A 72,089-nucleotide genomic window follows, 5' to 3' on the forward strand; every position below is an offset into this window, starting at 1 on the left:
ATATGATTAAGTGTAATTCTGAATTGATTAAAGGGTTTAGATCAATAGCAGAACGAATAAGAAGAATCAAGTAGGCAGAAAGATAAAAGTTTCTCCATTCTAAGAAGATGGGAAAGTACCTTTTATGCTTTATGATAGGTCTTAATGATTAAGAACCATACCTCAATTGATCCTCTAAGTGAGTCTTAGTCCAATTGTATGTCTAAGAAGAGGAATCAAGAATTGAAGAAATGGTTAAATCAATAAGTCAATCATACTTCGTTCCAATAACAAGTCTTAAAGTTAAGATTGTGACATTGAGTGAAAGGTATTAAGAAGGTTTGTAACTTTCATTAAATGTGGAAAGTTGTGATGTCTTGGATAAGACAAAGACCAACTAGGACCAATTTATGAAGTGTTTTGATAAAAGATACACTAACTCTTGAATATTTGTTTGTCAAGAAATGGTTTTTGACAAGAGAATCATATATGTCAAGGAGTCAGTGGGAGTCTTAATAGTCTTGAAAGGTTTCAAGAACAAATCAAATAAACCTTATCGATCATCACTAGCACACGAGTTGAGGTTTACAACCTATCGTGTTGACATTATTTTGATTCTATGCCAATCCAATCGAGTTAATTATGCATGTGAGTTCTATGAGTTCTCATTTTGAACGCATAAAAGGCAAAGCACCTTAATCAAGGAAAGGTACATTGATAGGAAATGGTGAGCTGCTTAACTACTTTGAAGACATGGTGGGCAGCTGTGCTACCATAAGGCAAGAAATCAAGATTAAGAAAGTTCGCTCCATATGAGTTTGAATTTGTCGTAAACTTGGTTTTGACAAATTCACATAGATAGGAACAAATACACTGTTTAAATCTAAGTGTCATAAGATTTCCTCCTTCATGAAAATGATTGTGAGGAAATGCTTTCACTAAGACAGATTTTAAGAAGATAGTGATTGTAAAATTGCATTCTCGAATTCAATTATGGTTACGACATCCCTTTCCATAATTTGAATTGTGAGGTTTGGCAATTAGTCTTAATTGTTTAGACACACATATGAACTATCGAAGGCAAATGTGTATAAAGAATCCTTGATAAAAGATTATCAAATCACTAAGTATTAGAAACATGAACTTAAGAAATTCAATAAGCATTGTTTTCTGAAAGTTAAGATGTTTATGAATACATGTCGAAGCTAATGGGAGCATAAGTGTTATGTTTTATAATAATCATCAAGATAGTGGGAGCATAAAAGTTATGATTGTATGATTATTAAGGAAAGTATTGCAAGGTTAGCAATATTAATTATAGAAAACAAGAGTCATACTTTGCAAAGTCGCAATAGTTGAAGAGTTGTTTTGCTATAATTAAGGGAGAGAATATTATGCTTCATTTCAAATATAAAGGTTTAGGTTGAGAAATGTTAATAAAATATAGTCAAAGGTACAAAGTGTGTTCTTAAAATTTCGATTATGATTACGGCATCCCTCTTCACTATTCGAATTTTGAGAACATAGCAAATAAAACATTATGCGTCGTGTCCCATACGCTTCGGGTATAGGATCAATTGCAAATGCTTTAATGTTTGACCATTCTAAAATTTTCCAAATGTCTAGCGCATTTAGAGGGAAAAAGGACAAGAATTGGTTTTGACTAAAACAATTAAACAACTATCAAAGGACAATTCAAAGTTCGACGAGGATTGGTCGCTTGTGAGTAGTTGGAAGTATAGTATTGGAAAATATGGAAATGTTTCCATATTGGATGGACCATATCGATATCATTACAAATAGATAAGATTCTATTAAGAATGAGTTGTCATATGGAACATATGGAAGTGTGTCCATATTGAGAATTGAATATTGAGAAATCTATGACTAGATTAGAAACTTCTATGCAAAAGGATGTACAAAGAAAGTACTTTAAGTAAGAGACATCACATCTATGGAATTGTCTTGTAACAATCTCCGATAGAAGACTTTGTAATATCATTGGCAATAGTCTTTGTGACTTTGGTGCAGTGACATTACGAAAGGATAGTTGCATAGAATGTTAGAATCTAGCATATTCTATAAGTAACAAAGAATTTGATATTCTTTAACTTATGAAAAACGGATTTGGAATTGTGAAATGAGAAGGATTGGAAATGTGTTCAATGTGATATATTTCACAAAGTAAGAACCATAGGTAAACATTGTGTGCATGCTAGGAGCATGGGATAAGTGTTGGAATTCAAGTAAGAAGTTGATTACCCGAAACGACAAATAATGAGTAATCAATATGGTGATAAATAAAAGGTGTTTTATTTATGCTCAAAGGGTTGAGGCCATATGGGGTTAGTATTATTCTTGTGTTTCACATTTGCATGTTTTGACTTCCAGAATAATTGAGTTTATTAAGAATAATCGAATTATTCAAACGGACCACAGTTGTTCATATGTTGGAAGTAGATATGAATGAAGACTGTCGTGAATTGGTGTGTGGAATATCTAGAAAAGTATTAGACATAAGCAAATGTTTGCTGCAACGTTCATGAGTGCTTATGAATGTGATTTGAGCATTGGATTAGACCCACGCTCACTTGGATCACTCCATGGATTGTATCACGAGTGATTGGTGAGACGATAACATCTTATATTCTTGAAACCGAGATGTGTGAGTTGTATCTTGCGAATCGGTTGCACATTGATAATATGTAAACGCACCAGTAACTTGGTGTTATAAAACATATTGTTGTGTGTGATTCGGTGCGTGAGTACAAGCAAGCATTGTATCAAAGTTTATCCGTTCCTTTTATTCAAAGTAGGATAAAAGCGATATCTTTGGGCCCCTCGATGGTTTAGTGATGACAAACGTAAATGCTCGGCCGGGCTAGGGCTAATTTGATTTGTTCAATTAGTATGTCGTCATAAATCAGAAATCGAGATATAGTACAAAGAAAATGATTTAAAATCATTTCTCATATGATATCTAGAATGGAGGAATATATGATCCCTTATCTAAGGACACGCGTATTTGATATGATCAGAGTTGACAGCGGCTTTGGAAAGCTACGATTGCAGATCGGGATCCGAAGTCATACGCAGAATAGTTGTTAGACTTATCCAAGTGGGAGACTGTTGGATTAGTGTCTAAGTCCATAACTATTTTGGTATGTACTTGACCCGATGGTGCATGGTCCTTTTAGGTTGCCTTCACCAAAGCAACTTGATTGGAGAAATAAATAGAGAGAGAGGTTATTATGATTTATTAATATGTTATAAGAATAATATATTAAAGGAGAAATCATATTTGTTTAATTAATATTGGTCAATAATTAATTAAGAATTAATTTTGTGATCAAGTGTAATTAATTAAACTTGAGGGGCTGAATTGTAATTATGTGATAGTTACAAAATAAGGTAAGGATTATCTTATATATATGGTGAACGAATTTGAGGTGTAAATCCCTTAGAATTTGACTAGGATAAGGATTTCTAGGACTTATCTTATGGTTGCTTGGTGGACAAGCAACTAGATAAGGATAAGGACTAAAACCCTAATCTTTACACCTATATAAACCCCCTAAGGCATAGGAATTCGTCTAACCCTTCCCAAGAGGTCCTAAGGACGAATTCTAACCTCCCTCCTCTCTCTTTATACCTTCTCCATTTGCTCTTGGTGTTTGTAAGCCATTAGAGGAGTAACACTTGTGACTCTCAGCTTTCCAAGGTCAGTTCAAGGAGGAATTGGATTGTTATTGCTATATAAAAATCAAGGTATGTTCTTAAACCTAATTACATGTGAATTCTAATTTCCATATGCTAGAATTAGGGTATATAGTCTTGGATTCAAAGTATGTACAATAGAGAAACCTAGATCCAAGCTTTAGGGTTTGTATGAGCACATAGGATGTCTTATGACCAAAACCCATCAATTTATACATGTGATTTTGATACAGTATTCTAAAATGATGTTTTGAGATACTATTACTGATGTTTTTATGAGATGTTTTGGGTTACCATGGTATTATTTATAAATTCAAAATGAAATTTTTGGACTGTATTTTTAGGGTGTTTCAGTTAGGGTTTTCTGAGTTAGAGGAAGGTGGAGGCTAAGAAATGAACCCTAAAACCGATTTAAGGGGGGCTTAAATACGTGGGAAAGCCTAAAACTTCATGGGCTAAGGCTGCAGCGATTCTCACGTCATGAGCTCTTATTACTCACATCGTGAGCTCAGTCCAGGATAAAATCTTCGTGCAGCCCTTTTCATGTCGTGACCTCCATGCCACGACGTGAGGACCCATTTTCTCCAATAATCCAACCTTTTGACCCTCTGAAAACCTAATTTGATTCATCCAAGAAAACGGATGTTACACGGACTTAGGTGGGTGACTGGAGAATTGTCAGTGCTCTGCCTAACACCTTGACTTTTCCTTTGACATGACCTAAGTACGAATGTCACTAAGTCTTAGTCTCATATTCATGGTGACTAATGATAGTCTAGATTCCTCAGTAATCCTGATGTCTACATCAATGTCTATCAAGTAAGGAACAACCAGGTAGGATGATATTGGAGGTAGGGTTTGTTTGGTATACATAGTATAGTGTTTGGAAATTTCACTTTAAACACCTTACTAAATCCAGCCTATACATTATTCCCGTAAGTATATCAGTTAGTATAATGACTTGGAATCACTGATAAATCTTATTTATAGGTTCATAATAACAACTATGAATATAAATATAAGTTACACTTGTAATAAAATAAGTGTAACTTAACTTACAAAACTTTTAGCGAAAAACAGGAAATTGGACGGGTAGAATCTCTACGCAAGTACTACTCTTCACAGACTCCTAGTGTAACGTTCCAAAATTTAAGACCAAAATTTTCATTTTTATAATAACAAAACCATCATCCAAAACATTTTCATAAAGCCACAAAAGAAAATCAGAGTATGTAAATAATCATCAAAATACATCAAGTCAACAGAATGCGGAACCACATGGTGTGTGCGATGCGATCATCCCGAGCCCTTCCCCTTAGATCTGGAAGTACCTGATACATGAAATGAGAACTGTAAGCACAAAGCTTAGTGAGTTCCCCAAAATACCACATACCATACATATCTACCAATTCAAGGCTGTGTCGGGTCTATTTCACCCCCGAGTCTATTTCAACTCATGCGTCTGAAACAACCCAAAAATACGACCCAAAAATTTCGACTTTTATTATAATAAAACCATGGAACTCAGTATCAATAATAAAACCATACGATGTATGTTTCAAAACCCATGATAAAATACTATATCACAATGTATCCAAACATAATAAGAAAACTGAATCAACTCCCAGGACAAACTGAAGTCGTGGTGTGTGCGATGCCATCATCCCGAGCTCTTCCCTTTGCTTGCGGAAGTACCTGAAACCAAAACTGAAACTGTAAGCACAAAGCTTAATGAGCTCCCCCAAACTACCACATACCATGCAATAACATATAAAACACATACGGGGCCTTGCCCCCTCCATCGAACCGAAGTCCAAAGCTAACTGCATGGGACCTTGTCCCCTACATCGGACCGAAGTCCGAAGCTGACTGACTGGGACCTTGTCCCCTACATCGGAACGGAGTCCGAAGCTGACTGACTGGCACCTTGTCCCCTACATCGGGCCGAAGCCCGAAGCTGACTGACTGGGACCTTGTCCCCTACATCGGACCGGAGTCCGAAGCTGACTAACTGAACACAGTATAACATAACATATCAACTAGCAAAAACAATTAAATCCTGCCTGAGCCACGGAGGCATCAAACATACTAACTTCTGTATTGGACCGAAGTCCTGAAACTACAGCTAACTGGACAGGCCGACGTGATAGCCTCAGACCCATACCTACTGGAAGGAAACTCACCTCGTGAACTGGTTGTTGTGTGTATGGCTCTGGAAACTAACTGCTGCTGCTCCGGTATCTCCCCGACTACAATTCCATAACACACTCAATCAGATGCTAATCACTGTATTAGGTAAAATGACTCTTTTACCCCTGGTCAAAGTCAACACTCTCGGTCAAAGTCAACCCACAGTTGACCTGACTCGCCGAGTTGGGCCACCAACTCGCCGAGTTCTCCAGTCTCACTTCTCAACTCTACTCGTGGCTACTCGTCGAGTATGGCTTCGACTCGACGAGTGCCCTCTCGATCCAAGAACTCAGACAATCTTCATCCGACTCGCCGAGCCATATGAACAACTCGACGAGTTGTTCTTGAGCTAAGAAGATTGCCTTGGACTCGCCGAGTTGTATGAACAACTCGTCGAGTCCCTCCATTACTGAGTCTGCCCTCCAACTCACTGAGTCCACTTTACTACTCACAGACTTTCACTCGTCACCACTCAAAAAGGGAAAAACGGGACTCGCGACTAGACTCGCCGAGTCGTTCATCCGACTCGCCGAGTCACATGCATGCGGATCTTAAAAACTCGATTCTGATCAAAACCACCGCATACACTTTATAGATATGAGCTTCCTTAGTCCGATTAACACGTAAAGATTCTATCTTTACGTGTCCAAAAGCATCAATGAAGATTATAAGGCTCAAAAAGCATGATAAAGGCTAGATCTAGTGTTCTTTTGCAAAGCAACTTCAAAAAGGCAATAGATCCGGGCTCTACAACTCATAAATGAACAGATCTAGGGATATCTTGAACTATTAAGGCATCCATACAACTATAAGGTTTGAAAATACATCCAACTAGCCCTAGAAATGATTTAATGGAGGTTTTAAGCATAAAACAGGAGGATTCCGAGAAATACCTCAATGAACTCTGAAATGGAAGCAAGACCTTGGATCTTCTTCTTCTCTTTGAACCTAGCCTCCTTCTTCTCTTCAAAACTTCAAGATTCACACAAGAAATGCACAAACAACCAAGGAAACGATTAGGGTTTGCTAAATGATGCTGTGAAGGGGACGAGTTTGGGGGCTCATAAGGTTGGTTAAATAGGGTGCAAACCCGGGGATTTAGGGTTTCTACCTGGCAGGCAGACTCGTCGAGTCCCGAATATGGACTCGCCGAGTCGCCGACTAACATGTGCTCAAAATCCCGCCCCTACTCGACAAGTTGGGCCATAGACTCGTCGATTCCCTCACAAAACCTCAAAATAAATGCCACGGAAGCAACGTACCAGGAATGGGGTGTTACAGCGTCGGCCCAAACCGTACCAAGTCTATTTCACCCCTAAGTCTATTTTAACTCATATGTCAACACAAGGCTGTACCGGGTCTATTTCACCCGCACATGCATATAGCAAACATGCACACATGCATCTAACATATACAACATGAGTCACAAAGAGTACAAGCACATACCATATCCTAGTGTCCTACAATATAGTGAGCAAACTCACATCAGTCTGCTGACAGTTCAAGGGATGTTAGAAACACTAGGATCTAACATTATAACTTTCTGGAGTAGCTCATACTCTTAATAAATACCTTAAGGATCATTTTATGATGAAATAATCCCTAAACTAAAAACCAACACATGGAGTCATCAAGGTATAAGCTTTTTACCTCCAATAAGCTATAAATGATGAGAAACCTTTGGATCTATAAGCTCTTTCCGATCCAATGCTTCTTCATAAATCTTCTTCTTCTTCTCAAAGCACCACACACACCCCAAACACACACAAAAGCTCAAAATTTAGGGAAAATGGATTAGGGTTTCGATATATGGCTCAAGAGGCAAAAGAGGATGATAAGGTGATAGACTTGAGGGACTTAATGAGCTTAAATAGGGTGCAAACCCTAAAATTTAGGTTTTGCCTCTCTCTTGAGTATGCCCTGCATACGCATGGGTACGCCCAACGTACGTAGGGATTATCCCGAAACGCGCATGCAAAGGGAGTACGTTGTGCATACCTTGTGTATGCCTAGCGTACTCTCGGCTAGTCCTTGATTAATTGAAAAAATTGTTAAGGTTTATACCTGGTGACTCGGGACGTTACACCTAGATACGCAAGAGCTTTGCTAAAACACTCACGAAACCCAAAAAAATTGGACTCAAGAAGGAATAAAGTCTCAGAGAGAAAGGATATTTGAAATGGTGTGGAAATGAAGAAAAAATGAGGGTTTTATATACTGCAGTGGGAGCGCATCGTTCCCTCAAGCTTTGCTAGTCCTCTCTCCGCCTACTACGTGTCATGCTCCGATCATTCCACGTTTTTGCTTTTATAAGATAGTCACGTGTCACCATTTTGTGGTTTCACGTGTCACATGTTCCATAGGCCACTCCACCTTGTCTTCGTGGGAGATCTGGTTGCCGACCATGCCATGTGGCGCACTCCGGTACTTCCACGTTACCCTCAACGGGTATTTTTCCGAATCTTCGAACTGCCATAACTTTCGCATACGAGCTCCATTTTTGAAGCTCTTTATATACTCGGAATCCTCTGGATGAGTTCTACAACTTTGATTAAGGTCTCAAATGCTAATTCACAATCTAACTAAAATTCATATTTAGACCGGTTTTGACGGTTAAAGTTTGTGCAAAATTCATAACTCCTTTATAGGAACTCAATTCGCGACTGTCTTTATATTGACGTGTTCATATTCACAAGATATTCAATTCTTGTTTAGATTGTTTCAGCTAAAAATAACCGATTTGAATTTCGATTTATGTATCCGAACTACTGCACTGAAACTTCATAAAATCATAAATACTCATATGAAGTCAGATTATATGCACGAGTTCGCTTTTACGATTACAATTAATTTTGTTTAAATTACTTAGAGCATCCACAATAGGGGTGTAATAATGTTGAATAGAGGATGACTAGAATTGAATAGAAGTTGAATGGAGTGTGGGTGATGACATCAAGGGGAGTTGAATGGAAGGTTTGTGTGATCATTGAGTGGTTCAATAGATTAAATCTTTTCTTTTTCAATTGAATTTCAAACCAGATATATATTTAATCTCATTTTATTATTACCTTTATATTTGATTTCTATATTTTTTTTAATTAAATCACAAATAAAATTAACCATATTTTTAGGTATTATATTTTTAATATATCATTTTTTAGGTGCCATATTTTTTCAAATAAATAAATCAAATGAAATAAGTGAAAATAAAAACCTACCAAAATGCAACACCCATAAAAATCATGAAAATTTTAAACTTTTAAAACCAATCCACAATCATCATTGTTTACAAAATAGTTTTCAAAACATGTTTGACATCAGAGTTTTCCCAAAATCATAAATCAAAACACGAGGAGGTGCACGATCACGCCTTCGCCTTTCCACGATCATCTGAGGTACCTGAAACATAACCCAAAACTGTAAGCCCAAAGCTTAGTGAGTTCCCCCAAAGTACCAACACACAACAAATAAGGCATATACAATAACAACATGCAATGGGCCCACAAATAAAAGACTGGATAACCCTGAACCCATAACATAAGTCTGGCTTTCCCTTGGGGCTCACAGCTTATGTCTAGCTTGCTCTCTGACCAGATCAGTCCTCGGACTGCATACCAACAATCCCTCAGTACGAGTCTGACACGCCTTACACGGCCCTCAGCTCGTATTTGAAATGCTCATGAGTCCTCAATATGAGTTTGGCATGCCCTACCCGACCCTCAGCTCATATTTGGATTGCTCCAAGGTTTGTTGGCTACAACACGGAGCAGTAGAACCTCAACCCACCCACACCATTTGTATACATATAACATATACTAACATATATAGATAATTATACAGACAATATCACATGTACTCCTACCGATCTACCAGGCTAGCATATCAAAACTAGCATGCATATCTATTCCATACTCAGCATATCAATGAATATTAGGTTATCAAACCAATGGACGGGCCTTGGTGCCTTTGACCCGTAAATACAGTGAGGAAAACTCACTTCGCAAACTGAACAGAACTGATGAAGTCCGACTCTAAATCTCAGCTCTCTAACCGATACCTATTTCCACCAAGTGACCGATTCCATCAAAATCCCAAAATACCCGAAATGCCCTCAAAGTCAAACTTGATCAAAATCAAAGTCAAGTGGTCAAACCCACCAAATCAACTGAGTCAACTCAACATGGTTGACCCATGGGAATACGCGGGGCGTACTCCGGAGGTACGCTTAGCGTACTCCAATCCTCATAGAAGACCACCATTGGGGTGGTTGACTGAGTACGCGGGGCATACCCTCGCAACCTTCAATATCCATTTAGTGCTTAATGGATTAAGCACTTAAGCCCATACTTCATATCTACGGTCCAACTGCACCCTAGAGTCATAAAGTTTCCAACTTTATGACTTTACAAGTCCACAAAGTGCTTAACACTGGGTCTTAATCCATTAAGACCTTATACAAGATGAATTGAGCAAATCTAACTAAAGGGACTTCATTTTTATAAGTAAGGACCCCTCCTAGGGTCTGAAAGGACAACTCAAAAAATCCAAAACTTGTCATGCTCAAGATGGGACTTTTGGGACCAAAAAGTAACATAAAACACCCAAAAATGAGATCTAGTAAACAAGTCATCAAGGTATGAACTTTATACCTTAAGATGATGGAGAAAGGAGCCAAATTTCCAGATCCAAGCCTTTCTTCAAGCTTCCAAGCTTTATCGCCACCTTCTTTTTCTTATGGAACACTCACAAAGTCATACTCAAGCTTCCAAGGTCTCAAGAGAGGATAGGGTTACAAGGGAACTCGATTTCTACTAATGGAGACTGAAAAGTAGGGAAGAAATGAGATTTAAGGATGTTTAAATACTTGCCAAACCCTAAAAATTAGGGTTTCGACTTTTAGGAAGCACGCCCAGCGTACCAAGATATATGCCCAGCGTACTAGGGCGCGCCCTAGTATGCTTAGCGTACACCTCGTACGCATGGCGTACTCCGAAACCATAATTACCATAACACCATTAAGGCCATTATGCTTATAATTGTTGAACTTTGAGACCAATTGCAATATAATTAGATTAAAGGACTGGAAATAGGATTACCTTGACATCAGGATGTTACATGAAAAAGAAATATATCCATTACAAATCTGATAATTACTTATTTCGATAAAATATTACACATTAATTTTAAATTTATAATTATGTTTATAAATATAATGATGATGATATGGAAATCCATTAAACTTTGTAGGGTTTAATAGAGTGTAAATATTAAAGAGTATAGTTGAATAAAAATTAAAATGATGATGTGGCAGCGATGTGACAATCCGTTGAACTCTTTCGAGTAGAGTTCAATGGAATGTAGATGCCTTTAGGCTAATAAGCAACCTATCTAAAATCCGCTTTTTACGACGCGCACAGTCATGTCGGTTTAATTGCGAAACTTCGAAGAAGCATAACTTTTTCATATGAAGTCGGATTTAAAAGGTTTTTATATGTACGAAATCATTATCATATATACTATAACTTTTGTTAAGATTACTTATCCTAAATAATCTTCTATCAAAATGTCGTCGTTTTATTATTTATTATATCTAAATTATCTAGCCCTATCTTGCAGGCGTTACAATCTCTATCTTAGTTATAGGTTAGAATCCAAAAGAAAAAAAATGATATGCCCAGCTCCTACTCCTTCGAATATGATTTTTGCAGGTTTGAGTGTAAAGAAAACAAGAATAGTGGTTCTTTTTTTCTTTTCTATGTGATTTCTGTATTGCAGTTGTAGGCAAATAGTCTTTGGAATCTTTCCAACATTTCCACTTCAACATAAGGCTATGTTCTTCCTAACCTTCATTGTGTACCTGTTTTGTGATGGCAACCGAAAAAATCACAGCTCCTGGTCTTCGTCTTCTCCCTTCTTTTTCCCTTTTTCTATCATGGATGATAGTGGTAATCGATCTATCATCCATCACCAACGTGAAAATGATGAGGGGTTCTTATTGGTTAAATGTGTTGTTGTTTGGTGGGTGTTGGCTCACATCTTTCTCTTTTATTTTAAACCCGCCTTTAGATTTGAAGAAGGAGAGGAGGATCTGTGAGATCTGCAAATGATGAATCAAAGTACAAAGGGATATGATGGGTGATTTTAGAAAGAGGGGGTGGGAGGGTAGGTACTTACCAGGTGAAGGTGTGGTTCTCAAAGAAGATGATGAATAGAGGAGCCCTCATCTTCCTTTGATGAATCAGGTAATGGTAAGGAAACAATCCAACTAATTCACAATGAGAGAAACCCATTTCACCTGGATTTTCATCGATTTCACTATGTGAATATGTGTGCTTTTTCATTTCTAGAAATCGATTTGTGTGTAGGTGTTCATCCAAGAAATCAATTTGTATGTGTTTGTGGAAGGTTTTTGTTTATAGGATGGTTTTTAGGCGGGGATGAAGTATTAGAAAAAAATTAGTTGGAAATGGAGGTGGCAGACGGTGATCATGGCGGATTGTGGTGGTGGTCTATGGTGGCAAACAATGGTGGTGACGGAAGATGTTCTTGAGAGAGATGAGGGAGAGAGAGAGAGAGAAAAAAAAAGTGGAGCCTATAATTTTTATTAATAAAATTTTAAATTAAATATAAAAAAACATAAACAATGTATCAAATGGGTATTTTAGTCTTTTTAGTTTTTTGAAGGACCAAAAACACATACACACACAAAAGGACCATCAATGCAAAAAAGTTGTGGTTTCGATCAAATCCGGGAAAAAATATATACTATAGGGACCATTTTTGTAGTTTTGTCTATAAATAAAATAACCTAAACGGAAAAAAAATGATTATCTTTAATATGAAGATTGATTGGATTTTTTAAACTTAAAGTTTTGAATATCATTATAGAAAACATATCATATTGATTAGAAAACTAAAACTATCTTTTTTTTTAGATGACTCACTTGACAACTCATTAAGAATTTGAGATACCCAAACCATAATAAGAAAGCTTTAAGGCTATGTGGAGTGGTATCGGTAACCACTCGGCATTTGCCTATTTGACATTTGACAAACCACGTCATGACCGCAACATGGCAAAAATAGCATATCTATTCGGCAACTTATTGTCAAGCACTCTCCCCTATTTGACTTTTTGACCAACCAATCACAAAAACTTTACTATTTTTTTTAATTAACATGGCAAAAATGACATCCTGCATCCTTTGACGCTCGACGGAATGCGGGTCGGCAGCCCTTGGCGAATCCTACCTAGACTCGGCAAACGTTGTGCCATGAACTCGACATGCCGATTTCGGTGACCAATCTCTATGGGTTTCTGACGTGCTACTCCTCTCTCTTCTCCTTTCTTCTTCCTCACTCGGCAACCTCTTCTTCCCCACTCCTTCTGTTTGGCGTTACAAAGAAGAAAATAGTGTTTGGTTGAGGTGGAGCTCGGGGCACTTACGCCACTCCCCCCGGCCTAAATGACAAATTTCAAAAGTCTACTCAAAACCTGCCATAAATAGCATTTAAAAGAGATAAGGAACGGAGAAAAAGTCGTTTCCGTACGCTTAACAAACACAACCAAAGATAATGATAGTTTTAAGAAAGGGCAAAATCATAAAAATAGCCACCAAGAGACAATTAGTTAACAATATGATCACGTTTTTGTTCTTATCACAAAAAATAATAATAAGAATGATGAGCGCTACTGTCATTAAGAAATTGTTTTTGTTAATACTCTCACCACAAAAAAATAAAATAAAATAAAATAATTGAAAAAAAATTAATGATTATTTTGTAAAAGTAAAAACGACCCTACTTACTTTGGTCAATATTGTAATTTTCCCTTTTAATAAAGACAACGCGTAATTTGCAGGTTTTAAGCAAAGATAGATAAATCACGTTTAATCACTTGCTGCTTAAGCTTAATCCAACTATTACATGCTAATAAATTGTACAACTATATATAGGCCAATACCAAATTTTACTTACAACTAAGAATAAAACAACAAAAACTCGTAAACTAAATCAAAATTAATAACTTAAACTAATGATTACTAACGAAACAAAAAGTAAAATATGAATTAGACAAAAAAGAGAGTTGAAGACCACCAATTTTGACTTGCAAACTCCTCCACTAACTCAAAGATCAAAGCTTTTAATACATGAATGCTTGGTCAGGATGCCATTAATGCTACAGCAGCTTCCCTTTCATTTCCTACCCCTTCACCCAACAAATAAGCACTTTAAATTGAGTTTTAACTTGATACTAAGTGAATAAAGGCAAGAACATGAAGAATTATATAGTTGGCGTCAAGATTCTAATTACTTCAATGCAGCATTTCCTGTTATATCGATGCCAACACGTTGATCAAGTGATGTTTGAAGGAGATTTGGAGAAGGAAGTGCTACCTGGACACTTTGCTGTTGTTGCAGTCAAGTGTGAGAAGCCGAAGAGATTTGTGGTTGAGTTAAGATGCTTAACGAATCCTGGTTTCATAAGATTGCTAAAGGAAGCTGGAGAGGAATACGGGTTCAAACATGAAGGTGCCATTGTCATACCTTGTGAACCTCACGAATTGCAAATGATTATACAAGAAATGAGAGATATGTAACTGAGATTTGTGAGTTTTGTACCATTGATTCTTATAAAGTGTGTAGATAGCTAAGATTTATGAGTTCATTTCACATTATTCAGGTTAATTTCGACTGAATTTCCTCGATTCCAATTGATTTCGTTCATTCCTCCATATGATTACGATGCATGCACAATTGCACATTAATCATTTTATATGTAAAATCGGTTATTCAGTCGATAGATGTTTGTGTGTGATTTATTCAATTATGCGGTAGAAAGATTGTGTGGGATTCCATTATGGATTCCAAAATATTTGATCTTATATGGGCCCACTTGATGATAAGTTTAACTGCTTCATAATGATACCATTCATTGTTTTGTTTTGTTTAATGAGTACCACAAACCATTTATGTAATCACACCAAGCGTTGGCCTAATAGAAAGCAGTAAAATTCAATAAATAAGCATATAAAACGATTTACATTACATTAATAAAAATAATCCCTACCCAATTTGAACTAGTGTCATACTGTCTGGTGGACAGGTTGACAAAATATGATTGAAAGTATGGATGACACAACTTTCATGACTAAGTGCTTAATCCATTAAGCATTTTAATGGTTTCAAAATATTATTGAAAGTGTGGATCAGACAAGATACAACAACACAAAAACATTTCAATACAAATGGGGGAGGGGTAAAATGGTCCAAAATCATTAAAATCAATTAGGAATTTATTATAATTGTAAAAAAGTAATACATATATTTTTCTTTTTAAAGAGCAATGTTGATTATGGTAATAAAATGATGGGTTATTAAAGATAAATCAAGAACTAATAAAATAAAATGTACTTTTTTTGTTTGTCTGATTAATTTGGCAGGGGGTATAAATCCTCTGTTTTTATTTTCTTATTGCATTTGGATGAGAATGGTAAGAATGAATAGGTTATATAAGTACTTTTATAAACCAATGTAGCACATTTGTATTTTAAATAAAGGTAAAACAATTAAGTATTTAAGCATTGTACTTTCGAATATAACATCATATTTTCAAAAAAATTATGTTTTTTCTTATTCATATTTTCTTTGGCAACAGATAAGCATTTCAATACAAATAGGGGGAGGAGAGATAAAATGGTCCAAAATCATAGATGATGCAGGAGGAGTAAAATGGTCCTAAATCATTAAAACGAATTAGAAATATGTTATAATTGTACAAAAATAATACATGTATTTTGCTTTTACGAATTCTCACTGGTTTCACCTGAAATTTTATAAATTTTATTAAAAATCGAGTCATGATGAAATATAGAATAATAGATATATAAAATAATTGTACATCTCCAATAAATGTTCAATAATGTTGAAGACAACCCGGTTGCCCCTGACAAATTAACATCCAAACCGGTCTCTGGAGAAACCTTAAAAATCACAAACAATTAAAAAAATTAAATTAAAATAGAATCCAATTAAAAAAATTAAAAATTAAAATAGTTTTTTACTTAATGTGAAAGGCATGTAATTGTTGTCATATAGTATCAAAGCCGCAATAAAGTAAACAAATGGTAAAATAGTACTTTTCTAACAAAACTTTAATTTAAGGAACCAAAAAATGGAAGTACATCTCCTCTATAATATAATATAAATTCTCACAACACAACTTCATATTAATCATGATTTATAAAATATAATATAAATTTTCACAATTTCCCATAATCTTGGATGAAAACCCACTGTGAATCCTTCAAACACTCGTAAACCTGGTTTCTCACATGGAATTGCAAGTTCAACAATAATTTTGCACTCGAATATTATAAATAATTTAAAAAAACAATTGATTAGCATGTAGGAGTGAAAAAATTAGTGCCAATGAAAAACAGGAGTTTTGCTAACAAAACCTGCAAAGCTACTTTTATTAGATACGCAAGTACTTTTATAAATCAATGTATCACATCTTTATTTTAAATAAAGGTAAAACAATTAACTGTTTAAGCATTGAACTTTCAAATATAACATCATATTTTCAAAAAAAATTATGTTTTTTTTTTCTTATTCATATTTTCTTTGGCAACAGATAAGCATTTCAATAAAAATGGAGAGCGGAGGGGTAAAATGGTCCAAAATCATAAATGACATATGAGGGGTAAAATGGTTCAAAATCATTAAAACGAATTAGGAATTTGTTATAATTTTAAATGGTGATTTGTAAAATCTACTTTTTTTTGTTTGTAATATACTTAACATTCATTTCTAAATCTTCATTTTTTTAATCTGTTGTTTTATTTTCTTATTTAACCATTGTACTTTGAAAGTACAATGGTTTAATAAGAAAAAAAACGTATATTTTTTTAAATATGAATTTAAAATTAAAGTATGATGCTATATTTGAAAGTACAATCCTTAAATAAGAAAATAACATAATTTTTTTTTAAAATAACAATTAAAAATTAAAGTATGATGCTATATTTGAAAGTACAATGCTTAAATAAGAAAAAGTAAAATAATTTTTATTGAAAATAAGTACAATGCTATTATTTCGAACAAACAACTTTCATGACTAAGTGCTTAATCTATTAAGCATTTTAATGGGTTCAAAATCTAATTGAAAGTGTGGAACAAAGCTTTATACCCTACTGTATTAGGTTAGGTCGGTATACTGAAATCTCAATCTTTGATTATGAAACAAAGTTTTATACCCTACATTGTCATCTTTACCGGTAACCATGTAGTAGTTGACACCAATTAAATGTTTATTTATGTAACAATGTTTCTGTATTCTTTTACCAATTTATGCAACTTATACAAATAATCTTAGATATCGGAATGAGTGTCATTAAAGGATATTAATCAGCAATTAAAAATAAATGATTAAAAATTATTATAAAAAGATTTTCACATTCTTTACAATTAACCACGTAATGATTATACAAATTCCTCAAACTTTCAGTTGACATTCTTTTAAGATATTTCTTAAAAACTAATCATGGCTATACTTAATAGAGAAAAGGTAAAACAAAAACATTATAAGGGTATTATTACCACAAATCCCAGCAACAAAACATCATAATGATACATAAACATAGATTTTTTTACTTCAATTATTTCTATTCTGCCATTTGTGCGACTGCGGTGTGATAAAAAAGTACAAAACTTTTATCATCACAACTGTTTCTCAGGAGTAAAAATGTGAATCACTTGATCCTTCACCATATCCTGCAATAACATTGATGTTTAGTTTCTAATAACTGTTCCATAACATTTTTCCTTTCTGTATGTGTATTTTGCTCATAATAGCAATGTGTTAATGTGAAAAAAAGTGAAAATGCAACGTTATAATAAAAAAATGTTATATTAAACATTTGGATGGAGTACCTTGCTATTTCTTGCATGTCTATTCTTCTGCATGTTCAGTTCAGTTACATTAATTGATTGTATACACCAAATTACACCAAAAAAAATATGAAACATAAGACAAATAAACATCATTATTGAACTAAAGCCATATCTAAATTAATTTTGTTTGGTTCTGATGTAACCAGTAGAATATAATATTTTTTTCCGACTTAAAGAAAATTAATTTTTAGATTAAATTCAATCTGTATTTCAAAATTCGATCACATGGACAAACCCAAAGAAAAACATGACACTTGATAGACCAAATTGGCAAATAATTAAACACAATTTAAAAGTAAGAAAAATGGTTAGTTAACTTAATAGACTTCTGTCTCATCCTTTTATTCCCACTGTATAAGATTCAATTCAACCAAAGTGTCATAAATTCAAAAATAAATAATAAGAGAAAATAGTTAACATAAACTTACATTGCATTGTCATCTTCTTCAAAGTTCAAATGGATGGTGATGGTTTACCATATTGTAGCTTTTTTGGGGAAACGTGGGCAGCAACAAATTAACATCATGTGAAAAAACCCTACCTAGTTTTGGTAAAATTCCGAAAATGCCCTTATTCCCCTTGACTTAGGGTAATTTTCCCAGCAAATTTAATGACTTTTATCTACCATTTTGCCTTTTATCTTATTAACATCATGTGAAAAAACCCCACTAAGTTTTGGTAAAATTCCGAAAATGCCCTTATTCCCCTTGACTTAGGGTAATTTTCCCAGCAAATTTAATGACTTTTCTCTACCATTTTGCCTTTTATCTTATTAACATCATGTGACAAAACCCCACCTAGTTTTGGTAAAATTCCAAAAATGCCCTTTTTTCCCTTGACTTAGGGTAATTTTCCCAGCAAATTTAATGACTTTTCTCTATCATTTTCCCCTTTATCTTATTAATTTAATAATATAGTCTTAAATTTAGGATGTTACAATATTGTTGCATTCAGAAAGAGATACTTTCTTCTCAATAATAGCATCTAAAAGAGGTTATGATATTTTCAGAACAATTCCAGTATAAGAAGTCATCATGACAGAATCTTTAGTGCCAAAATCAGATTTATTGCAGGATAAATGGAAAAGTATCATATTATCCCTAAATTTCTCAAATTATTATCTGATTGTAATTCTTGAAATCAAAATAATTACTTAAGAAAAGAAAATCCAAACACCCTTTTTTATATTTGCTCCAAAAGATATAATGAATACCAACTACTTCCTACTTTGAACTTTGAAGTAGTGTTTGGGATTTACAAAACATACTTTGAGAAATTTGAGTCTAAATCCAATGGAAACAACTGGAAACGGAGACTTATATCAACAATTTAGGTGAAGAGTCTTCTAAAAGGATAATTCATGAAGCTGTAACAATTTCTCCTTAAAAAATGCAACCTCATGCCTTGCTTCCACCATGTCTATGCCTCCAAACATTGTATCTTCTCCACCAACAGATGACACTATGTGCACATACCCTTGAAAGAAAACGCTCATATTTACACTAAATATTAATATCACTTTATTGGAATTCGGCAAAATTAAGTGTGTGATCTTTTATAAGAAGATGTTTCACAAAAAAAATTGACAAAAAAGTATAATGAACTTACCTGATATGATTCTTCCAAGATGGGTTCATTCATCATTTAGGCGTGGAATCAGATGCTTGGATTTTTTTTCGTTCTTTTGTTTATTCAAGTTCATCTTCAGGCTCATTTCCTTCAATTAATTGGTTTCAACATACCTGCTAAAAATATTTCTATTCCCAATCTGTAAAGGTCATCAAGATCAATCAACATGAAAAAGACAAAGTATAAAAAATTGACAAAATTATTAAAAAGAAAATCCATTACCTCAATGGGGTAACATGTTCAACTATTTCGAATTCTACAACAACAAAATCAACAACTTTGATGTTACAGGTGGATATTGATGACAATTTTAATTACTAACCTAAGTTCATACCTTTCAGTTGATATCCACTTCCCATGAATCTATCAAAACATAGCAGAATCATTGGTAGACTTTTGGTTTCCAACTTCTTAAGCTACAAATCTAACTACATAGAACAAATAATTTGTCAAAAGGGGTAATTAGGTTAATAAGCTTCTAGTCGTTAACTTATTGTTCCAAGATATCCATTTCCCTTTCAACATCTTGTGATCTGCACCAATTCTGCCAAATAATAATAATAATAATAATAATAATAAGGGTGAAGAGGAACATATGATCGATTGAAAAGGAGCAGAGGGGGTATACTAATTTGAATTCCTTGAAACTTACCTGCGATCAATGTGATCGAATTAGAAGAAGAAAGAAAAGGAAAAAAAGGGCGAACCTGGAGCTTGACGCAAAGAAGAAGGAGGGTGCAATTTTGACTGATTGTGGTTTGTCGATGAAGAACATCATCTGGTCCATGATTCGGTGAAGCAATAGAACCGATTAACAAAATTACTTCAAAGAGTACTCTTATATAGGCCTCAATAGGCATATTTGTAGGACTAATGGGTCAATAACTGTAAGAACGTGGGAGGAATCAAAGCAGAAGTTACATATCTGCGAAATTCAACTAAGATTGAAGCATTTACAGTGAAATTCAACTCTTATATAGACAAGACAGTTAATCAAAACCACCTGATTTCTAGCAATCATGGAATCGTGTGGTGCAGTTCTTGATTAAAACCAATTTGTGGTTTAGGGTAAAAGTCGGAGGCGTGCTGCAGTTTAATGCAGTTTCCAATTGAATTGCTTCTTGAGGAGACAATCGACAATTGTGTAGAACGTGGGTAGAGACACAATCGTACATAATCGTGGGGAGAAGAATCAGGAGGCGATGAACTGCAAACAACCGCCAAAATCGAGTTTATGTGGCTCAGATTGAAAGAACGTGGAGTTTAGACGGCTGAGATTTTGAGGATGGCAGTTAGACTCACTGTCGTCAATAGAATAAATAATTCGTCGTGGTATAAAGTTTATCTCCTTAGTTTTCAAATAAGTTGTAATTATAAAATCATATGACTATTGTTATATGGTTTTTCACCTTTTGGAAATTTGCATCCTAAGTATATATTGCTACTACCTATAACCTATAAGACTCGTTCACTATATAAGTTTATTTAATATATATATCGAGCTACATATTAAGAAACTTTGAATTTATAATGAAACTAAAATAAAAATATTGAATTATTGAAATTGAAATGCTATTTTTTTTAAATTTTAATAATTAATTTAAATAAATAAACAAAAAATAATTGGATTTATTTTAGAAAATTTTAAAGTAAAAGGAAAGTTGCATTAATTAAATTGATAGTCATGTATTTTACATTTATATATTATATGAAATTTAATAAAACGAAAAAAAACCATAAAATAGCATGTGACAAAATGAATGAGAGTATGACATGTGACAAAATAACTCCTAAAAAATCTTTTTACATTTTAACTGATATATTGACTGTCAATATAGGCTTAAATTATGTAAATTTATTTTGAAAAGAACGTATAATTAGAATAATATTAATTAGGTGACATTTTTAAATAATTGAAAAACATAAAATAATGACAAGTAGAAAATAGTTAATTCAAAATTATCAAAAATTATCATGTGGCAAAATAAAAGAGAAGATGACATATGACAAAAGATTCTTATTTATTAGGATAAGATTGAAAATATAAAAAATAGCAAATTTCATATATGCCTAAATAAAAGCCCAAATATCAAATTTACTCTATCTAATACCAATATATATATATATATATATATATATATATATATATATATATATATATATATATACACACATCCTAAATAAACACCTAAAATATCATATTTGCCCAAAATCTTTTTTTGAACAATGTTTAATTATACTTTGTTATTTAAAATCATTTTAATTATTAATAAAACTTATATTGACCATAATACCCTTGGATTCTCCTAAATATGATTGTAAAAAATCGTTTCCTTCTGGCTCCCACGACTCAAACTAGGGTTGTTCTTCAAAGAACTCAAAAAGTCAAGACGATCTATTTATTTTCTGGATTAGTATTGGCAGGACAGTTTTTATTTATCTTATAGTTGGATTATCAATCTTATGATTTCGAGTTTCATAACTGATTGTATAGCATGAGTTTCAAGAAGGAATTATTAAATGTGTGAATCCTATAACATTACCTTAAATGAATGATGCATTACTCTACGGGTGGGCAATCTATTTCTTGATGTGTACTTTTTCTCACAACTTTCTTGATAATGTGTGTGTTTGGTTTTCGTATGTGTAGTTCGTTGAAAACTATTACTATAGCCTTATGACTATTTGGTAATGTTAATTACATGTTAGTAGGGATGAGCATATGGACCGGGGAACCGACCGGAACCGGAACCCGATAGAACCGGTCAGGCGTGGAACGATACTATAATTTCGTCAATTTTTGTAACCAGGACCCGGTAAGAACCGGTCGTTAGAACCGGCCCAAAACCGGGAACCGGACCGAATAACTCTATTGGAATATATTTGCCTTTATGAAAAATGTGTATAGTTGTATATAGTTCAGGGTTGGTTATGTAAATATTTTGGAAACTTGGTAAAGTTAGTCATTGTATCTGTTAGAAGAGAGTAGAAGTAGATAATCTTGTATATAATGAATCTTCTTGATTCATTCTTTCAATAATGATAAAAATGACTTCTATCTCCAATTCATTGAAAAATAACATGGTATCAGCGCAAAAGTTTTTCGATCTGTAATTTCTCCATTGCTGTTTTCTCATTCATTCTTTTCATTTTCGGATTCATTTATGTATCTGTTCTTGATTCATCATGTCGATTCCTACATCATCAAGTAGTTCTATAGGATCGATTCCTTCGGGATCGATCGAGATCTCAAATCCTCTTTTTCTCAACTCTTCTGATAATCCGAGTACTATACTTGCGTCAAAGGTTTTTGATGGAATTGGATTCGCGATGTGGAAGAGATCTATAATTCTTGCTTTATCAACAAAGAATAAGACCGATTTCATTGATGGATCTATTAAGAAACCAAATTCTAATTCTCTAGATTATCACAATTGGAACAGAGTTAATTATATAGTTATCAGTTGGTTGCTGAACTTGTTGTCTAAGGAAATAGCTGAAAGTGTTCTTTTCTTGCAAACTGCAAAGGAAATCTGATATGAAATCAATCAAAGGTATGAGCAATCCAATGGAGCATTAATTTTTCAAATTCAAAAGCAATTGTTTTCTTTAAATCAAGGTTCGGATGATTTTTCCACTTACTTCACAAAGATCAAGCGAACTTGGGATGAGCTGAAAACTATACATGAAATTCCTAATTGTTCTTGTGGATCTACTGCTGCAATCAACAAATTTCTAGAAGAACAAAGGCTTGTTCAATTACTCATGGGATTGAACGACTCGTTCAAAGCTATTAAAGGTCAAATTTTGATGATGTCTCCTCTTCCTTCAATTTCTACTGTTCATTCCTTATTAATTCATGAAGAAAGACAAAGAGAAATTTCTGCTAATCCAAATCTGGCTACTGATTCTATGGCGATGCATGTTAACAATTTAACTCCAAATTATCAATCATCCAAGAAATATTGTTCAAATTGCAAGAAAATTAGACATGTCAAGTCTCAATGTTATAGATTGATCGGTTTTCCATCTGATTTCAAATTTACAAAGTCAAAGAAATTTGAGTCTGCTACTCACAATGTTGCTGACAATACTCTAGACAATAATCAAGGAATTTCCCCTAATCAATACAAACAACTTATTGAACTTTTATCAAAGGTGAATATAAATGAAGCTACTTGTGTTAATTCTGTTCTTACTGATGGTGCTATGGACACATCGGGTAACTTTATTGATTCTCATGGAAATCATGTTTCTTATGCATTCAATGTTGTTATGGGTTCAAATCAAGATCAATCGACATGGATTATAGATTCAGGGGCTTCAGGTCACATTTGTTGTGATAAATTGCTTTTCACCACTTTAAACAATTTTTCAAGACCTCATTTGATTGGGTTACCAAATGATCAGTCTATACAAGTTACTCAATATGGAACTGTACCCATTCATGACAAAATTATACTTTCACAAGTATTATATGTTCCTGAGTTCAAGCACAATCTCATTTCAATCTCAAAGTTCACTTCTCAACTTAAGGTTTGGGTGATTTTTACTGATGAGTTTTGTGCAATGCAGGCCCCTTTATCTAGGAATAAGTTCATCATTGGAAAAAGGATTAAAAAGCTCTACATCAGGAATTACAAGACTTTGAAGAATCCTACATTTGTAGACAATTTTTCCAAATATTGTATGAATTGTAATAAGACTGATAATAATCATCTGTGGCATTTACTCTTATTCAAGCCTTTATCAAGTATGTTAAGAATCAATTTACATCAATGTTAAAACTATAAGAACAGACAATGCCTTTGAAATTGGTTCCAGCAATGAAGGTATTAAGTTTTTTCAAGAACAAGGAATCATTCATCAAAATCTTGCCACCATACCCCTCAACCAAATGGAATTTTTAAGAGAAAACATAAGCACTTGTTGGAAGTTTCTAGAGCACTATTTTTTCAATCTAGAATTGGTAAAGCGTATTGGGGAGAGTGTGTTCTTACTGCTGCATATATTATCAACAGAATACCTTCTAAGATTATCAACAATTTTTCACCATATGAAATGTTATTCAAAGTCAAACCAGATCTCAATAACTTAAGGTCTTTTGGATGTCGATGTTATGCTTCCACAAATTCTCATAATAGAGATAAATTTCAACCAAGAGCAGATACTTGTATATTTGTGGGATATCCTTTTGGGCAAAAAGGGTATAAGGTTCTCAATTTAAATAACAAGGGTATTTCTGTCACAAGGAATGTTGTTTTTGTTGAAGACAAATTTCCATTACGCAATGGTTATATTTTTGATTCCTTATATTTTTCTGCTGTATTTGAAGAACCTTCTCAATCACTAAATGAAACCCAACCTTCTTTTTCTTCAAATGATCAATTCATTGAATCAATGATCATATTCTTGAACCACCTCAATCACCTCAACAAAATCCTACTCAACCTCAACCCCAGTTACGAAGAACAACCAGAATATCTGTCAAACCTGCCCAGTTAAACGATTATATCTGCTAAAATATTCAAACTTGCGTTGATTGTTTTGATGAATGTTCCAACACAATCACCAACTGGTTCATACCATACAAGCCATTTTTTGATCACTATATCAATCAAGTTGATTTCTTAGCTTTCAATGTTCAATCAAAACTTGTCGAGCCCTAATTTTATCATCAAGCTAAGGGAAATCCTTTATGGGAAGAAGCAATGAAGAAAGAATTTGATGCATTACATTCTAATCATACCTGGGATATAGTTCCTCTTCCGAAGGGTAAGAAACCAATTTCATGCAAATGGGTTTATAAATTGAAGTACAAATCGGATGGAACAATTGAGAGGTACAAGGCCAGGCTAGTGTAACGCCCACAGATCCGAGCTAGTCAATTTAGAGACAATAAGTGTCGAAAATGACTTTTTGGCAAAAGATTATTTATAATAAATAGTATTAACCAAGTTTTAGAATAGGTCTCAAGGTTTCCGTACATATAAAGAATGGCGAAATCCGAGTTATAACGAAGAAGTTATGGCCGATCGAAGTTTTACGGCAAAACCGACACGACACCGGGAAGCGTAAATAGTAAATTTATGATGGAACAAGTTTTAGCATTAGCGATCTAAATTAAAGTCTTAGAATATGTTAAACCGAGAAAATCCATAAAAAGAACGCCCAAATCTGACTTCGTATGAAAAAGTTATGATTTTTCTAAGATTCGGCTTAGCAGTGCACGACCTGAAAACTCGAATTTTAGTTCGTGCGGTTTTTAGCTTACGCGACCTAAATGAGATTTGAAGATCTCATTAATAGGAACTCAATGATAAAAAGATGGACGAAAACGGATTCCGTATGAAGGAGTTACGAATTCTTCGCGGTCATTTAGCAGTTTAAACGCCTCCTACTGTTAAATTTGAGATCGGTCAAGAATTAGCCGACGAAGTCTAAATGAAAGTTGTAGATCTTGATTTTACCTACATGTTGAAAAAAATAACATAAAAAACGGAGCTCGTATGCGAGAGTTATGAATTTTCTAAGTTTGAAGGCTGATACGCGATAGGGGGTGACGTGACACCACCAGAATTGGACACGTGGCACCACCAGAAGGCTGCCACATGCACCAACTCAGTGAGTAGGTCCTCTTACTCGGCGAGTAGGTCAGTCAGCACCCCTATAAATAGAGGTGTCGGGTTCCCTCATTTCCTCACCCCTCACCCATCTTCTTTCTCTCTCTATACTCTCTCTCTAAGCTCCCTAACCCCACTAAAAGCCTAGGTAAACCCCCTAGCACCCGAAGGAAGCCCCGAGGCTCCCGGAGCCTCGAGAAAAGAGCCTTTTGGCTCGGGAACGCTGCTCCAGCGAAGCCCGGTTTTCGAGGAAACCCGCTGTAAGTGAGCTATGCCTACCCTATCTTTTGTATAGCTTATGTTTTAATATAGTAACGTTATTAGGAACTTATAATGAGTATTTGGGCTATTATTATGAGTTATATTGAGTGTTATTTAATACTTATATAATAATAATAATAGCTAGACTATTAATTTGTCGCGGTTATCGTTAGACTAAACCCTAGTGGTATTGGTATTAGGTTTTATCGAAGGAAAATTGTTTTGAGAGTATCGAAGCGTTGTCCGAGTACTGCGTCACCACCTTTCAGGTGAGTGCATGGTCCCCTTCAACTTACACATAGATATGAAGTATTTACTACGTGCTATGTGTGCATATTGTCTGTTTACTTGCTGTCTATGCTCGGTGAAAGATTTTATACATGTTTTAAATGATTTAAACTATATATGTATTTTATATCTACGAAAATGTTGGGGTAAAACATGGGTAGATATAATAGATGAAATATGAGTTGGACGATGAGTTGAGAGGTGATATAGACCATGAGGTATGGGTGAGAGGTGTACGATGTGAGAAGCCTTTTTCCTAAACGATGTCCCCGTCATTCAGCAGAGTATGGATGACAACCACGGACTATTCTAGACAGTCCAATGGAACACTAGCAGACTCGCAACCTGTAGGTGTTGTGAACGATGTGTTCACCCGGTGTACTCTAAACCTTGGTGACTATGCAGACTTGGTGCCTAAACCTTGGTGATCATGCATACTTGGTGCCTAAACCTTGGTGATCATGCAGACTTGATGCCTAAACCCTGGCGACTATGCAGACTTAGTGCCTAAACCCTGGCGACTATGCAGACTTAGTGCCCGTTGTGTAAACCATGGCAACGATGGACTTCGTGCCGATTCCTTTGGATGATCCTTAGGAACAAATGAACGAGGAATAAGCTGCCCAACTACCCGACGTTCTGTTAGTGGTTATTATATAACCATGGGAGGAAGTCCTATTTCCTGGAAGTCAAAGAAATAAACAACTGTTTCTTTTATCTTCTGCTGAAGCAGAATATCGTTCCATGAGCAGGGTATGCTCTGAACTTGCTTGGTTAAGTCGATTGCTTACAGAATTTGAAATTCCCGAAATTACCCTTATTCATTTACATTGTGACAACATGGCGGCAATATATATTGCAAAGAATCCAATCTTCCATGAACGCACAAAAATATCGAACTTGATTGTTATTTTGTGCATGAAAAGCTTCAAGGAGGATTGATTACATTGTTCCACATTCCTACTAAACAACCACCTGCTGATGGTTTCACTAAAGTCTTAAATGGTTCAGACCATAATAACGATGTTTTCAAGTTGGGTATGATTGATCATCCTCCAACTTGAGGGGGGTATTGGAATATATTTGCTTTTATGACAAATGTGTATAGTTATATATGATTCAGGGTTGGTTATGTAAATATTTTGGAAATTTGGTAAAGTCAGTCGTTGTATCTATTAGAAAAGAGTAGAAGTAGAGAATCTTGTATATAATGAATCTTCTTGATTCATTCCTTCAATAATGAGAAAAATGACTTCTATCTCCAATTCATTGAAAAATAACAAACTCACTCAAATTTTGAAAGTTGCATAACTCACTCAATTTAACTTTTTTTTTTTACCTGAATCTTTTTCCTACATGTAGATTATGGTTTGTAGTTAAGTTTAGACTAAAAAAAACGCTTGATTTGGTTAAAAATTGAATGAGCTACAAGCCCCGCAAGGAAAGGTGTCAAATCAGAAATTTTTTGATGTTTCAGCAATTAAATATAATATGACTTTGTTGTTCAAATGTGCATAACTCACTCAATTTAACTTGTTTTGACCTGAATCTTTTTTCGTACATGCATATTAGGACTTGTAGTTAAGTTTAGACTATAAAAACGCATGATTTGGTTAAAAATTGAATAAGTTACAAGCCCCGCAAGGAAGAGTGTTAAATCATAATTTTTTTATGTTTCAACAATTATATGTAATCTGACTTTGTTGTTCAAATGTGCATAACTCACTCAATTTAACTTGTTTTGACGTGAATCTTTTTCCTACATGTATATTATGATTTTTTTAGTTAAGTTTAGACTACAAAAATGCTTTATTTGGTTAAAAATTGAATGATTTACAAGTCCTGCAAGAAAGGGTGTCAAACATAATTTTTTTATGTTTCAACAATTAAATGTAATGTGTTGAAAGTCTAAATTTGGTCAATTTTACTATTCACATCCACCAGGGTTTTTAATATATGTATATAATATGACTTTGTTGTTCAAATGTTCATAACTCACTCATTTTAATTTGTTTTGACCTGAATCTTTTTCCTACGTGTAGATTAAGATTCATAGGTTCAAGAAGTAGTACTGTTTAAAAAGAAGGGTGGGGTTGGGGTGGTATTTTTTTTTTTTTTTTTTTTTTTTTTGAGAGAGAGAGAGAGAGTAGGACCTTTTTATATTAAATATTTATATTTTTTTATTATTATTATTATTATTATTATTTTAAATAGAGAAAACCTTAGAAATGGTCACTGGGTATTGAAATGACGAAAATGATTCTCATTTAACGGTAGAAAGTTGACCGAGTTAGGCGGAAGGATTAAACATTAAAAGTTTTGAAACCACAGGGACCATCCGTAAGATTTTGTAAATTAGGTACCAAATTTTGAGATTTTATAAAACCATAGGACCATTTTGAAGTTTTGTCTTTTATCTTAATTTTATTCCAGTCCCCACAACCAAACAAAACAACCGCTAGAGAAGCTGTGCAAAAGAAGTTAAAGGCCAGGTAGTTATTATTAACACGCATAGCTAAACTCTTTTTGAATTGATATTTGCAATATTTTCACAGTCGACGCATCGAACGTTCCAGATATAACATTTTAGAGATTCTAATTTTTAGATTTTATATTTTGCTACCCATCAAAATACGGAACATTCTAGATTTGCTAAATGTTATAATCCTATTAAAACATTTAAATTATCATAAAGTTGATAATGCAAGAAAAGTTTTAAATTTAAATGGTAAAAAGCATCATGACTCATAAATCATAATCATCCTTTTATACGGTTTAACAACTAACCAGCAGGAGAGGACAATATATTATTATTTGCAGTTTAAAAAAAAAATTATAAACTGTTATTAAATAAATAAAAAAGCATTTCTTTCTTAACAAGAAAGGAGTCCTGCGCTTTCACAAATTCACCATATATGCATAAGTACCCCCTCCCCAAACCCTCACACATCCCAAAAATTCACAATTCTGTCAATCGGAATTTACAATCAACCAATCTTCTTCAACAACATGAGTAATCAAGCAGAATCATCCGATGCGTAAGTCACAGTTTTCTCTAAATCTCTAAGTTAATGCTGGCAATAATGCTATATGAGTTCCAGAGTATGGCTGTTTCCCACTCTTGATGTCGATTTTGATATTGATCTCAAGTTCTGACTTAACTTTCATTGTGATTGTGTGTAGTAAGGGGACAAAGCGGGACTTCAGTACGGCGATTCTGGAGCGGAAGAAGGCTGCTAACAGACTCGTTGTCGATGAAGCAATCAACGATGATAATTCTGTTGTTGCCTTACATCCCGAGACCATGGAAAAGCTTCAGTTATTCAGAGGCGACACCATCTTGATCAAGGTAGTTTATTTCGTACTTCTGGTTATCGTTGTTTTGCCTAATGTATCGTAATTGATCTAAATTTTGTGCTAGGTTAGGGTTTTAGACTAATATTTAACTCTGCATATAGTCTCTCATTGAAGATTTTCCGTCGCAAACTTATAATTAAATTTCAAGGAGATTTCACGATCTAATCTTATGATCATAGTATTCTATGCCATCTTTACTTGATTCCGTTGTTTAAACATCCATTGTTACTTCAAATCTGGTAAAATATCTCTAGATTCGTGAAACTAGGTCGCTTTATTACTGTGAAGATCGATTTCATTACTGCTAGTGCTTGATTAAGTTGCTTTTGCTTATTGTTTTTTCCATGCTGACTGATGCTTCTATATGGCCAGTGGCCTATTCTGAATCATTGGTACACATAAAGATGAGTAGCCTGTGTATATGATTTTGAAACATGTTCTTGCTATTGTTTGCCTTATAATTCTAGTTTTGTACATAATTAAACTAGTATGCTAGTTATATCAAGATTCTTAAGGTATCTGTTTCTATATACAGGGAAAGAAAAGGAAAGACACAATCTGTATAGCTCTTGCTGATGACACTTGTGAAGAACCAAAGATCAGGATGAATAAGGTAGTCAGAACAAATCTCAGAGTCAGACTTGGTGATGTAGTCTCAGTTCATCAATGTGCTGATGTCAAATATGGGAAACGTGTTCACATTCTTCCAATTGATGACACAATCGAAGGCGTAACAGGAAATCTCTTCGATGCTTATCTAAAACGTAAGTTTCTCCATACAAAATCACATTAACTTTCTTTAGTCTTTACAACATAATCCATTCAATGTACTCAACTCACATCATGTATTATAATATTATACACTGTTTGCAGCTTACTTCATGGAGGCATATAGACCAGTGAGAAAGGGTGACTTCTTTCTTGTAAGGGGAGGAATGAGAAGTGTAGAGTTCAAGGTCATAGAAACAGATCCACCAGAGTATTGTGTAGTAGCACCCGATACTGAAATCTTCTGTGAAGGTGAACCCGTAAGAAGAGAAGATGAAGATCGGTTAGATGAAATCGGTTATGATGATGTCGGTGGGGTCCGCAAACAAATGGCACAAATCCGTGAGCTAGTTGAGCTTCCATTGAGACACCCACAGCTTTTTAAGTCAATAGGGGTCAAACCCCCAAAGGGTATTTTACTATACGGCCCCCCCGGATCCGGGAAAACTTTAATAGCTCGGGCAGTTGCTAACGAAACCGGGGCTTTCTTTTTCTGCATCAATGGGCCCGAAATCATGTCGAAATTGGCAGGCGAAAGCGAGAGTAATTTGAGGAAAGCTTTTGAAGAAGCTGAAAAGAACGCTCCATCAATTATCTTCATCGATGAAATTGACTCAATTGCCCCTAAGCGTGAGAAGACACACGGTGAAGTTGAAAGAAGAATTGTGTCACAGTTGTTGACTTTAATGGACGGGTTGAAATCGCGTGCACATGTTATTGTCATGGGTGCTACCAATCGTCCTAATAGCATTGACCCTGCGTTGAGAAGATTCGGGAGGTTTGACCGGGAAATTGACATTGGTGTCCCTGATGAGATTGGGAGACTTGAAGTTCTTCGTATTCATACCAAGAACATGAAATTAGCTGAAGATGTTGACTTGGAGAAGATTTCGAAAGAGACACACGGGTATGTGGGTGCTGACCTGGCGGCTTTGTGTACTGAAGCTGCACTTCAGTGTATTAGAGAGAAGATGGATGTGATTGATTTGGAAGATGAGTCGATTGATGCGGAGATTTTGAACTCCATGGCTGTAACGAATGAGCACTTTGCAACTGCACTTGGGACTAGTAATCCTTCTGCTCTTCGTGAGACTGTTGTTGAAGTGCCTAATGTTAGTTGGGAAGATATCGGAGGCCTTGAGAATGTCAAACGTGAGCTCCAAGAGACTGTTCAATATCCGGTTGAACACCCGGAGAAATTTGAAAAATTTGGAATGTCACCATCAAAGGGAGTCCTCTTCTATGGCCCACCAGGGTGTGGGAAAACACTACTCGCGAAAGCTATCGCCAACGAATGCCAAGCAAACTTCATCAGCATCAAGGGACCAGAACTACTCACGATGTGGTTCGGTGAAAGTGAAGCGAATGTACGCGAGATCTTCGATAAAGCGCGTGGGTCCGCCCCTTGTGTTCTTTTCTTCGATGAACTCGACTCCATCGCCACCCAGGTATATAACAAGATACAGATTACTTACTATTTACGTTTCTGCCATTTTCGTATTTGACAAGTTTATTGTTTTTTCAGAGAGGAAGTAGTCAAGGAGACGCAGGAGGTGCAGCGGATCGGGTTTTGAACCAACTGTTGACTGAAATGGACGGGATGTCTGCGAAAAAGACGGTTTTCATAATCGGTGCGACGAACCGACCAGATATAATCGACCCGGCGCTTTTGAGACCCGGTCGACTCGATCAGTTAATTTACATTCCTCTCCCTGATGAAGAATCTCGCTATTCCATCTTCAAATCCGCTTTACGAAAGTCGCCCGTTGCAAAGGACGTTGACCTTCATGCTCTTGCTAAGTACACCCAAGGCTTCAGTGGCGCTGACATCACCGAAATCTGTCAACGCGCGTGCAAGTACGCCATCCGTGAAAACATTGAAAAAGTAAGTTGGATTGTTGTTTTTTGATATGATAAGAGGGGTAAAATGGTAATTAGGTAATTATCTAAGATTTTGATGTAATGTGTGGTTTTGTAGGATATTGAGAGGGAGAAGAAGAGGAGTGAGAATCCGGAGGCGATGGAGGAGGATGTGGAGGAGGATGAGGTGGCGGAGATAAAGGCGGCTCATTTTGAAGAGTCAATGAAGTTTGCACGAAGGAGTGTGAGTGATGGGGATATTAGGAAGTATCAGGCGTTTGCGCAGACGTTGCAGCAGTCGAGAGGGTTTGGGTCGGAGTTTAGGTTTGCGGAGGCCAGCGGTGGTGCTGCGGCGGCGGGTGGTGGAGCGGACCCGTTTGGTGCGGCGGCAGGTGGTGCTGATGATGATGATCTTTATAATTAGTTTAGTTTGGTTAATAATGTCATACACGGATGATGCTTTCTAATATCGTTGTCTATGGTGTGAAAATACTTGGTTTCTTGAATTTATTTATGTATTTATGTAACTTAAATCCTACCTTGTTTCTATGAGCATGGTTTTATTAGACGTTTTCTAAGGAAAGTTCACCAACATAACGTATTATATATATTACCAAAAGATGGAATGAATGAATATGCACAAACCATCATACATGAGAAACCTCAAACCATGCCCTGATCATAACGTATTATATGGTTTTATTAGACGTTTGATACTAAATATCCCAATGTTGTTAAAAAACACCGACTATGATGTTTCATGGCAATTCAAACGAGGAAATTTTCACCCGCATACGGCATACCAAATTCTAGGTCAAAAACCATAGATTGAACTCACAAATAGCGATCTACCAATTGTTTAATAATGTACTACCTATAACAAAATAAAAAAAAAAGACAGAAATCTAAGAACTATAAAAAAGGAAACTAAAAACCGAAGTTCACCTCCTTAATTTCCCTCCCTTATTTGTAACAATAATCCCAAAACAACGATTGGGACGCTATGCCATAAAAAATAATATTTTTTTTAACCAAAAATAGACATATTTCTAAACTTCCAAAGATTCCAAAGATACCACCAAGCAACAAGAAACACCCTTCAAGAATTTCCATGACCTACTTCTTTAGTCTAAGATTTCCAATCAAATACACCCAATCAACATAAGACTCAAAATAATACGGTTGTAAACCCACCAGACCAAAATTTTAGCAAGCACCATCTTTACAACCAAACACTTGAAAAAAAATGATTGGTGGATTTCATACAACATCACAAATAGGCATAAAATAGAATGAATGTCCAAACCTTAGGGACAAATTCTCTCTTGTAGTTAAACAATCCCTAAATATTTTCTAACAAAAAACATTCACTTTTTTTAGCACCAATTTGACCTATCTAGTAGCATTAGAAACCGTATCCATAAATCAAATCCACCAGATTTCAAGCAAAAGAAACAAAAAAAACTCCAAAATTCTCTAGATCCTAAACCCATTGATCTGACACAACTCCCCAAAACGTCTTATTGCCAAAAGGTTTTCCAAATTTTCCTTACAAATCTTATGAACTTTCGATAGGATATTCACATCATTTGCACCGCTTTGGGGATTGTGGGACGCGTTCGTTCATGTAGATGTCACTGAGCTCCATTGAGGCTTTGTTAGCGGTCCTCCATTTAGCATTGCGATACTTCTTTTTTCATTCGAACACAAAAACTAATCCAAACTCTATTTTTAAAGGTTGTCGAATCTTGGTTGTCGCCCGTCGTCGGATCCTCCGACACATCAAGCCCTGCTTGTGCTAATGCCATCTTTTCATCATCTGTCTATCCTTTGCTGCATAGAGCCTTCCATTTTCCTTTACTTTTTTCATTTGGTTTGATTTTGGGCTTTTGACTCATTGAGTAGGCGACGTAGTTGGGATTGCAAATTAGTTTGGGGTTGAGGTTATGAAAAAAATTAGGTTACTTAAACCGTCTACTATAGATCAAGATCAATATTTGGATGAAGTATTAGTTGTGATTGGAAATTAGTTTGGGGTTGACTTTGGTAAAAAGACATGGGTTGAGAAAAGTATGAATTGAATGTAAAAATTTGTGGAGTCATAGTAGGATAATAGAAACTAGGGGTGAATGAATTGGTTGATCAATTGATGGTCGATAACATGATGGTGATTGAAGGTTTAGTGATGTATTGTTCGGTGATTGAGGGTTTGGAGGTGGAAAGTTTAGTGACAGAAGGTTTGAAGTTTTTTTTTTTTGTGTGTGAATTGAGTGTATTTGTGAGAAAGGTAATGATATTTTGTGTGTGTGAAATGTTGAAAGTGTAGTTTAGTTCATAGTGGTTGAATTATAATTTGAAAATTTGAATTTTAGAGGTAAAAACGTTTTTTTAATTAAATGAAGTTAGGTTTGAAAATTAAATGAATTTAGGTTTGAATGGTCAAGATACTAACACATCTTCTCTAATCACAACCAATTATTTCCTTCTCTCTCCTCTTGCTACGTCCGAAGCGATCTTCCGTTGGCGAGTCCCTAATGAGTGTTAGGGGGTGGTGCTCCTTGTCCTAACGAGCAACTTGGCGAGTCCACTCCTCGTAGCCTTACCTTACTGATCTTCTTAACCTTTCTTTGGCGAATCATATTGCTACTGGGCTAATCCTGATAGATTCAGTCCAAAGTAGCACTACAACCGATACAAACACGGTTTGGTATTCGATCATAGATTCGGTCTAAAAATATCTGACACATCTCGGTTCGGAACCAGTCAAGCACATTCTTGTTGTTTGGTTTATTAATCACTACAACATAAAAAAGTAAAAAAATAAGTTAGTTTATGTAACATCCCAAAAATACAGTCTGAAAATTTCTTTTAAAATTAGTAATAAAACCATATTCATCAAACGTCATATAAGAGTCATAAAGAATTTATCTCAAAATATCTTAACAACTGTCAAATATATCTGAGTATAAACATCCCAGGCTGAACAAACGGTGTGTGCACTGCAATCTTTCCGAGCTCCTCTTTTGAAAACTTTATACCTGAAACAAAAACTGAAAACCGTAAGCACGAAGCTTAGTGAGTTCCCCTAATCTACCACAAACCATGCAATAACATATAAAGCACATACTGGGCCCTGCCCACTGCATCGGACCGAAGTCCGGGCTAACTGGGGCCTTGCCCCCTCCATCGAACCGAAGTCCGAAGCTGACTGACTGGGACCTTGTCCCCTACATCAGACCGAAGTCTGAAGCTGACTGACTGGGACCTTGTCCCCTACATCGGACCGAAGTCCGAAGCTGACTGACTGGGACCTCGTCCCCTACATCGGACCGAAGTCCGAAGCTGACTGACTGGGACCTTGTCCCTACATCGGACCGAAGTCCGCAGCTGACTGACTGAACACAACATAGCATAACATATCAATTAGCATAAACACATAAATCCTGCCTGAGCCACGGAGGCGTCAAACATACTAACTACTGCATTGGACCGAAGTCCAGAAACTACGGCTAACTGAACGGGCCGGCATTGGGGCCTTAGACCCGTTCCTACTGGAAGGAAACTCACCTCACACTGCTGAAGTCCCGTAGACACAACCCCACACTACTGAAGTCCCGCAGACTCGACCCCAGCTGCTAGATGACAGATTCCCGAACTGTCCACACCAAAATAACACCCAATTAATAATTGGGTACTAACACATAACTAAAAATACATGCTTTGGATAATTACTACATTACCCCTAGCTTGGCTTACCCAAGCCCAAGGCCCAATCCATAGGCCCAAAGTCAACTAGGGATCAAAGCCCAACGTATGGCCCAATTTTCCAAATTGGGCCCAAACCTCTACATGGACTTCCCTTAAGGCCCAATTGATCAGTCCAGTCCAACATGTATCACTCTAGGGCCCAATATCATACAACTATATAGGCCCCCAACTATGGCTCATCTATGGCCCAATTTTCCAAATTGGGCCCAATCCTTCATATGGGCCTCACCCTAAAGCCCAACTAATTACTCTAGTCCATTTGATTATTCTCGGATGGCCCAACACAAAGCCCAAGTGAAATTAGGGTTTCACATCAAATGATACACTTAACCCATTAAGGGCTTAATCCACTAAGGACTTAATCCATTAAGTCCATTATTGCTTAGGTTAATTTCTGCCAATGATTATTATTTAATATTTCACTTATTAAATAATTCTCGTGTGTCCTGATAAATTCCCAATTATTAATATTTTCTCAATAAGCTCATTAAGGACTTAGTCCATTAAGTTCTTTACTCTACTAGATAAATGGCATGGAATAATTTGGGCTTAATTCACAATTCAATCCCAATGGCCCACAAGTGGCCCAATTAGTCTAAGGCCCAATACTCATAATTAGGGTTTTCCACCCAAACATGGACCAATAGGCCCAAAACCAATCTCTAAGCCCATTAGGGTTTGCTAGCGGGGCACCACCCACTACCACCTCGGGTAGTGGTGGTTGATGGCGGCACACGGCGGCGGCCACCACCTTAGGGTGGTGGTTTTGATTCATTTCATTAATCTTTCACTAATTACAATTACAATGCTTTTAATCCAGAAATAAACACACACACTAACTAACTAACACACACACAACTACCCTAGTGGAGGACGGCGGTGGTAGAGGGTGGCAGCCACCACCTTACGGTGGTGGTGATGGCTTTTCCGGCCAAATAAACCCCCACACACCTCTCCATTGAAATAAACCCATACATACAAGCTTTTAATTTGCAAGGTTCACCCCAGCCACCAGCTTGGTGGCTCACGGCGGCAACGACATCACCGGAAGGCGGCAGTAGCAGCGGCCACCATGTCAGGAGGCCATGGTGGTTCTTTTCTTCGAATCCCGGCCAGCAACAACCTCACAGCACCTCTCGGTTCAACACGACAGGTGATAATCCACGTAGGCCCGACTGTCCTTTCGGGGTGGCGATCATTACCGGAGCAAAAACAACCCCATGGCAGTGAAAGGAACGAAAAGAGAAGAGAAGAACGGCGGCAATGGTGCTGGAACAAGAAAACGACACCCGAGGGTCACCCGATAGCAACAACAATTCTAGCTTCGTGTTCACAGTAAGAACGAAAGGGAAAGGAGGTGAGTGACGGTTGGGTCTTACCGGCCGTTCTCGTTCATTCACGCCCAACAGATGACAAACGCTGCTCCAAAGACCGATCCTCAGCGATTATGCGTGATGCTCATGACGTCTCCGACAGTGCTGTTATGGCGCTCATCGGTGGTGTAGCAGCGGCGGACGATGGCTACTCAACTGATCGGAACATTGGACTAGGGGGCGACTTCATACATGGCGGCTGAAACCCTTTTCTAGGGTTAGGGTTCACATATCCCTTATATACCCGATGCCTTAAAACACATTCCCATATTAACATAATTGATCCCTCCTTCCTTCTTTTCTTTCATAATAAGTTCATAATTTACACTTTTAACCCTGCCTTCAGAAATCTTTACAAACTAACTCCAAAACTTACATTTTAAGCCTTGATCCCATAAATTTCTTTCATAATAACTCCCTAAATTACCAATAAACCCTTCAGCCCTCAAATCTTTTCAATTTAATTCCGAACTCACTCTTTTAACCCCCGAATTCTAAAATTCTTCACAAATTAGTCCGAGACTCACATTTACTAATTAATTAATTTTTTTTAAGTAAACGGGGCGTTACAGTTTACAAGTTAGCTATAATGCAAAAACATGTTTGTTTGAAATAAATCTATGTATTTAACAAATAATCAACACGGACGTCGCGTTGATTTTGAGGGACCATTGCGAAAAATAAAAATAAAGCCCTATATATATATATATATATATATATATATATATATATATATATATATATATATATATATATATAAGCAAAATTTGTTCATAAGATGATAACTTGACAAATGTTATAAAGACAATAGAAAAAACGAAAATACAATAGTGAAATGAATCGCGAGACTCTCATAGCATTATTTAGTTATTTAGAATATGTTTTTTAATGTGTTACATTGGTTAATCGATGATAACAATCAGAATATAAAATGAGATGTTATCAGATTTATATATTAGGAATAGTAAATTACTTCGTTGTTTAATTTCAGATAACAATAAAAAAGTAGAGCGAGAGTGCAATATAAACGAAATGTGGAGTCTAGTGGAATCAGAAAACAACCAAGAAACAAAAAAAAAATGTCATTTGAGCTTTGTAGTTGATACAAATTTGAAAGTTTGAAATTGGAACAAAACGTACGCTCTTGTTTACTTTAAATTCACATTAGCCTAAACGCAATTTTTAACTTTAAGCCCAAATTTTTCAAAATGTGAGTGTTGTAATTTTTAATTGTAGCGTTAGCTATTGGAATTGGAAAATACGTGGACTTTTATCTTTTTGATTACTGAATTGTCGATTGCTAGACTGTGAACATAATCATATGTAAAATTGGGTCTCCTCCACGACATGCGCCCCGAGCTCTCAACCACCTCACGCACCCTCAAAGATGCCCATAATAATCAACCAAACCTTACCAAAAACGCTCATATATATATATATATATATATATATATATATATATATATATATATATATATATATATATATATATATATATATAGTTTATTTACTAAAATAAAAAGAAAATTAAACGAAATAACTTATCATAAAATTTGTGAATACAGTTATATATAACAAAAAAAATTGCTATATACTTTAGAATAGGGATGAGATATAAATCGGAAAACTGGACCGGAACCAATATAGGTGGAATATGTTAAACCAGTATGGATTTTGGATCTAAATATTTGTCTTATACGGGTTCCGGGTATGAGTCCAATGGTTCTGGGTATCTTGGGTTTTAGAACTGGATTTGAAAGAGGGAACCAAAACCGGGTATTTCGGGTTTTAGAACTAAATGTGAAATAGAGAACCGAACCGAGTTAATGTCTTTGAACTTTAATCATGTTTTTTAGTAATTTTTTTTTGGATATATTCATTTATTTTAGAGATAAAACTTTTCACATATTGTCTTCAAGTCATAACATATATTAAGTTCAAAACGGTTCCATATCCACTAATTCTTTCAAAACATGCAAAAACTGAATACATAAGTTATATTAGGTACTACAATTAATTAGATTATGAATCCAAAATGTTGCATTTTCTTTTTTGCTCCATAAGTTCAAGCAAATCAAACGTTGTGGATTAAATTTAGGCTATGTTTGGCGGACTAGCTGAAAAGTTAGCTGTTAGCTGAAAAGCTAGCTGATGGTTGAAAAGCTAGCTGTTAAATAAAAAGCTAGCTGATAGCTGAAAAGCTAGCTGATAAAAAATAACGTTTGGTAAAACTAGCTGAAAAGCTAACAGAAATATATAAAATTACATAAAAGGACATGTAAGAATATGTGTTTCTATAATTAATTAAGGGGTGTATTTGAAAAATTTTAAAAAAGCTCTTAAAAAGCTAGTCTAAGTAGCTTTTCAAAAAGCTAGCTTGTAAGCTAGCTGTGGCGCGCCAAACACAGCCTTAGTGGATAAAACATGCTACATTGCTTTCTTACTAAATACAATATTATATATATATATGGAAAAGTTCAATAGAGAACCATAATTATGGGTTCTTCAAGGAACCAAATCTTTTTTTTTTCAATTTCTAGAGCTTATTCTTTATCGAAAAAAAAAAATCTAAAAATATCTAAATTCATATATTAACATTGTGAATGTGAAAAATATTTTTCGGATTCAACGTGTGAATCCGGATTCACGTTGTGAATTTTCGAAGATTCACATTGTGAATTTGACGTAAAAAAAACAAAAAAATTCGAATTTTATATCATTGGAAAAAGGATAAAAAGTTATGAATTTCAGTATTTTTAGTTTTTTTTTTTGATAAAAAATAAGTTCTAAAAGTTGAAAAAAAGATTAGTTCCTTGGTTCATTGGTTAATTATGGTTTTATATATATATATATATATATATATATATATATATATATATATATATATATATATATATATATAATGAAAACCATTACTGAATGAACACTTTGAAATTTCTTAGCCAATTGCATAGAATTTCGAGAGAGAAGTATGGAATGGAGTGGAGAAGAGAAGAGAATGGACAACAAACGACGTTATAGGCTGAAAATTATGGAGGCATGTCATGACCTGACTTTGTCGACCTTCCTAGTGTGTGACATGTGTTGGGTTTTCATTGGAGCATCATGGCCCTTCTAGAAGCTTGCATGTCGTGCCTTTTTGCACGTGGCGCACTCGGGAAAACTTCAAACATTTGTAACTTCTTCATACAAAGTCTGCTTTTTGATGTTCTTTATATCCACGCGTAGCTATTGACGAGATCTAAAACTTTTAGTTAGACGCAGTCTGCTAACTCTTACTTTATTTGTTATTTATTATTTTAGAAGGCTTAGGTTGCTAAACTTCGTTTAAAATTCATATATTTTTCATGCGATGTTCACTCTTGGTTGTCTTTAAATTGACGAAATCCTATTTACGAGATCTTCAACTCTCATTTATATTGTGTTTGCTAACAATTAACCGATCTAAAATTCGATTTATGTGTCTGCACTGTTGCGCTGAAACTTCAAACAATCATAACCTCCTCATATGATGTCAGATTTGAACATTCTCTATATGCACGCTCATGGTTTTACGATTACTACGACTTTCATTTTGATCACTTAGGCTAATAAGCGATCTATCTCTGATTCACCATTGAACATGAAAGTTCAAACGATCATAACTTCTTCATACGAAGTCAGATTTTTGCCTTCCTTATATCCCTGGAATCCTCATTACGACTAATTCAACTTTCACCAAGGCTATTTATCTTAGTTAATATTTTATTTTAATATTTCTTGTAGCCATTTTTATTAAGTTTTCTCCTAATATTATATACACATAATATAAGCACAAAAATCACATAGATTTAATCAATTTCCTTTTATTTATTCGTCAAATGATTACAATTGTTGACCAAAGTCAATTACACATCTTATTAATGCCTAGCGAGAAACGCAAGCATTACATAATAGATCTAGTATGAGCATCATGCTTGATTTGTGACAATGGTTTTTTGACATCTGTAGGATTATCTTTTGATGAAACATCACTCACAATAAGGTCTCCATATTCAACTAGCTTCCTTATATAGTGGAACTTTTTGAGTATATGTCTTGTGCGCTTGAGATCTCGAGGTTCTTTAGCTAAAGCGACCACACTCTCGTTATCATAGAAGATCCCAAACGATTCAGCTATGCTTGGAACAATTCCCAAATCGTTGATAAAATTCTTTAGCCACATTGCCTCCTTGGCCTCTTGATTGGCCGTAATATACTCTGACTCTGTTTTTGAGTTCGTTATAGTCACTTGCTTATAACTCCATCAAGTTACCCCTCCTCCATTTAACATGAATACAAAACCCGACTGAGATTGAAAATTATCTCTGTTAGTTTGGAAACTTGTATCCACATATCCTTTAACACTTAGCTCTTCTTTACCACCATAGACTGAGAGCATATATTTAGTCTTCCTAAGGTACTTCTGAATGTTTTTTATTGTGATCTAATGACTTTCAGTAGGATTGACTTGATAACGACTTGTTATACTAATAGAGTATAAGACATTTGGCCTTGTACATATCATGAAGTACATGATCGATCCTATATCCGAAACATATGAGACTCGACTAATTATGTCCAGTTATTCACTGGTACTGGGACATTGAGTTTTACTCAATACCACGTCACGTTGTATAGGTACAAATCCTTTCTTAGAGTCTTCCATCTTGAATTTCTTCAGGATTTTATCTAAGTATGTATTTTGGAAAAGTCATACCAGTTGCCTAGATCCATCCCTATAGATCTTGATACCAAGTATGTAAGTAGCTTCTCCTAAGTCCTTCGTAGCGAAATTATTCCCAAGCCAAGCTTTTACACTATTCGGTGTTGGGATATTGTTTCCTATAACAAGAACGACATCGAAACATGAGACAAGAAAGAAAAATACTCGTCTACCATATCTAACATATTCATCTTCATTCCTTAAGAAACCAAACTCCTTGATTTTCTCATTGAAACATATGTTCCACCTACGAGGTGTTTGTTTATGGAAAGTGAAAAGAATCAAATATGACATCATCTTTAACACCATTGAAGATGTTAATCCCTCTAATTAAGTATTCTCCTCTTTTGATTTAGTATTTACCAAGTAATTAATAAACTGATCTTGGATTATACCTTCATCTCAACATAGTTCATACTTAGGTGGTCGTTATTTAATTTCTTCCTACCGGCATAGATGTTCTTCAACTCTTCTTACATATCTTGTTCAATTTTGTTTTGATAATGATTAAAAACGATTTTGGGCAAATATGATATTTTGGTTGTTTATTTATGGTATATATATGGTATTTTGAGATTAGACAGGGTAAATATGATATCTTGCTCTTTATTTAGGGCATATATGAAATTCTCCCTATAAAAAAGAAGAGATATATAATAATGAAAGTCTCAAAGTGGACTATGTATAGTTTATACAAGACAACCACAAGTTTCTTCTCATAATTAAAACAATAATGATATTAATGTCGATAATGTGGGTGTTGATGGAGATCAAATTGATGATGTTAATGTCAATATTAATCATGTTGATATATTTGATCCAAGAACATGGGAGGGACTTATGGGTTGTTTGTTTTGTCTCCGAATGATTACATTATGAGGTTGGCTCTAAATCATTTAGCTTCGGAATGTTTGGTTGAAACTTATTTTGGCAAAAAATAATATGAATCATTAAGAGATGAAGAGGAGTCTGAATAAAAACAATTGTAATCGATACCCTTCCCTAACAACAAAGCATGTCCGCCTCTTTTTTTTTTTTTTTTTTTTTTTTTTTTTTTTTTCTCTCCCTCTTCTCAGGCACCGGCACCATCCCCCTGCTGGCCTCCAATATCGTTTGGGTTTAAGCTTGTGGCCCTTATGGTTTCAATATCGTTTTTATACATTCCTTATTGTAATTCTTAGTTGAAAGATGAGTAAGTTAATGCATGCATCTACTGTAAAAGAAATCTAGTCAAAAAATGAGAAAAAACATAAACCTGTTTGAAGGATTCCTTCAGATCAAAACTAAAACTAAAACTAAAACTAAAATTGAAGTTGAGTCAAAGAGACTAAAACTAAAATCAAAGCATGGAGCTATACCTTTCTTGCATTTAGCCGATCTTAAAATAAAGTAGGTAAAAAAAGTAATTATATATATATATATATATATATATATATATATATATATATATATATATATATATATATATATATATATATGAAAGTCTTTTGTCTATTCGTAATGACCCTTTTAAAGAGACAATCCTTGACTTTATATATATCTTTACAAGGCCCTTAAGGTTTAGGTATAAACTTTTTATATTTTTTGTAATTCACAAATTATAATAATAATAGTTAGAAGGGCAAAATGTTTTTATACATCAAGATTAACTTACCAAACAACAGTAAATCATTCGGATCTTTTAATGATTCATACCACTTAATTGTTCAATAATGCCAAACAATCCTAAAATATTTTTATATCTATATAACATTAAGGCTAGTGGGATTGATAACACTCGTATTTTGTCATATAAGATTTTTTCATTGTCACATAGGTTTTTATATTGCCATGTAAACTCAAGGTATTTAGGTTGAAAAATGTATGAAATGGTAGTGAGAAGAGTTTAATATGTTTTGTTTTGAAACAAAAAAATTAAAAAAAGAAAAACACCACAACCAATCATAGTCAATCTTTTACGTCTTTAGCAATCCATCACTAACGAGTCCCTTAAGAACTCTTAAGGGGTGGTGTAGAAATGGGTAAGAGTGTTTTGACGAGAGAGAGGTGACGATACCAATCCCTCAAATCTAACTATCCATTTAATCTGTATATTATTCTCATCCCTGCAACCAAACAAAACAAGGCTAGAGAGGCGGTGCAAATCGCACATTCTAGATATAACATTCTAGAGATTCTAATTTTTGGATTTTATATTTTGCTACCCAACATTCTTGATTTGCTAAATGTTATAATTCTATCGAAACATTTAAATTATCATAATATCATAACGTTGATAATGCAAGAAAAGTTTTAAATTTAAATGGTAAAAAGTATCATGACTCATAATCATCCTTTTATACGGTTAATAAAATTACAAATTATAAATTATAAATTAATAAAAATAAAATAAAATTATAAATTGTTATTAAATAAATAAAAATAAAAAACATTTCTTTCTTAACAAGAAAGGAGTCCTGCGCTTTCACAAATTCATCATATATGCACAAGTACCCCCTACCCAAACCCTCACACATCCCAAAAATTCACAATTCTGTCAATCGGAATTTACAATCAACCAATCTTCTTCAACAACATGAGTAATCAAGCAGAATCATCCGATGCGTAAGTCACAGTTTTCTATAAATCTCTAATTTAATGCTGGCAATAATGCTATATGAGTTCCAGAGTATGGCTGTTTCCCACTCTTGATGTCGATTTTGATATTGATCTCAAGTTCTGACTTAACATTCATTGTGATTGTGTGTAGTAAGGGGACAAAGCGGGACTTCAGTACGGCGATTCTGGAGCGGAAGAAGGCTGCTAACAGACTCGTTGTCGATGAAGCAATCAACGATGATAATTCTGTTGTTGCCTTACATCCCGAGACCATGGAAAAGCTTCAGTTATTCAGAGGCGACACCATCTTGATCAAGGTAGTTTATTTCGTACTTCTGGCTATCGTTGTTTTGCCTAATGTATCGTAATTGATCTAAGTTTTGTGCTAGGTTAGGGTTTTAGACTGTTATTTAACTCTGCATATAGTCTGTCAATGAAGGTTTTCCGTCTGCGAACTTATAATTAAATTTCAAGGAGATTTCACGATCTAATCATACGATCATAGTATTCTATGCCAAATTTACTTGATTCCGTTGTTTAAACATCCATTGTTACTTCAAACCTTGTAAAATCTCTCTGGATTCGTGAAACTAGATCGCTTTATTACTGTGAATATCGATTTGATTACTGCTAGTGCTTGATTAAGTTGCTTTTGCTTGTTGTTTTTTCCATGCTGACTGATGCTTCTATATGGTCAGTGGTCTATTTTGAATCATTGATACACATAAAGATGAGTATCTTGTGTATATGATTTTGAAACATGTTCTTGCTATTGTTTGCTTTATAATTCTAGTTTTGTACATAATTAAACTAGTATGCTAGATATATCAAGATTCTTAAGTTATCTCTTTCCATCTACAGGGAAAGAAAAGGAAAGACACAATCTGTATAGCTCTTGCTGATGACACTTGTGAAGAACCAAAGATCAGGATGAATAAGGTAGTCAGAGCAAATCTCAGAGTCAGACTTGGTGATGTAGTCTCAGTTCACCAATGTGCTGATGTCAAATACGGGAAACGTGTTCACATTCTTCCAATTGATGACACAATCGAAGGCGTAACAGGAAATCTCTTCGATGCTTATCTAAAACGTAAGTTTCTCCATACAAAATCATATTAACTTTTTTAGTCTTTACGACATAATCCATTCAATGTATTCAACTCACATCATATATTATAATATTCTACACTATTTGCAGCTTACTTCATGGAGGCATATAGACCTGTGAGAAAAGGTGACTTCTTTCTTGTAAGGGGAGGAATGAGAAGTGTAGAGTTCAAGGTCATAGAAACAGATCCACCAGAGTATTGTGTAGTAGCACCTGATACAGAAATCTTCTGTGAAGGCGAACCCATAAGAAGAGAAGATGAAGATCGGCTAGATGAAATCGGTTATGATGATGTCGGTGGGGTCCGCAAACAAATGGCACAAATCCGTGAGCTAGTTGAGCTTCCATTGAGACACCCACAGCTCTTTAAGTCAATCGGGGTCAAACCCCCAAAGGGTATTTTACTATACGGACCCCCTGGATCCGGGAAGACTTTAATAGCTCGGGCAGTTGCTAACGAAACCGGGGCTTTCTTTTTCTGCATCAATGGGCCCGAAATCATGTCGAAAATGGCGGGAGAAAGCGAGAGTAATTTAAGGAAAGCTTTTGAAGAAGCTGAAAAGAACGCTCCATCAATTATCTTCATCGATGAAATTGACTCAATTGCCCCTAAGCGTGAGAAGACACACGGTGAAGTTGAAAGAAGAATTGTGTCACAGTTGTTGACTTTAATGGACGGGTTGAAATCGCGTGCACATGTTATTGTCATGGGTGCTACCAATCGTCCTAATAGCATTGACCCTGCGTTGAGAAGATTCGGGAGGTTTGACCGGGAAATTGACATTGGTGTCCCTGATGAGATTGGGAGACTTGAAGTTCTTCGTATTCATACCAAGAACATGAAATTAGCTGAAGATGTTGACTTGGAGAAGATTTCGAAAGAGACACACGGGTATGTGGGTGCTGACCTGGCGGCTTTGTGTACTGAAGCTGCACTTCAGTGTATTAGAGAGAAGATGGATGTGATTGATTTGGAAGATGAGTCGATTGATGCGGAGATTTTGAACTCCATGGCTGTAACGAATGAGCACTTTGCAACTGCACTTGGGACTAGTAATCCTTCTGCTCTTCGTGAGACTGTTGTTGAAGTGCCTAATGTTAGTTGGGAAGATATCGGAGGCCTTGAGAATGTCAAACGTGAGCTCCAAGAGACTGTTCAATATCCGGTTGAACACCCGGAGAAATTTGAAAAATTTGGAATGTCACCATCAAAGGGAGTCCTCTTCTATGGCCCACCAGGGTGTGGGAAAACACTACTCGCGAAAGCTATCGCCAACGAATGCCAAGCAAACTTCATCAGCATCAAGGGACCAGAACTACTCACGATGTGGTTCGGTGAAAGTGAAGCGAATGTACGCGAGATCTTCGATAAAGCGCGTGGGTCCGCCCCTTGTGTTCTTTTCTTCGATGAACTCGACTCCATCGCCACCCAGGTATATAACAAGATACAGATTACTTACTATTTACGTTTCTGCCATTTTCGTATTTGACAAGTTTATTGTTTTTTCAGAGAGGAAGTAGTCAAGGAGACGCAGGAGGTGCAGCGGATCGGGTTTTGAACCAACTGTTGACTGAAATGGACGGGATGTCTGCGAAAAAGACGGTTTTCATAATCGGTGCGACGAACCGACCAGATATAATCGACCCGGCGCTTTTGAGACCCGGTCGACTCGATCAGTTAATTTACATTCCTCTCCCTGATGAAGAATCTCGCTATTCCATCTTCAAATCCGCTTTACGAAAGTCGCCCGTTGCAAAGGACGTTGACCTTCATGCTCTTGCTAAGTACACCCAAGGCTTCAGTGGCGCTGACATCACCGAAATCTGTCAACGCGCGTGCAAGTACGCCATCCGTGAAAACATTGAAAAAGTAAGTTGGATTGTTGTTTTTTGATATGATAAGAGGGGTAAAATGGTAATTAGGTAATTATCTAAGATTTTGATGTAATGTGTGGTTTTGTAGGATATTGAGAGGGAGAAGAAGAGGAGTGAGAATCCGGAGGCGATGGAGGAGGATGTGGAGGAGGATGAGGTGGCGGAGATAAAGGCGGCTCATTTTGAAGAGTCAATGAAGTTTGCACGAAGGAGTGTGAGTGATGGGGATATTAGGAAGTATCAGGCGTTTGCGCAGACGTTGCAGCAGTCGAGAGGGTTTGGGTCGGAGTTTAGGTTTGCGGAGGCCAGCGGTGGTGCTGCGGCGGCGGGTGGTGGAGCGGACCCGTTTGGTGCGGCGGCAGGTGGTGCTGATGATGATGATCTTTATAATTAGTTTAGTTTGGTTAATAATGTCATACACGGATGATGCTTTCTAATATCGTTGTCTATGGTGTGAAAATACTTGGTTTCTTGAATTTATTTATGTATTTATGTAACTTAAATCCTACCTTGTTTCTATGAGCATGGTTTTATTAGACGTTTTCTAAGGAAAGTTCACCAACATAACGTATTATATATATTACCAAAAGATGGAATGAATGAATATGCACAAACCATCATACATGAGACACCTCAAACCATGCCCCGATCATCATTTCAAGTTTGATAATAAATATCCTAATATTGTTAAACAACACCAACTATGATGTTTTAATGGCAATTTATTATAAAGCTAGCGGGGAAATTTTCACCCACAGATCAAATTCTAGGTCAAAACCATAGATTGAACTCACAAATAACGATCTACCAATTGTTTTATAATTTACTACCTATAACAAAAATAAATAAATAAACAAATAAATAATACAAAGAAATCTAAGAATCATAAAAAAGGAAACTAAAAACCTAAGTTCCCCTCATTAATTTTCCTCCGGTATTTGTAACAAATAATGCCAAAACAAAGATATAATAAAAAATACTTCATCCTTCCCTAAATTATTGTTCACAAATATAATAAAATGACAGTTTTGTTCTTATTTGGAATTTAATGTTTCATTAAATGTTTAGTTTGTTAAGTAATAAATAGTGAATATTTTGGTAAAAATGTTATTCATTTTTAGAAGTGGACTATTATTTTAGGACAAAATCAAAAGAAAAGATGAACTATAATTTTGAGACGGAGAGAGTAATATTTTTTTTAACCAAATATATATATATATATATATATATATATATATATATATATATATATATATATATATATATATATATATATATATATATATATATAAACTTCCAAAGATTCCAAAGATACCACCAAGTAACAAAAAACACCCTTCAAGAATTTCAATGACCTACTTCTTTAGTCTTAAGATTTTCAATCAAATACACCCAATCAACATAAGATTCAAAATAATACGGTAGTAAACCTGCCAAACCAAAACTTTAGCAAGCACCATCTTCACATCCAAACACTTGAAAAAAAGATGATCGGTGGATTTCATACCAACATCACAATTAGGGTATAAAATAGAATGAATGCCCAAACCTTTTAGAGACAAATTCTCTTTCATAGTTAAACAATCCATGAACATTTTCTAACAAAAAACATTCACTTTAGTTAGCATCAATTTGACATATCTAGTAGCATTAAAAACCGTATCCAGAGTAATCAAATCCTCCAGAGATTTCAGAAGAAACAAAATGTCTCATTTCCAAAAGTTTTTCCAAATTTCGCATTACAAATCTTATGAACTTTTGATAGGATATTCAAATGACGGTTGAGAAGAGTATGAATTGAATGAAAATATTTGTGGAGCCATAGTAGGATAATAGAAACTAGTGGGTGAATGAATTGGTTGATCAGATGACGGTCGATAACATGGTGGTGATGGAAGGTTTAGTGATGGAGTGTTTGGTGATTAAGTGTTTGGAGGTGGAAGGTTTAGTGATGGAAGGATTGCAAATTTTTTTTTGTTTTTTCTTAGGGCTTTGTTTTAGGTAGATGAAGACATTTTTTTTTTTGTAAATTGAGAGTATTTGTAAGACAGGTAATGATATTTTGTGTGTGTGAAATGTTGAAAGTGTAGTTTAGTTTATAATGGTTGAATTATAGTTTAAATTTTTGAATTTTAGAGGTAAAAAAGTTTTTTTTTTAATTAAATGAAGTTAGGTATGAAAATTAAATGAATTTAAGTTTGAATGGTCAAGACACAAACACATCTTCTCTAATCACAACCAAGTTTTTCTTTCTCTCTCCTCTTGCTACGTCTGCAACGATCTTTCGTTGATAGGTCCCCTAACGAGTGTTACGGGGTGGTGTTCCTTGTCCTAACGAGCAGCTCGGCGAGTCCACTCCTCGTAGCCTTACTGATCTTCTTAACATTTCTTTAGCGAATCGTATTGCTACTGGGCTGATCCTACTAGATTCAGTCCAAAGTGGTCCTACAACCGATACACACAAGGTTTGGTATTCAATCATAGATTTGGTCTAAAAATACCCGACACATCTCGGTTCGGAACCAATCAAGCACATTCTTGTTGTTTGGTTTATTAATCATCACAACATAAAAATGAGTAAAAAATAAGTTAGTTTATTAGTTACCTATAATGCAAAAACATGTTTGTTGGAAATAAATCTATGTATTTAACAAATAATCAACATGGGCGTCACGTTGATTTTGAGGGTCAGTGCAAAAAATAAAAGTGGGCCCCTAAATATAAATTTGATATGTATATATAAGCAAAATTTGTTCATAGGATGATAACTTGACAAATGTTATGAAGACAAGAGAAAAAATGATAATACAATTGTTAAATGAATCGCGAGATTCTGATAACATTATTTAGTTATTTAGAATATGTTTGTTAGTGTGTTACATTCGTTAATCAATGATAACAATCAGAATATAAAATGAGGTGCCATCACATTTAGAAATTAGGAATAGTAAAATACTTAGTTGTATAATTTCAAATAACAATAAAAAAGTAGAGCGAGAGTGCAATATAAACGAGAGATGGAGTATAGTGGAATCAGAAAACCAAGAAACAAAAAAAATGTCATTTGAGCTTTGCAGTTGTGTGGCATCCCCATTTTTACGGCCAGAAAAGACCGATTTTGTTTATGCTTTGTTTAAAAATTAGAGTACCTCTTTTAATAAAAATGTTGCGGAATTTGTTCCCAGTAAAACATGATAAATATGTTATCAAGGCATTTCTGAAGAAAAATATTTTTATTCATTTTAAAACATTTGGGATGTCATCGTCAATACAGAAACATAAGCATAAACAAAACTTACATTCATTATCACTAATGATTTATATCTCCTAAATCTCTCAGTGTAATGTGACTTCATATCAACACCCGTGATATAAATAAACTGAGTGGGTCAGGTTGGAAAATCTGGTGAGTACATAGGGTTTTCAACCCACAATAATATAATTATTATGTTTAAACATCAAACAATCAATCCAATTATCCATCCCTATTATCTTCCTTACTCTTAAGGGTCTACCCTAAGAGTCATCTATCCTGCATTCGTTCATTTCGAAGTCCCTTGCTTCCAGGGTTTATAAGACAGGCGCTAATTCCATAGCTGCCAATACACTAAATCCATAGCTGCTAAAGTTCATTCATCAGGTACTAAATCCATAGCTACAATGTAGGTACTAAGTCCATAGCTACCAACGTTTATCTAACAGGCACTAAGTCCATAGCTGCCACGTACTAAGTCCATAGCTACCATCACCTAACAGGTACTAAGTCCATAGCCACCCGTGTTTACCTAATAGGTACTAAGTCCATAACTTCCAGTGTTTGTCCAATAGGCACTAAGTCCATAGCTGCCGATGTTATTTATTAGGCACTAAGTCTATAGCTGTCAATGTTTACTCACATCATCTTTTATCTCTCATTATTCATCTACCCATGTCATACCCAACAAATTTGTAGATATAAAATACATATACAGTTTAAATCATTTAAAACATGTATAAAATCGTTCATCCAACATAGATAGCAAGTATATAGATAATATGCACACGTAACACGTAGTTTATATAAAATACTTCATATCTATGTGTAAGATGAAAGTTACTATGAACTCACCGGGTAAGGTGGTGAGTCGGCACTCGGACAACACTTCGTTACTCTTAAAACAATTATCCCTTGACGAAACCTAGTATCATTACCACTAGAGTTTAGTCTAACATTTGACGACACTAATTAATAGTCTAGCTATTATTACTATTATATAAGTGTTGAACAATACTTATATAACCCATAATAATAGCCCAAATACTCCTTATAAGGCCCTAATAACATTACTATATTGAAACATAAGTTATACTAAAGATAGGGTAGGCATAGCTCACTTACAGCGGGTTTTCTCGAAAACCGGGCTCTGCCGAAGCAGAGTTTCTGAGCCGATGGCTCTTCTTTTCGGATCCATCAGGCGCTCCGGGGCTTCCGTCTCGTGCTAGGGAGTTACCCTAGGCTTTGGGGGGTTAGGGAGGCTGAGAGAGATAGAGAGTTTAGAGAGAGAAAGAAGTGGGGAAAGGTGTGGGAAATGGAGGAACCTGACACCTCTATTTATAGGCTGAATTCCTGATGGACTCGCCAAGTCGGTGCTACGTGTCATCACCTGATGGCTTTTCTTGGGGAGAAAGCCTTGGTCCATATTCAACCACGTCACCCTTTTTGCAGCAGCACCCTGCCGACTTCTAAATCCTGTAACTTTTGCATATGAGCTCCGTTTTCGGCTAATTCTCGACCGATCTTAAATTTAACAGTATGAGGAGATTAGACTGTTAAATGACCACGAAGAATTCATAACTCCTTCATACGGACTCCGTTATCGTCTGTCTTTTTACTGTTGAGTTCCTATTAATGAAATATTCAACTCTCATTAAGTTTGCATAAGCCAAAAACTGCTCGAACTAAAATTCGAGTTTCGGGTCGTGCACTGCTATGCCAAATCTTAGAAAAATCATAACTTCCTCATACGAAGTCAGATTTAGGCGTTGTTTTTTTTGTATGTTCTCGGTTTAACATATACTACAACTTTTGTTTAGATCACTAAGGCTAAAAAGTCTTCCATCGTAAATTCACTATTTACGTCTCCCGGTGTCGTGCCGGTTTTGCCGAAAAACTTCGACGGGCCATAACTTCTTCGTTATAGCTCAGATTTCGGCATTCTTTATATGTACGGAACCCTTGAGACATATTCTACAACTTGGTTAAGATTATTTAATCTAAAATATTTTTTCAAAAAGTCGTTTTCGACCTCTATTATCTCTAAATTGACTAGCCCAGATCTACAGGCGTTACGGTTGATACAAATTTGGAAGTTTGGAATTGGAACAAAATGTAAGCTCTTGTTTACTGTAAATTTACATTACCCTAAATTTAATTTTTAACTTTAAGCCCAATTTTTCAAAACTTGAGTTGCTGTTACTTTTAATTGTAGCGTTAGCTATTGGAATTGAAAAATACATGGACTTTTATCTTTTCGATTATTGGATTGTCGATTGCTAGACTGTGAACATAATCATATGTAAAATTGGGTCTCCTCCACGACATGTGCCCCGTGCTCTCACCCACCTCACGCACCTCAAAGACGCCCATGATAATCAACCAAACTTTTATTTATCACTTTATGTATATTTTTTGTTTATTTACTAAAATAAAAAGAAAATCAAACCAAATAACTTATCATAAATTTGTGAATACAATTATATATAACAGAAAATTGTTATATACTTTAGAATAAGGATGAGATATAAAATCGGAAAATCAGACCAGAGAACCGATATAACCGGAATATGTTATACCTGGGTTTTGGGTCTAAATATTTGCCTTATCTGAGTTTTAGGTATGAATCCAACGGGTCCGAGTATTCCAGGTTTTAGAACTCAATTTCAAAGAGGGAACCAAAACCGGGTATTTCGGGTTTTAGAACCGGATGTTAAATAGAGAACCGAACCGAGTTAATGTTTTTCAACTTTAATCATGTTTTTTAGTAATTGTTTTTGGATATATTCATTTATTTTAGAGATGATACTTTTCACATATTGTCTTCACGTCATAACATATATTAAATTCAAACCGGTTTCATATCCACTAATTCTTTCAAAACATGCAAAACATGGATATATTAATTGGTATCGATCTGAATACATAAGTTATATTAAGTCTTATATAATTAATTATATTATGAATCCAAAATGTTGTATTTTTTATTTTTGCTCCATAAGTTCAAGCAAATCAAACGCAATGGATTAAACGTAGCGGATAAAACATGTTACATTACTTTTTTGCTAAATACAACATTATATATGAAAATTGAAAACCATTACTGAATGAACACTTTGAGTAAAACAAATCGTCAAATTTAAGGCTTTCCGGTTCCAAACTTCCGGGTTTCAAGTTCCATTTCCGGTTTTCCGGGTCTGATACACGAATCCGGTTCCAATTTTCAATTTTCGGTCCCAACCGGTTTCATATCCACTTTACCCTGTCCGATACCTGGAACCGAACCAGAACTGATTCCTATATACCGGTCCGGTTCTCGAGTCTTATAATTCGGTCCCTAGTTTTTTCGGGTCCGGGTCCAACAGTCCGGGTTTGGACCCACTTTCATCTCTACTTTGGAACATCTAACCTAATAAATAAGAATGATTGTGTCACATGTTATTTTCTCATTCAATTGACCACATGTCATTTTGTCATAATTTTAAGATATATTTATTTTCCACTTTTCATTAATTCATTTTTCATTTCCAATATATCATTAATTTGGTTTTCATAAATTAAACCTGTCATAATAACTATTAATTTTAAATTTAAATTTCAATTTCAAATAAATTTACAGTTTAAACCTTTATTTTTAATATTTTGTTATAAATTCCCCTTTTAGTACACAAATCTGATAGCTAAACACATAATTTTAATTTATTTATTTTTTGCATGTTTTTTTTCTTATAATTTTCAATTATTTCAAATTTCAAATTCAAATAAACTATCTATTTAATCGTTTCTATTTAACATTTTTTTTAATCAATTCGTATAATATATGAGTCTCACACTAGTTTGTTAATATGGTTAAATTTTTAAAAACTTAGAAAACTTATTGACATATGATATCTATGAATAATCGACTTGGAAGAAATTTTTTTCCCTACTATAATATAAAAACTCATAATTTCGATTTCATTTCAATTTTAATTAATTAATACATATACTGCCTTAAGAGTTTAAAAAGGTAATGTGTTTGCAAGTAATGATTACATCATGCATGCGAAATGACAAAAACAAAATGTAGCTGAGATCACTAGTGCGATCAATAAAATCATCTAAACAAATTTATAAAAACTTCATCCGAGTTCATAACTTCATACTTTTTCTCTCTCGGATAAAAATGGACGATTCACCTCGTTTCGATCCATCGTTCCAATGGGAACCATCCTCTCCAATTCCAAACTTTCAACCACCGATTTTATCATCATCCTCGTTATTATCACCACCACCCTTCGTCGCGAACCACCCCTTTACACCACCAAAATCAGCCATAACCACTTTCTTTGCTCCTTCACATATGTCGCCACCTCCTCCACCACCACCACATTCAACCATAACCACCTTTTCTGCTCCTTTAAAGATGCCGCAACCACCATTAGAAATGTCAACTTTCTTTGCTCCCTTACGACCATCACCACAACCATCAATCATTACCACCACCTTCGCTCCTTCACAAAGGTACGCACCACCGCCGACAACCACCTTCTTTGCTCCTTCGAAAACGTCGACACCACCACTCTCCACCACCGACTCTCATCGTCTTGTTGCACCATCATCCGTTCAACCCGCCCAAACACCACCACCACCATCACCTCCGACTACTACGACCAAAACCACCACCAGGAAAAGGAGCCGGAAGATCAAAGACAGGAAGATTGACGACCGTGGGCTGCGTATCAGGTTGCCGGCACCCTGTGCCGCAAGATTATTCAAGCTCACAAATGAGTTGCACTTTAAAACTCATGGACAAACCGTACGATGGCTTCTCCAGCAATCTGAAAACGCCATCATAGCTGCTACGGGCACCGGCACTGTTCCCGCCGCCTTCTCTAGCATTAGCGAATCCATTACCAAAAACCACCACCAAACACCGATCTCGGGCCCAGTCATGATGAATAGCACCGGCTACATCCCTCAAAGTGTATCGCCAAACATTATCATGCGGCAAGCACAACTGCAGCAGGTGGTTACCGAGGTCGAACCATTAGCAACGACGGTGAATTACGGCTACCCTCAGATGCCGTATAACTATGGCTGATAAATGCGATCCAATAGGCAGATAAAGACAACTTTTTATTTTTTTTGCATGGGGAGAGAAAATTAGATGAATAAGATGGAATAAAGATATTTTTGTCATTTTCTATAAGATGTTGACTAAAGTCATGCAATCCTTGAGAAAATTAGATGAATAAGATAGAATAAAGACTTCTATTTTTTTTTTTTGTCATTTTCTATATATCGTTAATGGAAATCTATTTTAACATGTGTATGTGTAGATTTATGATGCCGTTCAAAAATAAAAATAAAAAAGATACATAAATACATGAAATATTTATGTATATACATGTACATATCTACTATAATAAATGAAGGTTTTTTTTGGCACATGTCCTCTTCTCATTCATTTGGACACATGGTATTTTCTAGAATTTTTATAATTTTTATTTTCTACTTGTCATTTTATTGTATTTTTCATTTTATTAAATTAAAATTTCACATTTAATGTGTAAGGTAATATATATGTAAGTATTTATTAGAAAAAGTTTATATATGTAATGTATTCAATACATTAAAGTCTCATTAATTTTAATAATTCAAATTTTTCTCATTTTTCTTATAAATTCAAACTTTTTAAATTGTTAAAATTTTATATTTATTTTTTTTAATTAAACCCATGTAATACATGGGTCTCACACCTAGTCTATCCTAATAAATAAGAATGATTTTGTCATATGTCCTTCTCTCATTCAATTTGCCACATGTCATTTTATCATAATTTAGAGATATATTTATTTTCCACTTGTCATTTATTTTATTTTCCATTTCTAATATATTATTAATTAGTTTCCATAAATTAAACCTACCATAATGATATTAATTTTAAATTTTAAATTTTAAATTTCAATTTTAATTTCAAATAAATTTACAGTTTAAACCTTTGTGTTTAATATTTTGTTATAATTAACATGTTTAGTATACGGGTATACGGGTCTGATAACTAAACAATAATTTTAATTTATTTATTTTTTGCATGGTTTTTTCTCATAATTTTTATTTATTTCAAATTTCAAATTCAAATAAACTTCTCATTTAATCGTTTCTATTTAACATTTTGTTTTAATCAACTCGTATAATATACGGGTTTCACAACTAGTAAGTTATATATGTAGCCTAAGATTTGTTAGTATACTTGCATTGTATGTATGCATCAACCTCTTGCGTAATTATGCCAAGATAGATGAAATTTTGAAATAAAGCCCCCCATAAGAAGCTTTTCAAGAATGTCTACATCCAATTCCTTAACCTAAAAACAACAATCCAATGACTTGATATCAAGAATGTCAACATCCAATTTCTTAACTTAAAAACAACAATCATTGATTTGATAAACGGTAGATCATTGATCTTTCATGGTATATTCATAGAAATTGAACACAACGAACTTATATGCACCTTGTTTGATAAACTTATATGTATTGTATTTGTTCTCAAGAGCGTCCCAAATTTATTTTGCAGATTGTGTGGAAGCATAGACGTTGTATAAGCAATCCCTAATAGTGGTGTGAATGTAGCCACAACACATTATATCATCGTGTGCCCTCTTGTGAATGTTTTCTTCATTGATTTCAACAATCACTTGCCAATGAGGTTCCAAGACATCATAACCGATTAAGACCTTGAGCATAAGCTTCATCTTTTCACACCATCACATTAAACTTACATGGTCCATTCGGTCAAGTGTAATGGTGTCTTGACTGAAAATGCAAATGAATATTCCCATAGAATCCATTTATAAGTCATCAAGATGTAATTCCAATATTAGAAGTGGAATACTATCATAGAAACTTTTAACAAATATACAAAATGGACAATAAACAACAAATTACGGAGATTGTAATCATTGTCCTTAAAGAATGTTCCCATAGAATCGACCATTTTATTCAGCTAATGAGTCACATTTACTCCTAAGCAACCATCTTTCTTTGACAACTATCTAGCTACAAAGTAAGCTTTATTAATGAGTGAATCTAAAATCAAGGCTCCATCAATCCATCACAATGCCATAAATAACCATGCCAATTCAAGAAAACAGAAGCATGCATGCTTATATCAGCATCATCACCTTTTAAAGAACCAAGAAACATTACTATACATGATGTAAAATGACAACTTATTTCCTATAGATTTCAAGAATAACCATTAACCACCCCTCATCACAAATCTTTTCAATCAAGATACGCTTGATGCCTGTGTTTAAAGTTCCACCACCTTTTCTTCTTTTTGTATTCTGGTGGTGGCAATTCTTTAAAATAATAAAAACAAAAAACATATTATTTAATCAATTCAAAAATCAATAAATAAGTAAAAGCTAATAAAAAGATTTTGAATAGTGCATACATACCTCCTTCAGGGTAGATTGAGTTGTAGTGCACCTCAGCCCAAAAGCTCAAGAAAATGACTACAATATAGTCGATATATAAAAAAGGTTATAACTTTAGTTATAAAAGTAACAAAAAGCAATTAGTATAACTATAAATATAAAGATTTGAACATTGTCATTACCCCTTTTTGAATTCTGAACTTTTGGAAGAATCTCAATGGAACAAGTATCTTTAAATGAGGTTAGAACAAAAATTTTGACCCCATACTGCATAAAGCAATATAAACATGAGAAAAGTTATGAAAAAAAATATATATTTTTTCATATTTTAATTCACAATAAAGAAAAAAAAAAGATGGTTAACTTACAGAATCTGCTGCTGCTTGCAAGGTGACATGATCTCCCCATTCTCCACTCCTATACTCATTCATATAAATATATAAATATATATATATATATATATATATATATATATATATATATATATATATCATTAAAAATTGAAAAAAAAAATGAGAAGTATTTACTTGGAAATTCTTTTTAAGTAGTCACTATATGCCATGGGGACATATCCCTCATACATCTCTGGATGTGATTTAAGCTTCATATATTCAAATCATGTAGTATTGTTATAAAACTAGAACCTTAAGAAACTGAATAATATAAAATTTGAATAAAAAAAAGTAGACATGATTTATTATTCAAATAAAAACAAAACTAACCTGATTAACCACTTGTCTTCTCACAAATTTATGATGCTCTGGTGAACGATAAAATTGGTCTGATAATGCCCGAAACTGTACAAGAAACTGGTTATAAAAAATAGAAAAGAACTTTCAAAAAATTTATAAGTTTTTAAAAATGATTGTTATGTTTAACATAATCAATGCTGACCTGGCAGTTACCATCCCCTTGAACTTTTGACTCTACCAAGTTATATAACTGCAACCTGAAAGCAAACAAGATATATATAATATAACAGTTTTAATAAAAATCAAATTTAGTAAATTTGATTTATGATAAATTAATATGAACACCTGTCTAATAGTCTTTGATGATCAGAAGTAGCTTCATCAACTGAAGGTATGTCTCCATTAACTTTAGGGATATGCTGCATTCATGTAATAATAAAAGTAAAACAGATGTTATTACTCAGAATATAATGAAATATTAAATCTTTTTTTTTTTGAACACTTACAGGAACAGGGACAATTTCAGTCAATCTCTTGCCTACTTCACCATCAAGCTCAGATTCATCTGTTATTTCTAAATTGTATGAATATTCATCACCATCATAAGACCTATTTCCAGGACTTGAACAAGAACTTGAATGTCCCATTTCCTCTGTTTCCTGTAACCTAGATTCATCACCTGTAATCAAAACAGTTTTTCATAACTAATGTTGTGAAAAAATGGTGATTAGGTATTGGAATTTGAAGAGAAGATTACCATAATAGTAATTATCTGGTGATGGAGTATACCATTCTTGAGTATCGTTTGATGTTTGTAAATGTTCTTCTGGATTGGATAATTCATTTCCATCTGAAATTGAGAGATCTAATAGCTCTTGTTGAAGAGAGTGAGCTAGCATTTCATCGTTTTGGACATTGTTGAAATCATTCTCTTGATAACTGTTACCTCCATTGTTATACTGTTCATGACAGATGTTCACGTCGTGTTGATTGCTATCGCCGTAATAAGTGGAACTGAATATTTGGTCGACATCGAGGAAGTGGAGTCCCCATTTCACGACATCGGAATCTGGTTCGCACATATTTTATCAACAATTGAATGTGTTCTCGCGCTTTCACAAATACGATCAGAGCTTTACGCTTTCAATCACTAATTCTTCCTGAAAATTAAAAATGGTGAATCGACGATGAGAAGAAGATAGTAATAAGCTACCTAGATGACCTAGAATTAATGTATTTTTTTATAAGTAGGATGTTAATTAGCCTCAGAAGGATGATTAGTGAAATGCCCCTTCTCAACGAGTTCATAAACAGTTGTTCCAATTTTGGAAATGTAAGACAAGTGCAAAATTTCAGATAGAGGGATCCCTTTCGAAATATTCATATGTTTATCATAATCATATAACATCTCCAATCAAATTGTGGAATCTCAATGTTAGAATATAGAAGAAAAGCAAATACAACAAACAAAAACAAGCATCAATCGATTGAATACGCGTACCTATACGGAAGATGAAGTAAAAGTTATTCAAAACTTAAGCATTAAGATTTCTGAGCACGACCCATTCGAATTGGGAAAAGAAAAAAATCGATTTTTATCGTTGATCTTAATCTCAATTTCAGTAGCAAAAAAGGTTGCCAAAAATGAACATGATCCCAAATAATTCACAAAGTGATTCAGTACAATAATTTTATAAAGAAAAAACAAAATAAGTACAACTTCAATTACCATGGGTGTCAGACAAACATCTTCATTTCTGATTGAACTTCAGAACCCCAATCTAAATGCAATTCACCCACCAAGAATTAATAATATCAGTATGTTTATGTGTGTAGTTATTGAGAGAGACGATAATGGAAGACAGATAGAACGCGGGAGGAGATAACGATGAACGGAGGAAGAGGAAAAAGGAAGAGGAAGACGAAAGCGTGAAGGGGGACGAATGGTGGAGGTATATATACAGTTGCACGGCGTTAAAAGTCGAACACGTTTGTTTACACCTTACAATGGCCCTCGCTGACGGCGTGTATTTTGGTATTTTCTTAATTATTATTATTTTATTATTTTATTATTTTTTGTATTTTGAACAATTAAGTGCAAAGGACAAAATTCATATATATACGGGAGAAAGTTGGGTTCAAATCATTTTCTGTGAGACAATAACGTTTATTATTATTTGTAGATCACGACATCACGTTTGATTTGTTGGGTGTAATTAATCCGTTTTTAGCCCCATTAAGAGTATTGAATTGATTACAAATAACAAACCAATCGCACACTTCAGGGCTGTGTATGGGGCGGATTGGTTCGGTTATTGGTCAAAACTGAACCATAACCATTATGAATGGTTAATGCATTTTGATAGCCATTGGGTATGGTTAATATTGGTTATGGTTAATGGTTTTTTTCGGTTAACGGTTTTGGTTAATGGTTAATATTGGTTAACCATAATGTTTAAAATAATATAAATGCCGAAAATATATTGACATAAAAAATGAAAACGGAATATAAAAAAGTCATTGACGCCAATGTTAGTAATCTAGCTTATAGTAATAAAAAACAATGTGTACCTATGATACTCAGAGTGAGATAATACATAATCACATTAAAAATAAAAAACATTCAATAAAAATATAAAACTTTTAAAAAAATTGACATTAATAATTTCATATATTTATAATTAATATTAACATTAAAATAAAGTCAAACATTCATACACGTTTAATGCGATTAAATAAAAAAACTATAAAATAAAATAGCCAAACATTTATATTATGTGTTATCTGGATTAAAAAAGTTTCAATAACTCATATACATTCAATATGATTAAGTAAAAAAAATCCTTCGAATAGGTCTATAGAGTCACAACGATCTTTGATTAAGATTAATGGTGTAAGAAGCATTCATTTAGGATTATGAGTGTGAAGATTAAACTAACTGTGAATAATGTTTGCAAAGTGTAGAATTAGTCAATTAAGAATTACAACATTAATGAATAAACTAACTATTGACATGATTGGAAGATTATGTGTGTTTGTGTGATCAACCTTTAATGGTTTAATTGTTCGTTCGTCTCCTGATAAATGAGGATTAATGAATTATATTTTGAAATTTTAATGGGTCTTAAATATGTTTTACTATATTATTTGATAATTTATATATAATCTATAATTTTTTATATTAAAATATAAAGTTAGCGGTTCGGTTAATAATGGTTCGGTTAACCTATAAAACCATAACCGACCCGTGTATGAATGTTTGGTTATATCGGTTAATTTGATTTTGGTTCGGTTTTTTAGTTATTATCCTCACCCCTACTTCAGACTTTTATCTATTCTCATTTGTAAATGTAAATTACGATTTTGATAGGATTTAATCCATCTTCAAACAACAATCTGATATCGTTGTAAATTTACAATTTCGTTTGGTTAAAATTTTCCGAGTCAATGAATATTTGAAGCTGCAAACAAATATGATATTTTGGATATGACAAATTATAATAAAATCACTAAGTTAACCGAAAATATTGATGTTGACATCATATTTTCTTTCCTCTCAATTCATTATATTTACAATTTTGTTGCAATATTAACCAAATGATTCATTCTTCCTATTATCTTGGTAACCACTATCCCAAATTGCAATAAAATCACTAAGTTTACCAATATTTCAATTTTGACACCATGTTTTATTTTTCTTAATTATTTCATTACATTTATAATTTTTTTGTAATGTCAACCAATTGATTGGTTACTATCAATCTAGCGGATTACCAAATAAATGAAAAGATAATATTGTGATGTGGAAGCCATGTTGGATCTTATATGGTATGATTGAATTTTAAATTTAGGGTTTGCGTCGAATCTAATTTCGCATATCTTCTTCTCTTATTCTCCTATTCTGGTTAGAGTATTTCTTCACAAATGACATATGAAAGTCGGTCCAATTGTTCAAGCTCACTTACAAGTCATCGAAAAAGGTCATAGTCACCTCTTCAGGAGATGTTATTGTGCTTTAAAAGCTCGATTTGTACAACAAGTAAATGAAGACCCCTACAAGATCAATTTAGAGGTTCAAACTCACTAAACATCACCCAAATCACGCTACTAGGGGTCTTCATTTACTTCTTGTACAAATCGAGCTTCTAAACCATAATAACATCTTTTGAAAGGGTAAGTATCCCCTTTTCGTTGTCTTTTAAGTGAGTTCGAACCACTAGATCGACTTCAGACGCCATTTGTGAAGAAATACTCTAACAAGAAGAGGAAAAGAAGAGAAGACAATATGTGAAATTGCGTTTGATGCATATTTGAAACTCAATCCTGCCACATAAGATTTGATGTGGTTTCCACATCACAATATTGTCATTTCATTTATTTGGTAACATGTGAGATCAATGGTAACCAGTTAATTGGTTAACATATCAACAAAAATATCAATGTAATGATATAATTAAGAAAAAAAAAACATTATGTCAAAATCGAAATGTTGGTAAACTTTGTAACTTTATTAAATTTGGAAAAAGTGGTTACCGGGAGAGCTAGTCATTTGGTTGATACTTCAATCAAACTGTAGATATAGCGACTTAATTGAGAAAAAAATACGGTGTCAAAATCGAAATTTTCGGTTGACTTTGTGACTTTATTGCAATTTCCCCTTTTAAATACAACCAGACTAGCCACAGTGTGATATTTATACATCAATATAATCATCCCAAAGTAGTAGGTAACTAACTAATATGAGATACTGAAATTTTAGCATGGGAGCCCTCAAAACGAGAGTAAAAACCAGATGACCACATGGTTCACTTCAAATCCACTACCACCAATTATAAATTAATATTAAGTTTTCTCTAGATATACTAAAGGTATACAATAATTATCTTATACTTTGAACAAGGTACGTCAAGTACATGGAATCAAAACAAAGAGTAACGATGAATATTTCCAAACAAAAGTTGTTGTCCCACAATATACAAGATCAATCATACTTAAACATATGGAACTAATAAATCAATACAATTATTGAAGATGTTGACCTAAATGTTGTGAAGCTATGATCGTTCAATCTCCAAGAAATTTACAATGACTTGATGGTTGGTCTTTAAAAAGTGAATGGAGTTTGCTCTATGTTTCTCTTTATACCACTATTTTGGTAAATGGTTGTTAATATTGTTACACACTTAAAAATGAAAATAAGACAACATACATATTGATATGATATTATTTAATTATATATTTTAGGCCATTATCTTAATGAATTAATCTAAAATGTTATATTTAAAGATAAATGATATTTAATATGCTTTAAAATTGATAATTATAGTTAAATTCGAAGTTGGGATGCAAAAAGGAAGAGAACGGAGTTGATACAGAAGAAGAACTGAAGGATGATGAAAAGCACGTGCACCTCTCTTTAAATGAAGATTTCCAGTTTCCCTTCCTGCACAAGTTTACGTGTTCATGTGTAATACGGATTCTCGATTCCATGGCACGGTATAAACACCACCACTATGCGATTGCGCAAATATATATATATATATATATATATATATATATATATATATATATATATAGGTAGGTAGGTAGGTTCAAATGTTTTTCACATCTATTGTGTGCTAGAATGCACCAATAGGAATTTAGTATTAATTTATAACTTATTTTTATGGAAACTAATTAAATTCGTCATTAATGTTAACAATAATATTCTTTCAGAATAAATTCATATCTAGAAGAATGAGAGCGTATTCTAATAGAATACACCTTCGTTCTTCATATTCCATACAACTTTATTGTATTTTAAGTGATTGAGAGTACGAACTCATATATAAAAACCTAGATGCAAATTCATTCTGAAAGAATGTTATTGTTGGCATTAACGACGGATTTAATTAGTTTCCATAAAAAGAGAATTATAATTATGGATATCATTTAATATACATATATTTATGGAAATCATTTAATATCTATAATTATTTAATTTACTAAATTTCTATTGGTGCATTCTAGCACACAATAAATATAAAAAATAAAATAAACTAGCCCTATATATATATATATATATATATATATATATATATATATATATATATATATATTCGATTTTTCCAACCCTGTTGAGTGTGCCAACATGTACCAACTTGGGGAACAAGATTGTTACAACAACTAGATGAATTTCAAAGTTGAATAACACTTTTGAAAAGTGTGTTTGAAGGTCAAGTAGAGAAATCAACTATTTTATCATTTCGGTTTGTTTTATGATATTTATTTCAATTCCAAATTTGTTAGATTCTATTTTCTAGTTCTAATGCAAGGTTAAAAACCTTATGCTTTTCCTAGATGATAATGAACCCTAATTAATATGGTGTGATTACGTTAGTAGGATTAATTGATTTTGGTTATCTTTTATGTTTGATTGATCACTTTACCTTTGATGTTAAAGTTATGATTTGTATTGTGTATTGCTAAGTTATGTGTAGTTACGACTATCAATCAAATTACATTAACTTGAATTTAAACTGCTTTATGATCATAAACTGTTATGACTAGAGATCGATCGAATCTTATGGTTAGGTAATATTAATTGCTAGAGATTGATCGAATCTTATGGTTAAGTAATATTAATTGCTAACTTTGAACGTTTTAGAGAGAATTAGATATCCATGATATGATTTGATTGATTGTCATGAACATGATAAGAAGCCACTAGATCATAATTTCATAATTCGTATTTATTGAATTAATTATGTGTTTACCAATCACATGATCATTGTGTTAGTTGTTCATTTATTATTAACACGAGGAGATCCTATCAAGATGATTAGTCACAATAAAATTCGATAACCAACTTATTAATTTATTGCACTTCTGAGGAATCAAACATAGGAACTAAGGGAATTCAGATACTAGTGGAAGTACTTCAAATCTAATGTTTTAAAAAAAAGTTCTTTGCTTTTGTTTGCTTTATTTACGTGTTAAAACAATTTTAATTATTTTAAACAAAAACCCCCATTTTTACTTTTATGTCTTTAGTTTAATTATTTGTTTATTTGTTTGAATCAAAATCATACCCTTTCCCCGAGAGTTTGACACTCATTCATACCTTAAACTATATTATTTCATGACTAGGTACATTGTCTATTTGTGTTTAAAATTACTTGAGATTCAATATGACTTTATAAATATAAAACTATTAGTTAAAAATAACACATCAAGGTTTTGACATTGTTGATGAGGAACGGTTTTATTTTGTTTCTAATTAATTAACGTATGGTTATTCGATCCTTTTTGTGGTTTCCATAGATAGTTATTTAATTTTATCTGGTTTTAATTTTTGTTCGAAAGAGCATCGCGACACTACCCTACCGTACTGCGTCTTCGTTGTTCTTTTATTTATTTTATTTATCATTTTAGTTCCTTTTTACGTTTTGTTTTGTGTTATTTCAGTTTGTTTTAGTTAGTATATAACTAGAGCATCTTCATCTAAGGCAATACATACCTTTAAAGAACCTGAATCAAAATTTCATAAAACAAAGAAAAGAAAAGTAGGAGATAAATTACGAATCAGAAAGTATTGAACCAGAAACAGAGATCGGAGACGAAAGTGATCAAGAAGAAAACATGGTTGATATAGCAGAGATGACGATGGAACAATACACTCAACGTGCCAGGGATCGCACCGGACCAGGCCTTGTGCTACTGTCAATCCCGAAAGCAACAAATTTCTAGTTAAAAGAGCAATTCCTCAATATGCATAAAGAGACACCGTTTTACAGAAAAGACAAAGAGGATGCCTACCACGATATCGATGAAGTTCTCGAAATCACAAATTACTTCGACATCGTTGGGGTGAATAAAGATGCAGTAATGCTAAGGATATTACCAATCACGTTCAAGGATGCAGCCACACAATGGTTAAAATCATTACCAGCAGGAACGGTCATAACATGAGACACTTTAAAAGAGCAGTTCATACAACAATTTTTCCCTCTATCAAAGGTCACAAAAATGAAGGACATCCAAAGATTTCAACAACTCGATGGGGAATCACTGTATGAAGCATGGGAAAGATACAAATAGATGTTATGAATTTGTCCGCAAGACGATCTCAACGTTCAACAATAAATCTCAACCTTCTACAATGGGATCAACGTTTGTATATGTGACAACCCGGAATCTAGGGCTACTATTATAACCGTCAATCTATCCGTGAATCTGGTGTTAATCCGAATTATTGAGTTTTAGTGTATCTTAAGTAAAATAAATAAGTTATCTCAATTATTACATGATATCAGATGATACCTTACTTCCAAATGTGTAAACCGTCAACCGAATCAAACCGCTTAAACGACAACGCTAATTAATGTGTTAGAAAAACTGAAATTTTGCATTAAGCAATTTTAAGCAAAAACAAACATTAAAATATTATAGTATATGCTCCCCTGTTTCCGAAAATATAAAGAACGTCCAAAACGGACTTCATATGCAAAAAATACGACAATTTTAAGAAAATAGACGGTAAAACACTGTTTTCTTTAATCGCGTAAAACCGAATCGATCCGTTAAGGCACTTACGCTTTGCCGACGGGATTTCCGAGAGCGTTTTTGGACTTAGGTTATAGTCTATTATTTAATTTCACACTCAAAATATTTTTAACAAAAATATTTACAAAAGTCGTGAAAACGGACACCGCGAGCCGTTTAGACGCAAAACTTCAAATGCAATTTCCCGGAGTTCCGTAACTCTAAAAATTAATCCGTTCGGGTTTTTAGAATTCTTGAATTAATTCCTATCTAGCGGTACTTTCGGAAAATTTTCTTGACACCCGGATCCCGATACACAAAAAATGAGTGGTTTTGGGAAATTTAATGGGCTAGACCCTCTTGTGGGGCCCATATTGGACCCACTAGACACATAAGCACTAAATATCCAGCTCATTTTGCCCTTACCCATGTTTGTTTTCTTGTAAGCCCCTACTTCTTTTGTGTACACTAAAAAAAAAGAAGTACAAGACATGGCTCCATTTAGTATGTGAGTGTATGTGTTTGCTATAAATAGAGGGCATCGGTGAGCCTCATAACTCACTCAATCACCAGCCATTTCTTCCCTCTCTTTCTTGTTCTTGACCTCTCTCAACGTCTCTCTATTTCTTTCTCAATTTCTCCTATACACCTCTCTAGCTCAATCTCTCTCTCGGTATACACTCAACACCACCACCATAAACCACCATTCCACCACCCCTTGTTGCCGCTGCTTTGAAACTAAATTATCTGAGATTCATATTCACGACATTACAACTCGGTTATTCTCGCACCTCTTACTCACCAGTCATGCTTTAAGGTGAGTGTTACGACCCCACTTTTACATATTTTCGGGGGGAATACATGTAGTACTTGTATATCTAGTATATATCTATTTTCTATATACTTTGTTTAAGCAAACAACACCACTGTTTTTATGCAATATAAATCACACAAAAATAGTATTTATTCTGCTACTACTTACAGTACGGGAATCTGGTTTGAAGGGCCACATGAGTTGTTGGATTTCAGAACAGCTTAATTGCCAAAATAATCTTGCCCTCAGTGTTTCATGTCTGGCCCTCATCTGTGCATGGTAGTATGTGTACTAAATAATATTTATCATGCAAAATACACAAAAAAAAATCCTTGTTTTGTGTAAATATTTTACTAGTTTTAGAAATAATTGTTTAAACGCTTACATGTTAAGTAAACAAAATCGTTTTAAACCTCAATAGCTTTATATGTTATGTTGTTAAGATAATACAACTAATAAAAATAACATATACGTTCCGAAAAAAATTGTGCTATGACTGTATAGCCGGTTACAAACTTGGTAGTCTGATTATACCTCATACATACACATAAATATATAAGTTTATATGTTTATACGAGTTATAGAGCTCGTATCTTAGGCTCGGTTATGTGCTTGTACTCAAAGTTTTACCAACTGTTTAAACAAGTATCGTACACTTCAGTGTGTACGCTTATCAAATATACTTTTCAACTATCTGTTTATCCGTATCTGCGATTGTTAAGTACAACCTTGCCATATAACTTTATCTGTATGTCTGTATGTCTATTTATCCGTATATGTGGTTGTTAAATACAACCTTGATAGATAACCTTATTCGTATGTTTGTTCATATGTTATCCGTACCATTCCGTTACTATAAACTTAACTAGATGTTTATTACCTAGAAACCATAGTTTATATGTATATATGTACAAATTCCTTACTATAAATTGGACTAGACTTTTATTACATAGCAACCATGGTTTATATTTCTATCTTTATCAAACATTCTTCCAAACACAGTTTTCTTACAAAGGCAATACTTTTTAGACTTTTTAAAAGTATTATATTGCGGTTAAGCAGAAACCCTGTAACACTCACCAACCTTTGTGTTGACCATCAAACTTACATGTATTCTCAGGGGATCCTTAGACAGGCTTTCAGACGGAAGATATGTTGTGGATTGCAGACAACTTAGCTATCTAGTTTTTGGTTATCTGCTTACCTTTTTTAAGGCAACTACTATCTATTTTCACTTGTAAGAACCTTGTATTCAAACCTTAATGATGGAATATAAATGATGTTTTGTTTATCGGTGTAATTGTGCTATATATTCAGTTTATCTGTGATCCATGAACTTAGTCGCACTCCCGACATGTTTCGCCTTGGCCGAGGGTGTGACAACATAAGACAACTTTTGGGTTCTCAAGGACCGCTCACTATGAAAAATCCCGAAACTAACAAAGAGTTTATAGAAGAGTTCGCAAAACACTCGCATAAATACCACAATCCAAGAGATGACGTCACACGAAAAAAATCAACCGATGAAGGATCTTTGGATAACCTAGCTGCAATAATCGCTAAACTTGACACCTTAAATTGAAGAATTAAGAAGATTAATCAAAACATTCACACCATACAAGTTGGTTGTGACAACAACAGCGGACCCACCTAACAAGCGACTGTGATTTAGACGAGAACGAGAACAAAACGCCCAAGTATGCTATTCGAGTGACGACGAATGTCACACCCCAAAACCATGAACGGCGGAAACGTTCTAGGGCGGAGGGCGTCATGTACAGTATCACAACAATGAAAAGTAGTAAACAAGCAACAACATCATCCATTGCATTAATAATATAATTTTAATACAAGTTTGTTCTGTCAAATTATAATAGACACTAAAGTATAAAATAAAATGAAAGATGAGTCTTGAACGAGCTCCATCTTCTCTAAACCTTGCATCAGTATCTGTCTACTGTTGACCTGAGGATACACGTTATTTTGAAAGAGAGTATCAGCGTTAAAGCTGGTGAGATCATAAGTATTTTAGTGTCTTAATTTGTATGTATGTTAACTGTAATTATTGAAAATGTATATGAACTGTAAGTATGAAACTATTTTGAACATCCTAGAAAGCCCTATGCTTCCTACTGAGAGTAGCCTTCTACCAAGGCATCTAGTATCTATGTGTGTCTCCTGTAAGAGTGTGTATTTTCCCAAACTCGACTATCATTAACCAAAAATATAGTTTCTACATTACCGTGCATCGTGTGAATGTAATGGGAAAATGAACTAGTACTATGGTGTAGTATCAAATAACTACAACCATACTAACTACCTTAAGTCTATTGTAATCTTGAAAGTACTGTAGTATTTGTAATAAGTGACTACCGCTGTACTAACTACCTTAAAATAAAAGGTATTCAATGTAACATGTGATCGACCTGTATCCTGCTACCGACTCTAGTAAAACGACGATGTAAGATGCCGTAAGAAATGACATTTGGCACCCGTAGACTTGCAAGTCCCACTATAGCGAGCAGCAAGGTGTAGGATAGTCAATCCATTATAGATCTATACGCAAACTCATACGCTCCCCAATTAAGGAGATTTGGGATACAAGAGCGGTCATGGCAGGAAGTGCCATGACCCGCTCAATGGTTCACATAACTGCATGAATGTATATGTAATGAATGTGCTAACTGAAAGTGTAATCTTTCTCTGTCTAACCTGTATGTACTGAAATGTTCTGTGTGTGCTAGCTGTAATGTATGTTCTCTCTATCTAGCATGTATAGTAATGTATTGTGTGTACTAGTTGTAATGTATGTTCTCTCTATCTAGCAAGTATTGACTCATGAATAAACTGACTCATTGTATGATATCGCGTTCTAGTAATAGTTCTAGTCTCTTCCTAAACTACCCATATGGTAGCTTACTAGTAATGTAACTGGTACGTATGAACATGGAAGTATACCCTTGCTACCCAAGGGTACTGAATGAACTGGAAGAACCTTTATGACTATATATGTACACATGATATATAACTAATATTTAAACGACCTTCGGACGGGTACCCGATATCCCACCAGACCACATCTCAACGACGAAAAGGAAATAGGGCGGGCAGGCCTTCCTAAGCCTTTTAAACATTGCTTATATAACTATACATACATAGACATGCAATTGATAATATAAAAGCATAAAATAAGTTTTGTAAAACCCTTGAACATGATTTCTATCTAAGAAAAGATCGACTTGATGTCAATCTATAAAACGGGTTGAAAGCATGGGTTTGATAAAACAG

The 72,089-nt window shown here is 34.3% G+C and overlaps 4 protein-coding genes and 1 long non-coding RNA gene across 7 annotated transcripts; 3 read left to right on the top strand and 2 right to left on the bottom strand.

Moving 5' to 3' along the window:
- Positions 1-19,003: 19,003 nt before the first annotated feature.
- On the bottom strand, positions 19,004-20,841 carry LOC145090120 (uncharacterized). The gene is made up of 5 exons (XR_013701429.1): positions 20,474-20,841; positions 19,805-20,355; positions 19,693-19,726; positions 19,450-19,609; positions 19,004-19,317 (listed from the first exon to the last, which is right to left on the bottom strand). It is a non-coding gene; the product is annotated as an uncharacterized LOC145090120 (long non-coding RNA).
- A 2,394-nt stretch (positions 20,842-23,235) lies between these two features.
- On the top strand, positions 23,236-24,975 carry LOC145056595 (uncharacterized). Its single transcript, XM_079004295.1, has 3 exons — positions 23,236-24,223; positions 24,270-24,302; positions 24,407-24,975. Exons 1-3 carry the CDS (start codon positions 23,236-23,238, stop codon positions 24,973-24,975), a joined length of 1,590 nt encoding a protein of 529 aa, XP_078860421.1.
- Positions 24,976-29,521: 4,546 nt separating this feature from the next.
- LOC145090125 (cell division control protein 48 homolog A) lies at positions 29,522-33,179 on the top strand. Its single transcript, XM_079028468.1, has 6 exons — positions 29,522-29,680; positions 29,826-29,991; positions 30,535-30,763; positions 30,873-32,215; positions 32,293-32,652; positions 32,746-33,179. The coding sequence occupies exons 1-6, from the start codon at positions 29,652-29,654 to the stop codon at positions 33,049-33,051; spliced, it is 2,433 nt and encodes an 810-aa protein (XP_078884594.1). The 5' UTR covers positions 29,522-29,651; the 3' UTR covers positions 33,052-33,179.
- An 11,785-nt stretch (positions 33,180-44,964) lies between these two features.
- On the top strand, positions 44,965-48,615 carry LOC145090135 (cell division control protein 48 homolog D-like). The gene is made up of 6 exons (XM_079028472.1): positions 44,965-45,116; positions 45,262-45,427; positions 45,972-46,200; positions 46,309-47,651; positions 47,729-48,088; positions 48,182-48,615. The coding sequence occupies exons 1-6, from the start codon at positions 45,088-45,090 to the stop codon at positions 48,485-48,487; spliced, it is 2,433 nt and encodes an 810-aa protein (XP_078884598.1). The 5' UTR covers positions 44,965-45,087; the 3' UTR covers positions 48,488-48,615.
- A 9,677-nt stretch (positions 48,616-58,292) lies between these two features.
- Positions 58,293-61,407, bottom strand: LOC145090144 (OVARIAN TUMOR DOMAIN-containing deubiquitinating enzyme 12-like). 3 transcript variants are annotated; one of them, XM_079028488.1, is made up of 11 exons: positions 61,194-61,407; positions 60,222-60,624; positions 59,971-60,143; positions 59,810-59,883; positions 59,667-59,721; positions 59,495-59,569; positions 59,300-59,373; positions 59,141-59,189; positions 58,955-59,039; positions 58,794-58,850; positions 58,293-58,694 (listed from the first exon to the last, which is right to left on the bottom strand). In XM_079028488.1, the coding sequence occupies exons 2-11, from the start codon at positions 60,544-60,546 to the stop codon at positions 58,618-58,620; spliced, it is 1,044 nt and encodes a 347-aa protein (XP_078884614.1). In that variant the 5' UTR covers positions 60,547-60,624; positions 61,194-61,407; the 3' UTR covers positions 58,293-58,617. The 3 variants fall into 3 exon arrangements, with proteins under 3 accessions (XP_078884614.1, XP_078884603.1, XP_078884608.1); XM_079028477.1 differs by having other exon boundaries at positions 59,495-59,581; XM_079028482.1 differs by lacking the exon at positions 61,194-61,407 and adding an exon at positions 60,966-61,097 and having other exon boundaries at positions 59,495-59,581.
- Between the last annotated feature and the right edge of the window lie 10,682 nt (positions 61,408-72,089).

Source organism: Lactuca serriola, chromosome 1 (genome assembly GCF_051521515.1).
Source record: "Lactuca serriola cultivar US96UC23 chromosome 1, Lser_US96UC23_V15, whole genome shotgun sequence".
NCBI lineage: Eukaryota > Viridiplantae > Streptophyta > Magnoliopsida > Asterales > Asteraceae > Lactuca > Lactuca serriola.

Bases quoted from the DNA above. Each gene is read 5' to 3' on its own strand.
- LOC145056595 (XM_079004295.1), top strand. From the start codon at position 23,236: ATGGGATTGAACGACTCGTTCAAAGCTATTAAAGGTCAAATTTTGATG. The intron at 24,224-24,269 runs GTATGTTAAGAA...CTATAAGAACAG, and splicing joins CTTATTCAAGCCTTTATCAA to ACAATGCCTTTGAAATTGGT. The intron at 24,303-24,406 runs GTATTAAGTTTT...ACTTGTTGGAAG, and splicing joins AATTGGTTCCAGCAATGAAG to TTTCTAGAGCACTATTTTTT.
- LOC145090125 (XM_079028468.1), top strand. From the start codon at position 29,652: ATGAGTAATCAAGCAGAATCATCCGATGC. The intron at 29,992-30,534 runs GTAGTTTATTTC...TTCTATATACAG, and splicing joins GCGACACCATCTTGATCAAG to GGAAAGAAAAGGAAAGACAC. The intron at 30,764-30,872 runs GTAAGTTTCTCC...CACTGTTTGCAG, and splicing joins CTTCGATGCTTATCTAAAAC to CTTACTTCATGGAGGCATAT.
- LOC145090135 (XM_079028472.1), top strand. From the start codon at position 45,088: ATGAGTAATCAAGCAGAATCATCCGATGC. The intron at 45,117-45,261 runs GTAAGTCACAGT...GATTGTGTGTAG, and splicing joins CAAGCAGAATCATCCGATGC to TAAGGGGACAAAGCGGGACT. The intron at 48,089-48,181 runs GTAAGTTGGATT...GTGGTTTTGTAG, and splicing joins TCCGTGAAAACATTGAAAAA to GATATTGAGAGGGAGAAGAA.
- LOC145090144 (XM_079028477.1), bottom strand. From the start codon at position 60,546: ATGTGCGAACCAGATTCCGATGTCGTGAAATGGGGACTCCACTTCCTC. The intron at 59,374-59,494 runs GTTAGTTTTGTT...GAATATATGAAG, and splicing joins GAAGACAAGTGGTTAATCAG to CTTAAATCACATCCAGAGAT. The intron at 58,695-58,793 runs GTATGTATGCAC...ATTATTTTAAAG, and splicing joins CTCAATCTACCCTGAAGGAG to AATTGCCACCACCAGAATAC.